The sequence below is a fragment of the Hevea brasiliensis genome, chromosome 10 (assembly GCF_030052815.1).
Source record: "Hevea brasiliensis isolate MT/VB/25A 57/8 chromosome 10, ASM3005281v1, whole genome shotgun sequence".
Lineage (NCBI taxonomy): Eukaryota > Viridiplantae > Streptophyta > Magnoliopsida > Malpighiales > Euphorbiaceae > Hevea > Hevea brasiliensis.
In genome coordinates, this window is record NC_079502.1 from 4,397,169 (window position 1) to 4,468,033 (window position 70,865).

General features: G+C 32.9%; 7 protein-coding genes across 13 annotated transcripts; 3 read left to right on the plus strand and 4 right to left on the minus strand.

The window, feature by feature from the left end:
- Nucleotides 1–3,623: 3,623 nt before the first annotated feature.
- Nucleotides 3,624–6,976, minus strand: LOC110662637 (uncharacterized). 2 transcript variants are annotated; one of them, XM_058128966.1, is made up of 8 exons: nucleotides 6,362–6,976; nucleotides 6,139–6,233; nucleotides 5,927–6,030; nucleotides 5,698–5,798; nucleotides 5,501–5,604; nucleotides 4,745–5,182; nucleotides 4,346–4,477; nucleotides 3,624–3,913 (listed from the first exon to the last, which is right to left on the minus strand). In XM_058128966.1, the coding sequence occupies exons 1-8, from the start codon at nucleotides 6,620–6,622 to the stop codon at nucleotides 3,748–3,750; spliced, it is 1,401 nt and encodes a 466-aa protein (XP_057984949.1). In that variant the 5' UTR covers nucleotides 6,623–6,976; the 3' UTR covers nucleotides 3,624–3,747. The 2 variants fall into 2 exon arrangements, with proteins under 2 accessions (XP_057984949.1, XP_057984950.1); XM_058128967.1 differs by lacking the exon at nucleotides 6,139–6,233 and having other exon boundaries at nucleotides 6,362–6,571.
- Nucleotides 6,977–10,469: 3,493 nt separating this feature from the next.
- Nucleotides 10,470–13,549, plus strand: LOC110631672 (pentatricopeptide repeat-containing protein At1g60770). The gene is made up of 2 exons (XM_021779583.2): nucleotides 10,470–10,817; nucleotides 12,177–13,549. The coding sequence occupies exons 1-2, from the start codon at nucleotides 10,590–10,592 to the stop codon at nucleotides 13,419–13,421; spliced, it is 1,473 nt and encodes a 490-aa protein (XP_021635275.2). The 5' UTR covers nucleotides 10,470–10,589; the 3' UTR covers nucleotides 13,422–13,549.
- Nucleotides 13,550–20,974: 7,425 nt separating this feature from the next.
- Nucleotides 20,975–25,247, minus strand: LOC110631676 (uncharacterized). The gene is made up of 7 exons (XM_021779586.2): nucleotides 24,054–25,247; nucleotides 23,827–23,913; nucleotides 23,501–23,713; nucleotides 22,596–22,760; nucleotides 22,073–22,126; nucleotides 21,781–21,927; nucleotides 20,975–21,606 (listed from the first exon to the last, which is right to left on the minus strand). The coding sequence occupies exons 1-7, from the start codon at nucleotides 24,441–24,443 to the stop codon at nucleotides 21,229–21,231; spliced, it is 1,434 nt and encodes a 477-aa protein (XP_021635278.2). The 5' UTR covers nucleotides 24,444–25,247; the 3' UTR covers nucleotides 20,975–21,228.
- A 9,986-nt stretch (nucleotides 25,248–35,233) lies between these two features.
- LOC110631612 (uncharacterized) lies at nucleotides 35,234–36,151 on the plus strand. The gene is made up of 2 exons (XM_021779497.2): nucleotides 35,234–35,448; nucleotides 35,534–36,151. Exons 1-2 carry the CDS (start codon nucleotides 35,237–35,239, stop codon nucleotides 35,961–35,963), a joined length of 642 nt encoding a protein of 213 aa, XP_021635189.2. The 5' UTR covers nucleotides 35,234–35,236; the 3' UTR covers nucleotides 35,964–36,151.
- Nucleotides 36,152–36,511: 360 nt separating this feature from the next.
- Nucleotides 36,512–49,880, minus strand: LOC110631611 (alpha-glucan water dikinase, chloroplastic). 2 transcript variants are annotated; one of them, XM_021779496.2, is made up of 34 exons: nucleotides 49,654–49,880; nucleotides 49,096–49,394; nucleotides 48,382–48,423; nucleotides 48,158–48,267; nucleotides 47,945–48,023; nucleotides 47,725–47,816; nucleotides 47,465–47,621; nucleotides 47,070–47,294; nucleotides 46,557–46,901; nucleotides 46,337–46,444; nucleotides 46,103–46,201; nucleotides 45,779–45,919; nucleotides 45,592–45,680; nucleotides 43,365–43,499; nucleotides 43,030–43,192; nucleotides 42,824–42,913; nucleotides 42,544–42,729; nucleotides 42,021–42,083; nucleotides 41,869–41,931; nucleotides 41,707–41,766; nucleotides 41,458–41,610; nucleotides 41,226–41,309; nucleotides 40,924–41,100; nucleotides 40,724–40,830; nucleotides 40,345–40,558; nucleotides 40,163–40,266; nucleotides 39,893–40,028; nucleotides 39,621–39,746; nucleotides 39,131–39,241; nucleotides 38,578–38,676; nucleotides 37,735–37,908; nucleotides 37,539–37,631; nucleotides 37,203–37,318; nucleotides 36,512–36,867 (listed from the first exon to the last, which is right to left on the minus strand). In XM_021779496.2, exons 2-34 carry the CDS (start codon nucleotides 49,369–49,371, stop codon nucleotides 36,663–36,665), a joined length of 4,422 nt encoding a protein of 1,473 aa, XP_021635188.2. In that variant the 5' UTR covers nucleotides 49,372–49,394; nucleotides 49,654–49,880; the 3' UTR covers nucleotides 36,512–36,662. The 2 variants fall into 2 exon arrangements, with proteins under 2 accessions (XP_021635188.2, XP_057984951.1); XM_058128968.1 differs by lacking the exons at nucleotides 36,512–36,867; nucleotides 37,203–37,318; nucleotides 37,539–37,631; nucleotides 37,735–37,908; nucleotides 38,578–38,676 and adding an exon at nucleotides 38,686–39,019 and having other exon boundaries at nucleotides 49,654–49,871.
- Nucleotides 49,881–57,166: 7,286 nt separating this feature from the next.
- On the minus strand, nucleotides 57,167–58,025 carry LOC110631667 (putative pectinesterase/pectinesterase inhibitor 43). Its single transcript, XM_021779578.2, has one exon. It carries the CDS (start codon nucleotides 57,936–57,938, stop codon nucleotides 57,435–57,437), a length of 504 nt encoding a protein of 167 aa, XP_021635270.2. The 5' UTR covers nucleotides 57,939–58,025; the 3' UTR covers nucleotides 57,167–57,434.
- A 3,050-nt stretch (nucleotides 58,026–61,075) lies between these two features.
- On the plus strand, nucleotides 61,076–67,386 carry LOC110631668 (high affinity nitrate transporter 2.5). Of its 5 annotated transcripts, XR_009140600.1 has the most exons (5): nucleotides 61,076–62,660; nucleotides 62,747–63,165; nucleotides 65,115–65,262; nucleotides 65,710–65,767; nucleotides 66,342–66,557. XR_009140600.1 is itself a non-coding variant. In XM_058128970.1 (3 exons), exons 1-2 carry the CDS (start codon nucleotides 61,516–61,518, stop codon nucleotides 63,120–63,122), a joined length of 1,521 nt encoding a protein of 506 aa, XP_057984953.1. In that variant the 5' UTR covers nucleotides 61,076–61,515; the 3' UTR covers nucleotides 63,123–63,165; nucleotides 67,036–67,386. The 5 variants fall into 5 exon arrangements, 3 of the variants coding, with proteins under 3 accessions (XP_057984953.1, XP_057984952.1, XP_021635272.2); XR_009140601.1 differs by lacking the exon at nucleotides 65,115–65,262; XM_058128970.1 differs by lacking the exons at nucleotides 65,115–65,262; nucleotides 65,710–65,767; nucleotides 66,342–66,557 and adding an exon at nucleotides 67,036–67,386.
- Nucleotides 67,387–70,865: the final 3,479 nt, after the last annotated feature.

A 70,865-nucleotide genomic window follows, 5' to 3' on the forward strand; every position in this document is an offset into this window, starting at 1 on the left:
CTGACTCAACTTTTCCACGCTCTTTGAGTGGTGTGGGCCCTTTCAGTTGGATTCTTGTGGGGTCCGCTATTAATGGCCCCCCCTGTAATTTTCATATATTCGCCAGTAAATTCTCAATTGCTCATATGGATTTCATTCCTTTTTTATGAAAAAATTAAATCAGAATATTAATATTTTACATAATTGATATATTTGGATTATTTGTCTAATTTCTTTTATAATATTACAATTTCATCTAATATTATATTATTTATTAGTTACACCATTTTAAAATAATTTTTTAATAAATTATTATCTTATAATAAATATTTTTAGTATCATGTCTATCTATACAATAAATTAATAAAAAAATAAATAAATATCAATATCAATATTAATAGAATAATTTTTAACGCATAAATCTAAGGTATATAATCGTACAATCATAATAAAAAAATAAAAAAATAGATACGAGATTTACATAATTGAATTGTATGGTGAGCGAGATATGAGAGAAAATATTCTAATATAATAAAAATATATATAATTACTCAAAATTTTTAAATTCATGCTGAAATTATTTATCCAAATTAAATGTTTGTCAAATATATATTTCTTTTGAAAAAAAATGATTTGTAATATATCATAAGTCTCACATTTAAAAAGAAAAAGAAATTTTAATGAATTTATAAGAATTAAAAATTAATTAATTCATTAGTTTTAATTTTTTTTAATAATTTATTTAAATCTAAGTAAGTTCAATTTTCATTCATCATGGACATATTGCTTATCACATATTATGCTTAAAAAATTATAAATACAGGCAAAAATCATGAGAAGAATGCAAAAGTATAATGAATAATTAATAGGTGTTGATATAATGATAAAGTTTATTGTACTTTTAAGAGAAGAATTTAAATTCTATCTTTGAAAAAAAATACCGTTAGTAGAGATGGCCATAAAATTTGAAAAAATTAATGCATAACTAATAAAATTTGAAAAAATCACGTGAGCTAATCGCGGCAAGTAGGACGAATTTCAATTTTTGTCAAAATAATGGTGTTTTATACATGTGATAATTATTGATTAATCAGTTTAGCATAGGACAATTATTAATTAATGAAATATAGTAATTTTTCATATAAAAAAAAAATAAAATGATTATTTCTTATTTTTTTTCACGTTTCAAATGCAATATAAATATTAATTTAAAAAAAAAAGTAATTATAAATCTCTATAGTAAATAGGGCAAATTTATTACTAAAATTTTTTAAAATCAAATTTATATGTCTATTTATTTGTAACATCCCATACGGAAATGGGAAGGACCTGGGCTTGAGCAAGAGCTCACTAGTAACCTTATTCAAATGGGGGGCAAAAATGAACCGAGTCCCATATTGAAAAGGGAGAAAAAAATGAAAGTCCATATAAGTGACAAGCCTTTTAACCTGAATAGCGCCTTTTGGACCTCAAAGAATTAACTCAAAGGATAAAATCGTAAAGTCCAGTGGGTCAAAGCGGACAATACTACCTAGTAGGCTGGAAGGGTCATTACAAATGGTATCAAAGTCAACCTCTCGTAGTATGGTGTGATTTGGGGGCAAATCAGAAGAAAGCTGGCAGGCCTGTAACATCCCGTGCAGAAAGGGGATTGTCCAAATGAGGTTCAGAAATCCCACATCAAAAAAGGAGAGGAAAGTGAAAATTCATATAAGTGACAAGCTTTCTAACCTAAATAGCGTGCTTTTGGAACTCAAAGAAAGGGCCCAAGGGACAAAACCGTAAGGTCCAGTGAGCCAAAACAGATAATACTTTTCGGTGGACCCGAAGGGACGTTACATTATTAATCAAATAATATTATTATACAATTTAATAAATATTAAATTTATATTATATAATTAATTTTAGTATATATTAATATTAATATTATAAACAAGTAATTTATTTAGTACAACCGATGTATTTATAATCAGATATACTTAAAAATTAATATATTAATATTCATATATTTATAATTATTAATAATATAAATATATGCATGATTTATAGATTGAACCGAATCAAAATTAATAATTTCAATTTAAAGTTCAAGGATCAGAATCAAAACTGTGGAGGCATTCGGTTTCGACTTGATTAAGTTGAAAAGTTATTTTTTTTATTTTTTTAATTAAATAAAAAATATATATTTAAGAAATATAATTTAATTTTATTAAATAAATTCAAAATTTATAAAGATAGAAAAGTTGATTAAGCAGACAGTAATAAATAACACAGGCATATTCCATTTTGGGCCTCAAAAGGGCCCATCTCCTCGTACTGTCCATTGTCAAATAGGCATCACAAAAGCCTAACCATATTTATACAAGCCCATATTTGCCAAACGCTACAGCTTTGGCCCTCTCATGTTTGCCCCTGGGATTGGCTCCAAAACTAGAATAAGTTGGATTTCATAATGAGTGTATTCCATCATGATATCCTAATTTTAAGACAATTTAATATAATTTTTATTAGGGATGTTCGGTTCTGATTTAGTTTAGAGTTTATCTAAAAATCAGAATCAAACTGAAATTTCGATACGATTCCGATTTGATTCTTCATTGTTTCAGTTATAGTTTGATACGATTCTCGGTTCTTCGATTCTTATTCGGTACGATTTTTGCTCAGTTTTCAATTCTTAAAATAATTTTATGTAATTATTTTTTTAAAAAGTCATATTTAATTAACATTTAAGTTTTGAATTTGTTTATTAATACATAATATATCATATAATATATATTTTAATTATACCTAAATTATATAATCTTTAACCATAAGGCGTATATATCATTTAGAATTAAATATATTATATAATATAATAATATAAATATACTATATAATATACATTTTAACTATTTATTAATCATATAATATTTAACTATAAGATACAAATATAATTAAGAATATATGTAAAAAATAATAGTATATTTATAATTAAGAATTATAAGATAATTTAATATATTTATAATTAAAATTATTAAAAAAATATAAAAAAATAAAATATAATATTAAGTTATATATATATATATATATATATATATATATATATATATATATATATATTAAAAGTATAAAATACATCTAAACAATACATATATAAATTCAATTCTAATTCGATACGATTTCTATTCAGTTTCGAGACAATTCCGATTCTATTTTAAGTAAATAATAAAAAATAAATTAAAATATTAAAATAAATTCAATTCAATACGATTTATATCGATTAGATATAATTCTTCAATTCTATTCGATTCCCCAAAACCCTGTGCAACCTTAATTTTTATTGTGCTTTAAAACAAAAAATTTATCTTCACCAAAATATTATTTATTTAAATATAAAATATTATAATTTTTAACAATAAATTTTAATTTTTTATTATTATAAAATTTCGAATCCAAATCCCAATCGAAAACATATAAAAAAAATTATAATTTCTTTTGATTTTTTCATATGGTAAATAAGTAAATGAAACTATCTTATTTTTAGGCCAACCAAATTATGAGGGGCGGACGAAGGGGAAGTTGGAGCCAATAGCCATGGCCCCAACCCTTCTAAAATTTTCTTATATATATATATATATATATATATATATATATGATGGAAACAATACTACCAATGCAGTTGTCATATTTTAAAAGAATTGAGTACCAATGCAATGTGACAAGTCCTTTTTTTTTCCTTTGTTTTTTTTTTTTGGTTAACTCTTCTAGTTGTATGGTCACTGCATTAAACTATTGGCGGGGATTTGTTTCGTTCGGTAGGGTTTGTACAGTCTTCCTAATCACATGCTTTCTGCAACGTTCAAAGATGCTATCATATATGAGATCAAATTGAACTCCTGCTCTTTCTCGGTTCACAATGAAAAAAATATGATCTGCTTCCACAATCTTGTAGTACCTGCATCACAACAGATGTCACCTCTATGTTAGCTTGTTGAGGGACCGAAAAACAGATATGTCTATGTTCGAACTTGATTCAGATTCTTTCCCACAAGTTTCCTGAACATCAGGAAGCCTAAATTTATGTCTGATTTCTTGTTTCCATCTTTTCACTTATTCTGAAAACTAGCAATAGGAATTTAAGGAAACATCTAAGCACTCAAAGCTAGAATATAATGATGCCACATATTGGACTAGCTTAAAGCTGAAACAGAATGTCTCATGATTTGAAATGTCTTACATGAGAAACCTGGCCTGGCAATTTTCACATGTTCTTGTGGTTGTGATAAAAATAGCAATTCTTGACATGTAGCAGTAAGTAGTATTTTGCACAAGTAATCTTTAATGCTCAAAATGTGAGTGTGTGCGAGGGGAAAGTTTTATAACTAACCAGATTCCTGGCTGCAAGGGTAGACATTCAGAATCATTTGCAAAGCTACAACTTGGATGTTCGATTGGGATACGAGGGTGAGTAGTGGATATGGTGTTGAGTGCTCCATCATTATCCTGCCAATCCTCATCCCTACATATACATACACTCAAGCATGAGTTGTAATGCAATTCAACAATTACTTGGCTAGTGTCAACTGTCAAAAATTGGTATAATAATTCAAACTTTGGAATTTATGCAGAACTGAACCATTATTGATTGATTAAAAATATTTCTCATTAATTCAACATTACTTGAGAACAAAAATTGAAGTCAAATTCATTGAAATGACTCATAATTAAAGCATCATGTATTTTAAGGAAATATTTTGTAATATCACATATGCTGTCTAAAACAAACCTGTATCCTTTGTAAGGGGGAGAGACATCTGGAGGAAAACACCACTGGCTCATCTGCAACACTCTTATAAAAAGCAACGGATGGATGCCAAGGATGCTTGAAGGAACTGTGACACCCATTATTTTTCTAGTACGCTTAGTAGCATAGCTGAAATAGTATGTAGTGGGAAACGTTTGAAGATGACAGTTGAGTTGCATAGACCCTTGAATTGTAAGATCAGGAAGTATCCAATCTCCTGTAGCAAATGGACCAGTATTTCCCAAAAGGCAATCAAGAAGACCCAAAATTCCCATTTGCTTCCTTGACATGTTAAAGTGATCAAATCCAAAATTATAATAATCCTTCAGCATGCGTATGTCAAGCCAATCATAAATTATCACTCCTAGGCGAAGGATCTGAAGCAGACATATTGGTTTCATGGTTCTTCCATCTTCTGGCCTGAAATATTGAAGCACAGATACACATTTAGACACAAAGATCAGCTATTTTGAGCAACAAATCATGAAACAGGATAAAGGCTATGCTTTAATGCATCGAAGCAGAAAAAAAGGGTTTCATAAATTGAAACAATAGCATCCTTTGAGCAACTCTCAAAACAAGAAAATGAATAGACAGCCTTTGATTATGACCATATTGTCTCTTTAAATCTGGAGGCAACGTATCTAGGGTCATGAACATTATTCGTATTCTAATGAACAGTTTATACTTCAAATTGAAGAAATTCCCAATAAGAGGTCAAGTTGGGAAAGAACTCACTGCATCCCATCAAAGTATGTTCTTGTAGTCCCATTGAAGGCCCCAGATAAGGATGTGAGGCTTAATACCCAATTCTCAGAAGTGTTCTCATATCCCTTAAAAGCCTAGAAAACATTAAGAACATGCAATCAAAACAAAAAGCTTTGAAGAGAGATTATTTGGTCATGTGCCGACAAGTTTAGACAAATTAAACTAACCTTATCAGCAAGCATTTGCTGCAGCACTCGAACAACCTGTGCTCCAGCGGAATGCCCAACAAAGTGAATTGGGTGATCCTCATCCCATTTAGGATAGTGTCCTGCATCCCAAATCACGACAAACAAAAGCAACTTCATATTTAAACCAAGTCTTCAATGCGGGCAACCATCAAATATAAAACAGACAAAATAGAGATAGATCCTAAAAAACAGGTAGAGATCTTTTAACCTTGTTCATAAATCCGTCCAAATTGAGAGTGCCCACAGGCCTTGCTGTGTTCTTCCCCATAATCAACTTGCCCGCCTTTCAAATAATAGAACAACTCGCGAGCCCTGAAACGGTGAAACCCACTACCTCTTAAAAACTGAACATGCACAAGAACAAACAATAGGGCAAAGGAAGAAGATGATGAACATAAAGTTGCAAGCTTTTGCAGGCACCTATCATATATGCTGGTTAAGGACCCCAAATCAGGCACCAGAACCTTCTCATCTTTCTTCTCAGCCCCCGCAAAATACGATAAACCTCCCAATCTCTGAAACCAGAGGAAAAAAAAAAATTCACATAACAACTAAATGAGATTGATGATTTCCAGGCAGAAAATGAACTAAACAAGAACATATTAAAACCCATATGAGATTGTAATGAGAAAATATCACACACCCCTTTGCCAAATCCAAAGATTCCATGAACCAACACAATCGGAGGCAGGCTATCACCATTGGTGGTGGTTTTTGATGTTCCTCTGGGCTCCTCCTCTTTCACCACAATATTCATATTAGGCTTGCAAAACCATTGGTTTAGAATCTGTGAGAGATCACCAGCCACAGCTGAGCTAAATATGTAAAGGCCATAAACCACATGCACTACAACACTAACAAATAGCTCTGTTAATTGCAGAGCAGATATCCACCACCTTATCATTTTCTCAAATTCACCAACCAAAGCAAGAAAGAAAAGAAAACGAAAACAATAACCTAAAAACAGAGCCTTCTTCAAAACTAGAAACCCCCACCAACAAGAAGAAAAAAAAAGAAAGAAAGAAAGAAAAAATCACAAAGAAGGCTCTGTTAAAGGTCTAAACTTTGTCCTAAAGAATGAAAAACCCTCTCATCAAACCCCTCCGCGTGATACCACAGAAGGGGCCTGAAAGTAAAGAAAAGAAAAGAAAAGAAAGGAAAAAGAAAGCACTTCTCTCCTCCCAATCTAATTTGTTTTCTTGTTGGTTCCTCAACGGCTTCAATTCAAACTTTGAAAGTGGCTAGCCACCCTGAATTTCCTCATGTCCTGCCTCACGCTAAAAGTCTAAACCAATCAAGAAGCCACTGTTCATTCATTCTTTTACTTGCCCAAATTTTGGGCTTGCTCTTATGCCATGTGGCTTTAGCCGCACCTTACAACTGGCACAAAATCTTCCAGGGACCCCACTAAAACTGTGAAGCAAGGCCATTAATTAAATTAAAAACCAATCTCAATCAGTGACAATAAACATATTTAATCAAGAAATAATTATTATTTTTATAAGTTAAATACTTAAAAAAATTAAGTTAATTTTTATTTTATTAATATTTATATTATTTTAATAAATTAAATATTAATATTTAGAATTAAATTATTAATTATTCTATTTAAAAACCCTTATCATGCTAAGGAGTAAATTATTATTTTTTTTTTCAGGTGATATTATGTGCTGGATCAATGTTGGATAGTTCCTAAGAACAACCCCAGACTGTATTATTATCCTTTATAATATAATTTATCACTTATCGATCATTTCAATTATCGTTACTGTATTCTACACGACAAAAGGATCAATTTTGCCCATACTTATATTCAATTTAACTAATTTTAAATTATTTTCTAAATTAATGCAGACTTTTAAATTTAAATTTAATTTAATGTAATTTAAAAATAAAAATTTATAGATTAAAAATTTTGATTTATTAATTTAATTTTAAAAATAGAAATTAATTTTTTTTAATTTTATTATTTTTAAGTGAAATTAAATTTAAATCGAAAATTTTAAAATCATTGCAAAAAAGTTAATTAAATCGAGCTTATTCAATAAATATAAAAATAAAATTGAGCTTTTAAATCTATTTAATACTGATTCCGTTACTCACGTCACCCATAAATAATAGCGTGCACGCCACTCCCAAAATTTTCCATGTGCTATATTTTTTTTAAATATATTCTTACACTATACAATGGCTCGGATTAATTTATTAAACAAATAACATATTGAACATTAATTTATTAAATAAATAACTAAAATTATAGCATATTGAACATTAAATTTACAGAAATTATAATAATTAAACACAAGTTAATTATGTTAATAAATACTTTAAAATTTATTAATTATGCTTTAGGTCTTCATAAAATGACAAAAGTTACTCATAATAAAATTCATGAAACGGTTCGTTTTCAATGCGAAACTCGTGAAACGCGTTGTTAGAGAGAAATGCGGTGGATTTTGTATTTATATAAATTTAAATTTTAAAAATTATAAAATATGTCTCACTATTATATAAATAAAAGTATGTACTTTAAATGTAATTTTTTTTCTTTTTATTTTTAAATATCACACCAAATGATTTGATATATATATATATATATATATATATATATATATATATATATATATATTCACACATGATTTTTAGTCTTAATAATACTACATAATAATAGGGTTTTTTTTTATATATAATAATTTAATTATAATTATGAATTATAATATATTTATTAATAATAATAATTATTATAATAAAACCATTCGATTTCATTATATAATTTTTCGTTAGGGGATCCCTCACATTTTATAGCAGAGAAAATGGCGCTTTTGATGGCGCGAATCAGCGCAGGATGATTACTGACAATGACTGCACTGCAAGATGGTGTGAAAAGATTAACTTCGTTTACACCTGATCCTCACACTCATCGCACGTGAATAATTATTCAAACCACGGCGAGACGCGCTAACTGTTAAAGTCTTATTTGGCATTTATTTTTAAAGTTTAAAATTATTTTTTAAAATAAAAATATTATTTTAAATATTATTAAAAAAATAATTTATAAAAAATTATTTTAATATTATTATAATTAAAATTAATTAAAATTAATTTTTAATTATTTTTAATACAATTTAATTAATATATTTAAAAAAAAAATTTCAATAATAATTTCAACGTTAATATTAAAAAGCTCTAAGATTAACTTCATTCACACTTAATCCTCACACTCATCACACGTGCATAATTAACCAAAGCACGGCAAATTATTTATGTCAACTCTCATCATAGATACCAAATATTTTTTTTTTTTCAATTAATTAGTGCAGAATAACCAGTTTCCTCAGTAGTAGTCACACTATGCTGTCGGATAATTTATGGGCTCTACGATTATATAATAGATTATTTAATATAATATTATGATAAAAATTTTATTAATTATTTTAGTATTTATTTAATATTATTATTTAAATTGATATTGAATAATATATATTCTTAAAATATGTTAATTAAAAATATTAAAAATTAATTTAAAATTAAAATTAATATATTTTATTTATAAAAATATAAAATAATTAAATAGTTTTATGAATGATTTTCAAAAAATATATATTTTTGTCTTTTAATCATAATTTCAAAAATATTATAATAATCTTTACTCTGGACTGTGGATATGGAATAAAGTTGAATGATAAAACGCGGTTTCACTAAATATATACATACACGGCTGCAAGAAGAATTTGATAACGCTTTTATAGTTATGAAAATGGAAAATTGAATTGCCCGCTGCTGAATTAGGATATAAACCTCGTTTGGAAATGCTGAACCACTTACCTTAGATGTGGAATGGAAGAGTGGGAAAGGTCACCAATTAATTTTATTTTTTCATTAAGAAATTGAAAATGAAAAAAAAAAAATTATGAATAATAGTCTTGAGATCAGCAGATCTGTGGACTTGCCACATGATATCTACAATTGGTTGGTATGTTTGTGGTAGACAGGTCCTACTGCATTCATGCGCATTTTTTCCTCTCTTTATCTTGCTAGAGAGAGAGAAATAATTATTTTCTTTTTATTTACACCATTTTTAAAAGATAAATATTATGTATAGTTACTTAATTTTTTTAAATATTTTATAAAAATTATTAAATTATAATTTTATTATAAAATTTATTAAACTTTAATATATTTTTATAAGAGTTACCGTGACTAAAAATTAAAAATTTTCATATTAACTTGTTAACCTCTTAATTGATTTATAAATAAAATTATTTTATTTTATTTAAAAAAAAGAAAATATAATACATAAAATATATCTAGTATCCTCTCTTTTTTTTATTTATTCTGTATTAGTAAAATTTTATAGTTTTATTTATAAAATATTTAATTTTTAATTATAATAATTTTTATGAAATTAAATTAAAATTTAATAAATTTTATTAAAGAAATCAAAATTTAATTACTTTAATGGTAGAATATATGCAATACTTTATTGCATACCACTAATAATTTTTTGATTTTATTATAATTGAATTTGAATGAAATTTAGATTTAATATTTCATAGAAACTCATTGGTGATAATTTTCAAATTTTTGTAAATTTGCAGGTTGTTGCACGTAATACTTGGGCCAGGCTTGAACGGCCCAACCTCCACAAATGTTTGAGAAAATGGGCACAACTGAGTCATTGTCTGTAGTCCATGTCCAAAGCTTAATGGGCTGTAAGAAAATCATCCGACTTCACGTTCCTCTTTCAGGTGTTCCAGCAAAACCCTTGGCAGTATTCTCCTAAAATGAACAGATGCTAGGGTTTAAACTCCAAGATTTTCAAAATCCCCTCTAAGTCTGCAATCCTCCTTCACACTAGATCAATATCGAAAATGGCGGTGCCCCAGTTGTTTGGTCGGACGAAAAACGTATCAAAGAGATCGAAGAAGTACTTAGAAGAAGCACTTTATTTCAGGCTCTTCAAAGAAGGGAGTTCTGAGGTCAGCGTTAGACAACAGTTGAATCAGTTCCTCAACAGCTCCAAGCGTGTCTACAAATGGGAAGTTGGCGACACTCTCAAGAAGCTCCGCGATCGCAAGCTTTATTACCCTGCTCTAAAGGTTCCTCCCTCAAAATCCCACCAAAGTTTCTAAGCATTTCTTATCTTCAAATTAGCTGTTTCTTTTTAATTTCTTGTCTCCATATTAGGTGTTTCTGCATTACATGAATACTTTATTTATATAGTTATTTCTAAGCACATTTTGATTTGCATAATCTACTAGTCACTGACAATTAAACAAATCCCAAATTAAATTCTTGAATTGTTATCGGCCTGAGATGAGGTTGTTGACAACTATGCTATTCATTTGTAATTAAAGTTGAAGCTGAACCCATTTAATTATTACTATTCGGGTTAGCGAAATTGCATTTGGTTCAGCTGATATTCAGTGGAACTTTATATGATTCCACGAAGTAGGTGTTACTTTCTCTTTTATTAGGAATGACTTGTTTACCATTACTATTTTGATGCAACGATACTCTATTTATTTTCTTTTGCACTGGATTGGAGCTTGAACTCATTTCCAAGCACAATTTAACTCTACTAGCGCCAACAAACTTTGGTGAATTTAACTCTCTCTGCTTAGGAGTAGAAACTTTAACTCTGGTGTAGAGTAATCAACCAATTGTGAGATTCTACTTACTCCTGTTATCGAATAAACAGTTGATAACATAAGCTGTACGGTCTTGCTCACGAGGCAATTCTGAAAGATGTTCAGTTAACAAAATTTGAAGTAGATTATAGAGACTATTCTGAAATAATGCCGGGTTGCATTTCTTCTTAATGAAAGAATGCATGCATATCATTAGACTCACAGAGGACATAGCAAAACATGATCTCATATAATTATAGGTGGCTTCCAATTTTCTCTTAGTGGATCACAGACCGGATTTAGTTTTTTTTTTTTTTTTTATATAAAAATCAATATAAATTACTTCCTGCTGTGTTTTAGAATTTTATGGGATTTTTGGCACTACTACACTTGGCTGTATATTGAATGAATCTTGTCATATTTTATAAAGATTGCTATTGAGTTTACATCTGTCTTTGCTCTTTACTCTCTGGTATGTACTGAAAGTTTTTATCTGTTTATACTCTTTCTTCTACGGAATGTAGTTAATATATTATTATGTTTTTCAAATTAGTAGCAATTATTATGTTTTTCAAATTAGTAGCAATCCTAGAATGCTCAATAGAATTTTTCTCTGGGTTACATACCAATTAATTTAGTAGCAAAGTTAGGCTGCTTGTTGTTGTACCTACCCTCCTTTTCCTAATGCTATCAGGGTATGAGGAGTTTATGCTTGGTATTTTATCATTCTTTCATGTGATTCTTTTATGCCACCTCTCATGTTTATGATCTTGTTACTTCTAAGCATTCCTTGCAAGTTTGAGATGAGTAAATTTTTGCAATTTACAGCTATCAGAAGCTATGTCTAAGAGGGGCATGAATAAGACAGTCAGTGATCAGGCTATTCATCTTGATCTGGTTGCCAAAACTAGAGGCATTACTGCTGCAGAAAATTACTTCATAGATCTTCCTGAAACATTGAAGAACCATCTAACATATGGGGCCCTTCTTAACTGTTATTGCAAAGAATTGATGACTGAAGAAGCTGAAGCTCTCATGGAAAAGATGAAGGAGCTCAATCTTGGTGTAAGCTCCATGTCATACAACAGCCTAATGACCCTATACACAAAGGTTGGTCAGCCTGAAAGGATTCCAGCAGTCATTCAAGAAATGAAGGCCAACAATATCATGCCAGATTCTTATACATACAATGTCTGGATGAGGGCTCTGGCAGTTGTCAACGATACATCTGGTGCTGAAAGAGTAGTTGAGGAGATGAAGAGAGATGGTCGAGTTGCTGCAGATTGGACAACATATAGCAACTTAGCCTCAATTTACATTGATGCTGGCTTGCATGAGAAGGCAGAAAAGGCATTGAAAGAATTGGAGAAGAGAAATGCTCGTCGAGATCATTCTGCTTTCCAATTCCTAATTACTCTGTATGGTCGAACAGGAAATTTGCCTGAGGTTTATAGAATATGGCGTTCTTTGAGATTAGCTTTTCCTAAAACTTCAAACATAAGCTATCTGAATATGATCCAAGTCCTGACCAACTTGAAAGATTTACCGGGTGCAGAGAAATGCTTCAGAGAATGGGAATCCAATTGCTCAGCTTATGATATCAGGATTGCGAATGTTCTTATCAGAGATTATGCCAAAGAGGGTTTGCTAGAGAAGGCGGAAGAGCTTAAGGAGAGAGCCCAAAGGAAACGGGCCAAACCTAATGCTAAAACTTGGGAAATATTTTTGGACTATTATTTGGAAAATGGGGATATAAAATTGGCAATTGATTGTTTATCCAATGCAATATCTACAGGTAGAGGTGATGGTCAGAAGTGGGTTCCATCATCTGAGATTGTTGGGTCTTTCATGGCACATTTTGAGCAACAGAAGGATGTTGATGGAGCAGAGGGTTTTATTGAGATTTTGAAGAAGGCCATAGATAATGTGGGGGCAAATGTGTTCGAGTCATTGATAAGAACTTATGCAGCTGCTGGAAGGACAAGCAATGTGATGCTTCGCCGACTGAAGATGGAAAATGTAGAGCTGAGCGAGGCAAGTAAAAAGTTGCTTGAAGTGATTAGTGTGGAGTGAGTTTTAATTGCTGTTTCAGTTTTGTTGTTATAGTTTCAATTCCTTTAGAAGCAAATTTTAAATGTTTCTTACTTGCAATTTTGTTTCAATAATGAAATATGCTCATATCCAAAGTTTGTTATGATAAAGAGACATAGTAATAGTATTTTCACAACATCTCACTGAAACTAGAATGGTATCCAGTGTGTGTGATGCAGTCCTAACTGCCTGTAACCCAAGCCTGTCTTGGAGAGAAGGGCCTCTTCACAAATCACAATTATTATTCTTCTTTTAGTAGGAGGAAAATGTTATGAGTAAGGAGTAGAGCAGTTAGGAGGTTAGTCCAATAGTTAGATAGGAAGATTCTATTATACTAGTCTATTGTAATTACTCTCCAATCAATTGTAATTGTATAGAGCAGTTATAGGATCCAAAGAAGTATAAATAGAAACTTAATTGTAAAGAGGAGACTATCCAATATCATTAATCAAAGATATCTCTCATCTCTGAAATATTCTCTTTCTCTTCTCATCTACTCTTTTCTCTTTCCTCATCTATTTCTATTCTTTTCTCATCTATTTCTATCTCTCTCTCCCCTAATCTTCTGTTTTAGTAAGTGTGCAGACTGATATGTAACAAATTGGTATCAGAGCTGTTAGATTGGTGGGCAACTACTGAAAATTTTTTCATGGGAGTTGCATCTATGGCAGATTACTCTTCTCAAAATACCAGGTTTCTTCTAGTCTTCTTTCTTCTTCTCTTCTTCCCTCTAATTCTTCTTCTTCTCTGAAATTCCTTCCTTCTTTTCCTCTATTCTTCTTCTTCTTCTTTCTCTTGTTCTTCTGTTATTACTTTTCTGATCTATCCTCTTCCTCTCTTGTTCTCCTTTCTTCTATTTCTCTTCCCTTTCCTCTATTCGGATTTCTTTTCTATTCTTCTTTCTTTCTTGAATTCTTGAATCAATTTTTTTCCTTCTGTCAATTTCTAGTTCTTTCGTCTGTTTCTTTTCTTTAATTTTTCACTTCCTGCATTTCAAGAAACCTGTTTCTTGAAATTCTTGGAATTTCTAGAAACCTTTTTCTTCCTCCACCTTTTCCCTAATTTCTTCTTTTTATTCTTTCTTGAAATTCTTGAAATCCTTGTTTCTGTATCAACTTTTCTTCCCTAGTCTCTATAATTTTTCTTCTCTAAGAAATAAAATTTTCCAACATCCTACTCAGCCTTTTACAAGATGATCATGGAAGACCATCATTGGGAACGGAAATTACTTGATAGGATTATGGAAGTTGTTGAAAGAGGATTAAAAAGGCAAGAAGAATTGTTATTACAAAAATTAGAGAAATATGAGAAGTCATTTCGAGAGAAAATTGACAAAGTGGTGGAAGCAATTCAAGTGTTAAAGGAGAATGTTGCATTCTTTAATAATGAGGATCCACTTCTTGAAAATTCAAGTGAAGAACAAGATGTCTTTGATAAAACTTCCAATAAGAAAGACAAGGGTATTGAGATGGAGCAAGATCAGGATTTTGTTTTTGATTTGTCTAGTGCAAGAGAGGAATATGAGGAGGAGAAGGATAAAGATGGTGATGATAGGAAACTAGAGTTGACAATGGGGAATGCAGAGGCTAAGCCTGAAATTCTTGCTGCACAAACTTTTGGCGATGTTCCTGAAAACAAGAAAGATAAAGAAGCTACAAAAAATGTGGTTACTGTAAGCAAGTGGCAGAATTTTAGGAGCCAAGATGGTGAGTTCAGCTGTTGTAATCCTATAAGTCTCATAGAAGATGAATGGGAAATATCAAGAAGGGAAAGGAAGAAAGTTCAGCCATCAAATGGTATTATGATCTTCAAGGAACAAGCATGGAAATTTTGGAGAAGAAAAAGAAAAAAAAAATAATTCTTTGTTCATTAACAGTTCATACTATCACCTGCAACTTTTAGCCAATTCTATGGGACATTTCAGCTGAAACATATGATGGAAGTTAACATTTGGTATTCCAAAATTCAGAGAATTAACTGGCTAGCAAAAGAAACTATGTGGGATTCTCACATTCTGTCAGCTGATGAGAAGGCAGCATCTCAAATTCATTTCAATTTCCAACATTTTCTTCATTCTTGAGGACAAGAATGATGTCAAGGAGTAGGGAATGTTATGAGTAAGGAATAGAGCAGTTAGGAGGTTAGTCCAATAGTTAGATAGGAAGATTCTATTGTACTAGTCTATTGTAATTACTCTCCAATCAATTGTAATTGTATAGAGCAGTTATAGGATCCAAAGAAGTATAAATAGGAACTTAATTGTAAAGAGGAGACTATCCAATATCATTAATCAAAGATATCTCTTATCTCTAAAATATTCTCTTTCTCTTCTCATCTACTCTCTTCTCTTTCCTCATCTACTTCTATTCTTTTCTCATCTATTTCTATCTCTCTCTCCCCTAATCTTCTGTTTTAGTAAGTGTGCAGACTCATATGTAACAGAAATTTAATAAGTAATTTTACATGCATTTTCGTAGGGTTTTAGGAAGTTTTATATTTGATAGTAAAATTTAGCAATTTTCCATTTTTGTTTCACTTTATAATTAAGATTGTAACCTCTACAAGCAATTTAGCAATTAAGATTGTTTCTCTTTATTATTCTCTTTTTGGATTGAATTATGTCATGTGTGAGAAGTGAGAATCTAAGATAGAGGTAGTAAAAGTTTGATTTTTATTCCTTTTAAAAAGAAATTTTTTTCCAAGTTAAAAAAAAAGTTGAAAATTTTCATTTTAAAAGTGAGAATTGACTAAAGAAATCAATTGAATTAAGTTATTGTAAAATTCTAATTTCTAAACAAAGGGTTCAAGAAAGTGATTAGGGTGCTGGAATTCAACATGTACATCCGAAATCACTTTCATGGGAAAGTAGGTTTCCAGAAAAGTGATTATTTGGATGTATTCATTGAATTGTATAATTATTGTATTTGGTTAAGTTATGAGAAAATACAAATAATGCGAAGTTATGACCATAATATCCCTATTATACATATATTTTATGTGGTAATATACAGCGGCATTATAAATATCTAATCATATGTTAATATAATGAAATTTCTATAATAGTTACTTGAACATGAAATATAAATGTTATTTAAAAAAGTACTTATAAACAAATATACTAATTAATTGTTGAGAAGATATAAATAATTTTTAAAAATAATAATTATTAAAAATTAGATAGTTATTTTTATTTAAATACTATTATTTATAGTGAGGGTATTTGATTTGCTTCTGCACTCAAAAATAGTCCGCATCAAATATTAGTATATATGTATGTATGTATGTGTGTGTAGGAAAGTAACTTTCCCAATTTTTTTCTATGTGCATGGAAATATTGGGATGAGAATATGTGGTTGGGACTTTTTCCAGGGGATTTGAGATTACTGTGCAAACCAAATACCGAATTTTAACATTCCCGAGTCACTTTCTTAAGTGATTCCAGCAACCAAACACCCCCAAGACTCTACATTACTGTGTCTGAGAGGGTGTTTTATTTGGTGCATGAAAATTATAGGTTAATGATCTTAATTGATCAGGGTTGGCTTTTTTTTTTTTTTACTAGTTTTAAATCTTGTTTTATTTTATATGTAAGTTCAATTTTCTTGAAATTTTTCTGTTCAGCTCCAATATTTTTCTAGGAAAGCCCAGAAGATTGGTTAAAACTCTAATCATTCAGTCATTAAATAGTGATAGGGGAGTCCATTTCCATTCCAATATAAACATTTGTTAGGTTGTGGTCCTAGGTATATATAAACCTGCAGTCCTATACCCATGGGTGCATGTACTATGTATCCAACTTTCCATGTGTTCGTTCTTGTTGATGTCTGATCTGTCATGAAATATCAAGATGGTTCTGTGCCTATGTGATGGTGTCTTTGGTGGTTTATGTTGATGATGTGGTCCATCAATTTGAGCATCTCTCCAATTCTTTGATGATGGAGAAGAGAACAATTCCATATTTACTCAGGGGAATGTAAGGCCTACTTCTTTGGCACACCAGCCAATTGGTACTTGAAGTTGGAATTTATCAAAAGCTTAATGTGAGATAATGAAACAGTTGATGAACAGACGTTGGGACTTGGATATGGTGTTTGTTTGATCTTTCTTAATGTAGTTTTGAGGTCCTATATTGGGTTACACTTTCTGGTTAGACACCCTTTTGTGATGGATGGTTGGTGGATTCAGTTAAAGAGGATGCAAAGAGTGGTTGCTCAACAAATCTACCAATATTGAAAGCTCCGCCTGAAATTAGAACCACCAATTACTCCACCAGTCTCTCTGTCTGGTCCATGTTTTCTATTTTTGAATCCATTTTCCTACGAATTGGCTTGTAATCCAAGTATGGTATAAAAAGTTTGTATAAACTTGGGATGAAAGTGTGAATGCTTTCCTAGGTAGAACAGAACCAATGGCTTGACTTCCAAGTAAAAGCATACCCTTTCTCTTTATTTGTTTGATGGTGTTAATGCTTTAGTGATTTGTAGAAGTGGTTGATTCTGCTAAATCTGGTTAATTATTTTGTCTTCTTGATAATAATCAGCTGTTGTGCCGTTGGAATTGTGAACTCCAGCTAGTGTTTAAAGTACAGAAGCGTGTTGAGCTATTGTTTCTTCGGCTCCATTTGATTAGTTTGCTGAAGTTAAATAGTAATGATGGAAATGATAGATTATTAATGGCAAAATGTTTTCAACAAAATATGATAATGATATGTAACGCTAACATTTTTTCCACATCTTATAAATGCTAATTGTACTATGAAAAAATAGGACATAGCAGAGATAAATAATTAGTAAATTAATTAATTAGGAAAATAAATTGCCATATTAATACTATGTATTTGTATGTGATAGATGGTTAAAAAATTAAGGATTGAATGTTACTTATATAAGTTTTAACTTTTAACGGGAATAATTATTAATTTAGAGCCCTCAACATTAATATTTAAGTTTTTAAAAATGTATAAATATTAATGAGATGAAAAATTAACGTAGTTTTAAATATTCAAATAATATTAATGAGAGATTAAAAGTTTTCAAAGGTAACAATTACCCCATATTAATTTTATGCCAAACATTCCCTTATGGGTATAAACTTAGGTTGATTTTTGAGGAATTTGCCCATGCAAACTGCAAAAGGAAACATACTACCGAAAGTGTAACCGAAGCTATTTACACATATATAGTAATGTATATTAGTTATATATAATATAAGCTGGAATTTATATTAAAATGAGTTTTATAATAGTTAAATTAAATATTTATATATAAATTTTTACATAATTAATTAAAATATGAATATGAGTACATGAATCTAAACATAAATATTTGATTTTATTAGAGTCACACATTGATAGACAAGAACTTAAAAGTGAATATATAACAAAGAGGAGTCAAGCCAAATTGGCTTAAACCATTTTGGTGGAGGTAACTCCAAACTCAATAAAATATTGTCAACGATCTTTTAACACTCTATAGATCAAAGCAAATTTCACATGATAACAGAGCATGTCTCAATTTGAAACTTGAAAACATGGTAGACAATGCCATATCGAGCCAAACCTAGATAGATATATAGGCTAGTAAAAATAGACTAGATTAGTAGAGCCAAGCTGAAAAAAAAATAAAAAAAAAAAAAAACAAAAAGAGCGCGAATTCTAGATGGATCATTGTATGCAGTTCAAGTGACAACTAAATTTAAAAACTTAAATTCAATCCAGTTGCATTTATGGGGGAATATTAGAGTTTCACATTGACAAAATACAAGTAATTAAAAGTGAATATATAATAAGAGTAGCCAAGCCAAATTATTTTACACCATTTAGGTGGAGGCAATCTCGAGTTCAATAAGATTTAGTTGACAATTTCCAGCACTATCTGAATTTAGAGCAAATTTTACAGATTTGAAGGTTATTTTAGTAACTGCACTCGTGTATATATCCCTCCTTGTTTCTAAGTATATAATGACAGAATCTTAGTTATGAGTATTTAATTAGTACAAAATCTCAATTTGCATGATAGTGTTGGCATCGTTTTCGTAGTTGAAGTTGAATAATTAGCATTTAAGTGAAGACGTAAACTTTAAGAGAAAGATAGGTGGCAATTTGGTGCGCATATACATGCAGAAATTAATGTTTATAATTATTATATTTTGGGTGGAGTCTTGAGCACTACAATTTTAATTGTTATTAGGCTTCATCTTCAAGTAAAAACAAGTACTACTATTGTCTACCGTTTGCTGTTTTATTGGCAGCAGCAACACTAATTACTCATCCATATGATGTTTATTATTGTGTGTTTATCTTAAACACGCCTCCTTTAGTGTGTGTATTTTAGCATATATTCCTTTTACTCTATAATAACACAAGAGGACAGGAGATTTGTAGAAATTTGCATGTCAAATATAGATTTGTTTTACCTAAGATCTGATTTATCATAAATTCAAAATATAAATATATAGAATTTATGTGGGTTCTATCATATATTTTGTATTTTTAAATTATAATGAATTGAGTTTAGATAATAATTTTCTATCAAGTAAATATGTATTTTCTTTTTAGAAAGTAATTTGACTGTCTCATAGCTTACGGTTACATGAAGGTGCTAAACACTAAGTATATCACCTAGATTGCACTCTGACTTTTTGAATCAAACGATTGTGAAAACTGATTTTATTGTACGCAACTTCGTTAATCTTACAAATAACAAGTAATTAAAGGTAAGTAAATTAGAATTGAATGTTTTGATTACTTAAAGGAAAGTACAAAATTTGAAATTAAATACAAAAGCTTTAGAAAAATAAAAGACTAATAAAATAAAGATAAAAGACTATTAGAGTATGATTGAGTTATTATTATTTGATATTGTTAAGGGGTTTTCATGTTGCTACTCATCTAGATTTTATAGCTCTGCTTGTTGGTATTTAAAAGACTCTTAGAAGACTCTAGAACACATTTCGTCACGTTCTGCAATTACTTGTAGTCACTTGTTTACTCTTACTGCTTGAAATCGCTTGAAATTTCTGTCAACTCCCTTCTTTCAAATAATCATCCAATAATCGCCATTAATTTAATTATTAATTATCTCAGACCACAAATTAATTACATTAATAAAATAAAATTAATTTCACAAAATTTAATTTAATTAATTCTTAGACCTAAAAATAATTAATAAATAAAGTGATTATTGTTGGTATAAACAATATGCATTTAAAGAGTTGGTATAAATAGTAAAGGAGATTTATTTAATTTGAAAAAATTTAAGTTCAACTTCCTTTATGGGAAAAATTATACAATGAAATTAAGGCATGTACAATATTTTCATTATAATCGTTGATTGTAGAGAATCCCATATGAGTTCTATAGTGATTAATAATTATAATTAAACTATTATGTGAACAATAGTTACACCAAATAAAAATTTCCACTTATTGACATCTAATTCCTCTTACTCATTAATAGGAAAAAAAAAAAAAAAAACCTATGCATTCTTGAAAATTTCTCCACAATAATATAAAGAAAAATCACAAGCCATAGTATATTCAGTAAAATTTATTTATTTATTTATTTATTTTTTCATTTACATAAGTCCCTAAGGAAGTAATAATATAATTAATATATCACCTGTTAGTTGAAAGGTTAAAGTTTACAAAATGAAAAAAAAAAAAAGGATTAACAAAGTAATAAATATAAGAATAACCCAATAAACTCACCAATGATCTTGAGAAGACACCCATATAAAAAAAAACCCAAAAAAAAAAAAAAAAAAAAAAACTCATCCTATATACCATTCCCTTAGGGACATCTCACATTTCTTCCAGGCCCTCCATAGTAAAAATAATTACCCCAAACTCTGTTAATACCTCCTTGAATATCATAACAATTTGGATGATCAGCCAAAACTTTTAGATTTGTTAAAGGAATTAAGTTATTATCCCAATCAACAACTTGCAAATTTCTGAAATATGAGGCTTTTCCAAAACCTTCTCCTGCAAAATGGCCACTTCCCATTTGGGTAGATGTGTGAAACCCTGATGGCCTGGAATTCACAATTTCTCCACCAAATTGTATCATACTTGCATGATCCGTTAGGTGAGTGAACAAAAATGATGGCCAATACCCAACTAAAACCCCATTTCCAAATTCAAGCCACCAATTTCCATGCTTTGGATCCTACACACAAAAATAAATTAGAATTTATTATTCATTTCTTTAGTACTCAAATAACATATGCACTACTGGAATTGATAATTACCTCAAAATTCAGCATTTCAATATTTTTTTTTATTGAGCAGATTTACAGTAATAAATGGGTTTTTCAAATTATCTTTAAAGAAATTAATTTACCTTCCAAACTAATAAGCTGATATCAAACTGTCCACCATTATAAGAGGATGTTGGAGAGATGGCAGCCCCAATTGCAATTCTGTTGTTGGTTTGAACAAAGCCTGAGCATAACAAATTGTAGCATCCTGTTGCTTGATATGCATCAGTCTGTAATAATTAAAAAAGGAAAAAGAAAGTGCTTATTAGTGAGATGGTGGCTTATGATTTTATCTTATCCTTGAAGGTGGGGCAAGGGAGAAGTAATTACGAGAAGAAAAATCCAAGTTTTATTATAATTTATAAATATACTTACTGTCCAATATGTAAAGAATCTGGGGTAGTTGTCCCCATACAATTCTGGGCTAACCTGCAAAATTTTATTTAAGAAGGAAGAATTAGCATCTATAGGTACAACACAAATATTAATGAAAATAGATTGGTGTCGATATATAGACTTCTCATATTCAATATGCCAATTGGCATGCAGTCTTAATTAGTGATTTAATAATTGAATAAAATATATTAATTACTCTCAGAAACTGTAACAACCTAGATTTTTCTAATGTTGATTTATTTATTTTTATATTGAAGTCAATCATGGGTAGAAGTTAAGGGAAAAGACCTAGAGACTAATGAGGGAATCCCTCCATACACACTGAGATGAGAGAAGCAGGATCCACTAATTCCCATTTTGTAATTTAATTAGGTATTTAAAAAATAAATAAATAAATAAAGAAAACCTAGTTGGAAATTGGAATTCAATATAATAACATGCAAAGAAATGAAAACTTAAATGAGAGAACACTTTTTTTTTTATGAGGAAATTAGTGACTCGCCTGCCAACCAGCTTCAATGGTGTTAAGATCATCCCCAAATGAACCAGAAATGACCCACATTTGTGACAAGCTGAATTCATATTGATTAGAAACCGTAGGTGCCCACACATTTATACTTGCTTTTGCACCATAATATTGATCTCCAGTCACATACCCAACTGCATGCTGTAACCCAACAGTTTGAAAGGAAAAGGCAATAAATATTACGATGAATAATAGTCGAAGAGATCACTATCTTTCTATAGATATTAATTGCCCTTAAGGAATTTTGGCAACCTTTTCTGGCCATGACTTCATTCAGAGAATAATATGAAACATTAAGAAATAAGCCAAACTAAGTAATAAATACCTAACAAGGAAACCATGAAAGTCTGCAATTACTACAGTTGGTAATCTTTTTATATTTGATGACTAATTAAAAGAACATTCGGATATTAGTTTTCCTTAATTTTCTTGGAAAGTAAATGGCACAAAGCTTTCTTGGACATTTTGTGTTTCAATAAATTATTTTTTGAACATTATTTTCTAAAAAGAAACCCAGAAAAGTTTTAGTTTGTGATGATCAAACTGAGAACCAAATTCAAGAGAGAGGAAAGAAAAAGGGAGCCAAACATTGAGCTTTGAGTTTAATAAATCAAAAATCTCATCACAATTCAAAAAGCAGTTCTTTGGATTATTACTCTTCTAATCTTTGTTTATATATTTTAAAAACAATTGTTGTCTTCAGAAAAGTGGCAAGAAAGAAAGTGACAATTAGCAGGCCTCATTCACCATTTTGTTTGACCACTTCCTTTTCAGTTGTTGAATTGATTAAGGCTGTGACTCTTCATAAAAGAAAAGAAAAGAAAAGAAAAGAAAAATTTTGGATATTTTTCTCGTGAGTAAATTGCTTTTTGGACACCTACCTCATGGCCATCGCTGTTAGTGTCTCTTCTTACATGCCCTCCTAGTTTTCTTCCAAATCTTCGAAAAGAACTTGCTCTTAACATATCTTGTTCAGTTGTTCTTCTTATTGGAATTGTTCCTTCTGGGCATGACTCACCGGACATACTCCATAATTGAAAATTCTCAGTTACCATGCCTGTTGGATTATGCCCCTTTGGTCTGTCTGGTGGCTCCTGCAATTCATGCAAAAAAAAAAAAAATCATATTTCAGCTCCAGGATATAAATTTCAAGAAAACAAAACATTAAAATTCAAATGCTCCAGTTAATATACTAGAATTGAAGTACCAATGGTTTCTGTCCTTTCAATTGTGGATGATCAAAAGCTGGCTGCCGATGAGACAAAACACAGTCTATGAGATCCCCATCAGGACTCTGCAACAAAAAACAAGAACCTAACCTGTTAAAAAAGGTTAAAACTCCAAAAACAGAGCTAAAAACAGGAAAAAACAGGGGAAATGAAAGCCAAATACAAATAGAAAACAAGAGCATTATTAAGGGTAAGAGTTACATGCCTGAATTGTTTTCGCTGCAGGCTTGTTAATCTTGTTGAGATGTTCTCTTATCATCTTCAACTTCTTTAACTCGTCCTCTGGCCGGAAAGTTTGGTTGGTTGCATTGCTATGGCCGGTCTCCGACGAATAAACAGGACAAATTAAAGAAAAAACAAGAAGAAAACATAAAAAGATGGAAATGATTGGTGAGATCTCACTACACCAAATAGAAGCCATGTTTGAGAAATTTCTTGGTTTTTTTTCTTTTGCCAAATCTGTATATGTTTGTTGTTGTCCACATTGGTGTTGTCTTCTTCTGTGATCAAAACAGTAACACCATTTATTCCTAGTATTTGTATCCATCCAAATCCAACTCAGAATGACCAATCTAAGAAAACCCCCCCACCCCATAATTCAATCCCTTACCACTTCCAAAGCTCTTGAATCCAAAAAAATAACAAATAACTTCGCTTGCTTCTCTCTATTCTCTTGCAGCTTCTAATCCTCCACCTTGGTTTTATGTTCTGACAGGCTTGAACTTCTATGCAGAAGCTGATTAAAAAAAAACACACACACACACACACGAATACAGTATTGCTATTGGGTTGGCTTCAGGCTTCTCTTAAAGTTTTGCCCATGTGGGTGTGGAGTTATAAATACTGGGCAGTGATGAAATCACTCATTTTAGTTTAAAAAATTTTGAAAAATGAAAATGGGCAAATGAATGAGAGAGAGAGAGAGAGAGAGAGAGAGAGATGAACATGGGGGTATGTTTCCAGTCTCCTATACAAGGACTGAAACTTTAGCTTTTGTGCTAATTTTATAGGGGCAAAATGGTACTGGTCTCTGTTATTCTTTACTTTGGCTATGAGGACAGATAGGAATTACACTTGATTCTGGTTTTCCAATGTTCTTTGCTTTGGAGGGTCTCTTTCTCACTTCCCTAGATGTTCTTTGTGTCAGCCTGAGTTATTTTTACGATCCTTCACCATATTTAACAAGCTAAAGCTAACCCACTTTGATTTACCTAGAATATATATATTTCTTCTGGGTTTGGATAATTTGGTCAATAGAATTATGGGCTGCTGTCGATTCTACAGGAAAAAAAACCATTCACAGGGCCTGAGATTTGTCCATATTGGGGTCCATATTTTGCATGACAAATTCAAAGGCTGTGAAGTAAACAGTGTGAATTCTTTTGTTTGACTTTAGCTTCTCCCATAAGCACCAGACCTTTTCAAACTGTCGTTTTCTATGGAGAGCGAAGCTAATTTCTTATTGTGCAATGTTCGGCATGCATTACTTTGTTATTTTACTCATGCATGCTTATGTTCAGTTGCGGTCCTCTCTAACAACAACATTATTAATTTATTACAATTTTTCCTTTTTCTTTTTTAAATAACTTCGTAGTAAAGTAAAAACAACTTTCGTATTTTTAGTGAAAAATAAATAATTCTTGAGAAAAAATTTATTTCCATGGTTAATAGTTAATTTTTATAATCCGGCCCTAAAGTTTATCTCTGTATTTCAATTTCATCTTTTAATTTTAATTTTTTGATGTGATGATGAAATATCTGTTTCATATATTGTTTTCGAAAATGTAATGTAGAGGAAAAAAAAAAAAACAGAAAATACGATTTTTATACCATTATTATTTTTCTTACCCATTAATGTCATGAAACTGATGAAAACACGAGGTATGTAAATTAAAAAAAAAATGATGAGGTCATGTTGAAATGGAAATGACATCACTTATCACTACAGAGCTTGGAGTTTTATGCATGTCCTCTACCCTAGCCACCACAGCTCTTGGTTAATCTGCAAATTGTTCTAGCTGCCTCATTTCCTATCCTACTTATAATATAAGAAATTAGTATTTGAACATTAATTGCCTTTTTCTCTTTTAATTTTTTTTTAAATATTAACAAAATTACCTGTATATTATTGAGAAAATTGAAGTTAATTCTGAGAAAAAGAGAGATTAATTAAGTGGGAATTAATGCGAGAGCATCAAAGCTGGGGGTTTTGCCTTTCTAGTATTCCCCCCTAGTTTCCCTTTTTAGGACTCTGTCAATGATGCTTGCCACTTCCCCAGCCAGCAGTGGCAGCCCCTTTAATTTATTTATTATTTTGATCTTTTTCTTTTTTATTATTATTGTTGTTTTTTGTGTTTAAAATTCTCTGTTGCATTTCACCTAGGGTTCACACCCCTGCAACAAATCAAAACAAATGGTGAAAAGGCATATCTAGCTAGGAATAGTATTGGTCCACCCATAATGTATCTCAATAGAAATGTGCTAGCCTTGGAGATAACAATATATGTCTGAAAAATTCACCACAGCAATGTAAAATTTCAATGAAAATTAATTTTAAGCTAGTAACTAATTATGAGGTGAACATATTGGGAAATGTTCTTCTTCAAAGTTGTGATATAATCTCCTTTCAATTCTAGCTTCTTTCTTCAATTTGGACATCTTTGCCATGGCTTTAGCTTGAGGGGTAGTATACTAAAGAAAATCAAGCACAAATGCTGCTTCATCTCAAATTGAAATTGTTTGAATTTGAAACCAATGGAGTCTTGGTGGTCAAAGAGGATAATGGCATGGTCCACAATATGCACTAAAATGGCCTAATTTTAGTTGTTCCTTTAATGTCTGTGAGCCCTATAAATTTCCCATATCATGGTCACTAAAATTTCCATTGAAGAAGACTTCAGTTTTTATTTTTTATAATCAAGTTTGATTAAAATTTGAATTCGAGATCTCATAGTTCTAAAAATCACTTTAGTATCATTGATAAAGCTTATTGGTAACTTTTTCATCAGTTTACCCCAACATCACAGCAGCATTGATCAGTGTTTGGTCTCCAAATGAGTGGAGAGGACAATTGTTTGGGTCTTTAACAAAATTAGCTAATAAGGTCAAATTGGAAAATAACTTTTCACCCATTTTGCTGGCTTCATATTATGATTAAAAATGAATTATACTAATTCCAAATCCTGGTGAAAGCTGAGGGAAGAAACATGAAAGGCTGCTAAAGCAAATCCCATATATTCATTGTTGCCTTTCAAAGGAAAACAGCAACTTTTTTATTATTTTTTTGCTTTTTCCTGGAAAAAAAAAAGAAGTTTTATTGGGTTTCATCATTAGATGAACCCTAGCTTTATTCTAATGAAAATATAAAATTTCAAAGGTCACAGACACAGCCACAATCACTGTAGTCATCAAGTGATCAGACCATGCGTGTGTAGTGGAGGGTGCATGTGTTTCTTCACTAGATCATGTAATGCATGGAAGAAATAAGATTTTAATTTGTTTAATTACGTATTTACAAATTGTTATTAACAGGTAATTGAGAGGTGATCAGCTTGTGTTAATTAAAATTAATGAGAGAGATTAATTAACAGTAGAAAAGACAGCTAACTGGTGGTACCTGTATATCCAGATCAGGCTTTTCACTTGTCATTTGTCAATGCTATTTGATCCCACAAATCACAATTAACTTGGATAAGGATGCTGATTTTAGATATGATTAATTATATTAGGGAAAATTATTAACTTAATTGACATTTGAGTTACTATTGTTAAAAAAAAATTATCATTAAAATTTATTTAATTATTCAGAAAGCAAACTTATCATTATAATTCTCGTGGGGATGGCAATTTTCACCCATTCTGAGTGGGAATCACTACACTGACCGCACTAAATCAGTCAATGGTAAATTTCTACCTTGCCATCAGTGATGGGACGGGGAAATGATTTTAAGCCTATGCATATATATATATATATATATATATATATATATATATATATATATATTTTTTAATTCACATAAAATTTAAGTGTTTCGTTTGCTTATTTATTTTTAATTTTTAATTTATAATATATTTTTTAATTTATAAATTAATTTAAAAATAAATAATTATTTATTTAATAAAATTATTTAAAATTAATTTTAAAATAACTTAAGTGTTTGATTAAAAAATATTTAAAAATAATTTAATTTATTAAAATGATAAAAAAATATATATCATTGAGCGTTGTGTTTTTAAAATAAAATAATATTAATATTTTAAAAAATTATTAAGATAATATAATATTTTATTTAGTTAAAATATAATTTTTAAATAAATAAATAAGTGATAAGTAAGGGATACCTTACTTATGACATCTGATTTATTTTAAGTAATTTTTTAATTTATAAACTAAGCCAAATCAAGCACTCTCTTAAATTGATTTAAATATAAATAATTTATAAAATTAATGATTTAAGTAAGAGTTAGCTAGGTATTTATATAACTTAACTCAAAACTTTTTATTCAAATTAATCTGATTTACCTAAAATTTGATTTAATAAATAAATAAATAAAAATAACTTTTCTTAAAAAATAACATTTTAATTCAAATAATATGTTTACCTATTACGCAAATTATTTATTATTTTATTTTAATAATATATATTTTTATATCTTATATTATAAAATTATATTAATAATAAAATTTTTAATTAATTATAATTTTATTTCAAGTAATAATAAATAAATACGTTGATGAATAGAATATTTTTAAAATAATTGACATATATTAATAAAATAATAAAAAATAAAAAAATGCAAATGCAACATAATAATTTTTGAAATATTATTATTATTAAAATTCTTATATTTTTAATATAAAAAATGTTTTAAAAAATAAAATTTTAAATTTTATAAATAATTGTTATATATATATAATCTTTTTAAAATAATTCCTTACTTTTAAAAAATAATTATTTTAGAGATTTATGATATGATAAGCAGAATTTTATAATGTTTAAAATTGTAAATTTAGAAATTTTAAAATTATTAAAAATTATAATAAATATAATTTTAGATAATTATTATTTTTATATTGAGATGAGATTTTAAAATTGAAATTTAAAAATATTTAAATAAAAAATAATATTTAATATAATAAATTAATTTTTCTATAAAAAATAAAATAAAATAGTATATCACATGTCAATATTTTAAGCTTTTTATTATGTGAGGTGACACTCTTGTAAAGCTATTTTTAAGGTCTACCTTATATATACATATATATCAATAAATTGATTTAGAATCTAATTTAAAATCCTTTATAATTGTGACTCCATGAGTAATTTAAATCAACTACCAAATGACTTTAAACAAACCCATTTTACAAAAAAAAAAAAAAAGCCAAAATGATGTATCACAAAAGCATGGACATGTATGTATGACATTAAACACTGCAAGCATGCATCTCATTTTGCATGGGCATGGCGCTAGTTGTTTTTGAAACATTAACCCTGGAGAAGACAGCTAAGCCTAACAGATAAAGCTTTTCAGTCCTCATTGCTTCCTGGTTTAATTATTTCACTTAAGTAATGTGAATTAGATACTATCTTTCTTTTTTTTTTCAATTTATGTTTTAAAATTGAACTTATAATTCTTTTATTAAAAAGAAAAAACACTTACAAAATAATTCAATTCTTTAAAAAAAATTTATAATTTGATTTTTAAGTTTTACTCTATATTATATTTGATTCCTAAAATTTTAGAAAATTAATTATTTAGTTCCTGAGTTTTACACTATATTACATTTTAGTTACTAAATTTTAAGTAATTAATTATTTAATCACTTTATTTTTAATATATAAAATAATTTAATCCAAGTAATTTTAAATTTTACAACAACATCATCAATTATTTCATATATTAAAATTATATGGACTAAAGTGTAATATTATATAAAATTAAAGAAATAAATAATTAATTTTTTAAAATTTAGAATCTAAAATGTAATATAAGATAAAATTTAATAACCAAATTATAGATTTTCTAAAAAAAAAAAAGAAAGTAGTAACTAATATTCTTGTATACTAGTCCAACCAACTTCATTTGTTAGTTTAACATGTCTTAAGAAAATAGGTTGGGCCTAGTTTACTTCCAAAAATTATAGAGGACATATTATTTTTATTATAAACTAACGTGAAATCTTAACACACCATTTACGTTTAAGATTGAACACTTGAAACGTGAAATAATTATGAGAAGTTCAAAATTAGTTGGAGAAGCTCTGGGACTCTGATAACAAATTTAGGATCGATGAAATTTAGATACTTTGGACAATATATGTTAATTAAAATCTCAAATTAAATAATATTATCTTGCACTTAGTGTCTCACCTAGGAGTTCGTTCCCCATACACTTAATATCAGACCCATAATTCAAATATTGTATTTAGTCTAAACATGGTGTAAGAATTTTGTTTTTTTAATTAATAGCATGTAACTTTCTTTCCTAAAATCAAGAAATAGGCATTATTTTTTAAAAATAGACCTAGGGTTCGTAATTCTGCATGATTCCTGAGTATTAATTCAACTGTGTGATTGGATTTATACCTACATGTAATCATGGTGTCTCCAACTTGAAGCTATAAGATGGGGCTGAGGCAGCTGCTGGGCATAGAAAAAAATATAAAAGAAGGAAGATTAATGTTTTTAAATAAGTATTCAAATAGGGCCACAACGTATGTAGATCAATGGACACTTGAGAGTGGGGGAGAGCCAATGTTCTCCTCTCCTCCCCTTTTTGACACTGCTGTGTGCTTGCATTGCATTGACTCTAGAAGTGTAATTAAGGTCACTTCAGAGATTTTTTTTTTAATTTCACAATTTATTGCTCACTTAAGAGCGAAGTACTCACAATGGATATCATTTTCATTTATGAAGATTAAACACTTTATCTGAATAAAAGTGTTGAACCACTCATAACAAATACTTATTTTTTAATATTAAATAATTTACACCATTTTAATGGTATAAAGGATATAGAGTAGCGATACTTTGCTTATATATAATAAAAATATGAGGTGGCTAATGGAATGTTGTCGGTAGAAGATAATCCATTATACACAAGTTTTGGTGATAAGTTCATGCAGCTTGATGGGTCCTTCTTCCCAATAACAATCCAAAAGAGAAGCTATAGATGAATATCCCAAATTGACCCAAGACCCATTTCTTGTTGGGGGGTGACCTTCGAAGCCAGTTGACCAAGACGTTTCATTATAATGGCCTCCTTAGAGACAACATCACCAAGACCATATGATTCTTCTCATAGGATTTATTAACAGCACAAAGTACGCATCAAATGTGAGCTTTTCACGACTCGATATTCCTGGAAATTAAAACCTCGTAAAAGATGAGTAAAGAATTGAAGATTTTGAGCGAGTTGTGTGTTCAGCTTAAATCAATCATTTTCAGTGCTTTCATATATACAAGAACTGAATATTGGAATGCAATATATTACCGGAAATTAATGAGTCAAAGCAGGGTTCAATAATTTTTGTGCAAGTTTGTAACCTTAGAAATAATATAATGAATTTGAATTCATATGAAGGTGGGTTAACTATAGATATAAAAATTAAAGCTTGCACTTTGTAATAATAACATTGTTGTAATTCTTGACCTTTATTACGTGAGCCACTAATATTGGTCAGCCTCTATGGTCGGTTTCAATTCAAAAGGACATTCACAAACTTTTGCATCAATACCTGAGCCCACTAAAAAAAAATGGTTGAAATATATGATAAAAAGGAAGAACTAACTTCATTTAATGCTTTGCTTGATCACTAAGATGATTTTAGAAGGTCAAATGAAGAATTACAATCCCCAAGATTAAAATCAATTTATTTGAAACTAGAGATAATTAAAGAATAAATGTGATGATTCTTGAACTCCCACTCTCTTTCTTCCATCAACCCAGGAACAAAAGTATAAAGTAAAGAAATAAAAATGAAGGAACAAGCTATCTATCCAAATGTAGATTTCAGATTTCTTCTTAGAAGAATAGAATCAAAGCATCTAGCTTTTGAACAGTAGTTAAAAGGTGGAATAACAATAATAATAATAATAAAGTGAATTCCACTTGGACCTACATGAAAAGAAGAGAGTAGAATCACGATAAAGAATGGTAACAATGTATAGAGTTTTAAATCACGGATTTACAACCACTGGATATCATCCCTCTTCTGTATGTGAATTTTATAGTATAAGTACTGCTCTATAATATATGGTGCATTTGATGATATAATCTTTCTCTATATAATTTTTAAAAAGAAGCCACTTAAAAGGTGAAAAAAAGAAGATAGAAAAAGCTTCCATGCATGGAAGATCGATGCTAGGCAATGATTTTGTCCAACAGCAAAGCTCAGCTTTTCCAACTCAAATCAAAGTATAAGATAGAATCCCAAAAGGGTTTTGCAGAGAGACATATAGCTATTGTAATATGTTGCTGAGCAGCCCTTTGTGCTTTATATAAGTGCATATGTATGCCTAAACCATGATTTAAGAAGGTGGGTATTGGGGTAATGTTACAAGAAAAGCCTGTTTTATATTTGTACCAACCCCTTTTTCTTGGTCTTGTAGCATTTTATATGGTCCATCCAATCCTTGATCCATCGCCATTGTACATCATGATGATGTTGCTCAAACCAAGTGCATTCTGAACATAACCCTTGTTCAATTGCTGGCTATGGGGATGACAAATGATGATCAATTAAGTGATCATGTTATCTGATTGATTCATAACCTTGCACCTGTAGTTTGGTCATATCACTCTGTCAAATGAGATCAAATTAGACCATTTCCATTGTCAAGTAACCCTTCATTAGCTTATTTCAAGTTAATCTTGCGGCACAACACTGAAATTCATACTATAAGATGCATTCATTGTTCTACAAGGCCTTGGAAACGTTAACAACTCCATTCAAAAGGCCCATAATAATTCGAAGATGTCCAAGCTTAGTTCTTCGCTTCTTGCAATAAATGGGTTTTGAAATTGGGCTTTACTAGAAAGTGGGCTTTTGTAATTAGGGCTAATTGTTAAAAAAACAAAAAATCAATCATTATAAACTAGATATCAATTGTGGAAAGGTAGGCACTTTGGCCCGCCTTATCAAATGACCAGCCTCAGCCTCCACTCAGTTAGTTTAATTAATTTAATGGCTTATGCACACAATGAACTTACAAAAGCACTAATTTTATATATTGAAGCCAGTACATGACATGAAATCAATCAAGAGAAACAAAACACACCTATTACGATTTATGCCCATCATCACTTAAATATCTTACTTATAAAGGTTTTGAAGCAATAAAGAATTAACACAACCTTAAAAAGCCTCTAAATAAAATACTTGTGTATAAAAAATATTAGCTTACGCATACTAAAGACATCATTTTTGAAACCTCAAAAATATATTTTAATCTCTGACTTCTACTTTGATTTACTTTTAAGTAAAAATTAGAGATTAAATTATGTATTTAATCTTTTTAAATTTATTATATCATAAAAATTTAAGGGTGAGATGAGACATTTTATAAAATTATGGGCGTCATTAAACTATTTTAGTAAAAGTCATAGTTTAATTTATACAATCACCGTTTTGAATTCGTATAGACGGAAGGATCATACAAAAGTTTTTATCCCTATATGAGCTATATAAAAATCCATGTAAGGACTTAAAAGAAAAACGATGGAAACAATTATTATTTAATTTTTATATTTTAATAAAATTAACTGTTTATTATATTTTAAAAATATATTATTTAATTAATATATCTCAGTTCCTTTAAATTATTTAAATTTAAAGAAAAATTTATTGGCTCGAAGATTAATCCGATGGAAAAAACTCTATCCCTAAATCAATGATTTTTGCTTTTTTCTCCACTCTGTTCCTCATTTTGACTGTCGATTCTAAGTTGGGCGTTCACGTAGTCCTCCTTTAGAGATTCTGACTCAACTGAGTCCAAATATGCAAAGTTGTTAAGATCTCACATTAGTTTGTGATATAGGGGTGATGTGCCCTTTATATGACCTTGGACACTCCTTCTCCCTTACGCTAGCTTTTAGAGGTGAGTTAGGCCTTGGCCTATTTTCTTAAGATAGTATCAGAATCTCCTAAACTAATGTTTGGGCCTCCCATAAGTATTTTACACTCCAAGTATTCGATACTGGGTGTGAGGAGGTGTGTTAAGATCCCACATTGGTTTGGAATAGGGGTAATGTGCCCCTTATATGACCTTGGGCACTCCTCCTCCTTTTCTGAGTTAACTTTTGGAGATGAGTTAAACCTAGTCTATTTTCTTAAGAAAAGTGTGGCTTGATTTAGGCCTATTTGAAACATTCCATGAACTTGTTCCTTTTGGGGTCTCCTTCTCCTTTTCATCTAAACAAATTATATATAGCTCTTTAAAATTAATTTGAGTATTTTGGATTTTGATTATTACATAAATTTTTAAAAATATCTTTAAATATATGTGAAATGTGAATATTGAATTTATCATTTTACGTTAAATAACATAGAAAATTGTTATTTTTATGTGATATAAATTTTGAATATATTTCAATGGACCTAAACTATGATTCGATCTAAAAGTTTTGCATCGTAAAATTTGAGTTATGTGGTGATAGCAAAGAGTACATATCGAAATAAAAAGGAAGGCTCATAATGAGTTTTGTTCTTTGCATTGAGATTAAAGTTTAAGAGTTTTGAATTATTGTATCTTAATTTTTTTTATTATCATCATGAAATTTTTCCTCTCATATTTTATTGCTATATGATGTGATTGATTTTTAGGTTGGTAGGCATATTATCTAATCCAAAATAAAATAATAGCAACTCAAACCCTCTTTATAAAAAAGTGGGCATAAACAAAATATGAAGTTGATGGGAGTGAAGCCACTAATGTTTTTATTTGTATAATTAGAAGCCACTAATGTTCCACTTAAATTCTAATATTCGTGCATCTGTGATTTGAAGAAGTGATACTGCTATTTTTCTTTAAGGTTTAGCATTAATGACAAGATTTGCAGAGAAGATCTTTTTGTGCATGCTCAACTTCAAATCTGTGGATGGGTAATGGATTCAAATACTGGGTTCTATCTCTAACACTGCCCTCCATATTTAATTATGAGATTAGTGCGTTAAAGTTCACACCAAAACCATATGATTACACTGCTTGAAATATTATATATTAAGATAATTGTCCCATTATTAAACAAACCCTCCCAAAGTAATTCACAATCTACAAAAGTTAAAAATTTTAGTATTAGAGAGAGAAGGGCACAATTGACTTTGCAGAAGATTTGCGTTGTTTGTTTATGAGTTCCAAGGCACTCCATTGGCAAGCGAGCCAACAAATGGGGAGTAATTTGGCAATTTTGGCGGCAGTGGCATTTTGTTTCAGTGTTAGTAACCTGGTTTTCTACGGCCATGCAATTGAATCAGTTATGTATACATTAGTACGCTCGGAATCAGATTATGAGATCAGACTCTACAGAGAAGTCTCCTGGATGTCTGCTCTTGTCCGAGAAACCTCCTTCGAGAAATCTACCAAAGATGGCTTTCAAAGGTTTAATTTCTTAACCCACTATTTAAATTACTCGGTTGTTTCTTTCTTCTTTCTTCTTGTTATGTTATTCTTGTCTTTCTATCAGGATTCACCAATACATCCATGGAGCAAACATCAACTCTTCTCAACTTCCAATGACTGCTCCTGTCTTAACAAGCGTCATAACATCATCACCTAGGACTCTATATTATGTAAAGTTGTTCCTGTCCAAGGGGAACCCTCCAGAGCCCAATCCTGAACTGAATTTGCAGTTGGAAACATGGAATGCTCAGTGTATGGCAATTAGAAAGTTTTCTGGGTTTGCTAAGGATGATAATGTTAAGAAAGAAATGGAGGCCCTAGTGACCAGTCTAACTAAACATCCCACAGGAAATACAGTTCTGGATTATAACATATCCTACACCATTGCCCAGTACAATTCTTCACACCACACTTCAGGACGATTAAATGAAGTGTGGATTGATGTCTCGGGGTTTAATATGGAGGGATGCTTACCCAAACAAGGGAAGTATTGATTATCATGACTGAGACTTCTCAGCGTCCTGGCAGGAATGTACGTGGAATTGTGTAGAGAAGAGAAATAATGTCTTTTCAGAAAAAGACTATAGATTGTAAGATACGCAGACAAGGTTTAGCGTGTATATTCTAAAAAGGTTTGTTTGGCTTAGGAATGTGAATCACTGACTTTGGGATGACCAATAAAGTCTCCCCCAACTCTTTAGGCTTTGTGATTGGTGCTTAGAGGAGTCATGTGTTGATATACTTCGGCATAGGAATAACACCCTTAATTGCATTCTGTGTGTGCATTCTGAATTGCATTCCCTGCCATGAATAAAATGAACAAGCACCTAATTTTTAGGTGGGGAAGGATCAAGTATCTCAGCCGATCCGAAGGCTATATATATGATTGTGTGATTAGAGAGCACTTAAGACCAAAAACTTGCAAAATTTACCAACAATAAAAAACAAAAAACAAAAGCTTGCAAACATTAAGCCTAATAATATGGCAATAAATGCCTTATAAGTAATTAAATATATATAATTAAATATGAATTAGAAGGTCTAGCTCAAATTCTAATTTATTAAATCTTTTACAGTTGTTGCTTATTCATATATATTATGTCCCCTATTTTAATTTGCCGTTGTGCACAATTCCAATTAATTAGCAAAATTCGATGGGGAAAAATAAGGCAAAGAAAATAAATATATGGAAACTACATCTGGGGTCTTGTCTGGACCACATAGAGTTTACCGTCCCTTATCACACCTTCAATGTCTTGTGCAGATCCGTAGAGCTCTTCAATTGCACTTCCTGCGCGAGCAATGTTAGAGAGGATTGATTTTTGGAAGTTTTCATCGGTGATCAATCGATCAGATGAGTAATCAAGCACAACTTTCTCTTCTTCATCCATTGGAACACTGCATAGTAGAGAGAGTTTCTAGATCAGCCAAAAAATTAATCACAAACTGATTTGAGTTTGTAGATAGTTATTAATTGTCTCCATTGGCACAAATAATAATCTGTATGATTCTTGTAAGAGATTTTAAAGGACATGCAGATATGCAAATGTCAAAAATTATGGCCAAGTTCCATACAGCATTCCTTACAATGGTCTATGACAATGGCACAACAATTCTTGCTAGAAGAACGTTACATTGGTGATCTGATGTCATCACTTTCTCACAACGCTTTCACCCATTAAATGTTTAACTAAATATAACTATCAGAGTGAGGGAATTCTCAAGGAGTTTACCTATCATAAAGGCCAGCACCAGCATAACCTTCCAGATCTTCACCATTAGAGTCAGATCTGAAGATAATAGAACGTCTTATAAAGAGGCCACTGGATTTGCTTGGATAACCCAACACCTGCAACATGTCAAAATTGTTAGCAACAATGGTACATTGTTCATCAAATATGTGTTTTCTATCCGCATTATAAAACAAAGGAATTGTAGATTGTTTTTTTTCTTCACTAGAATCTAAAAAATGATTTTGTTACATGGAAAATTAGTTGAAGAGATATGAACAAAATAAGCAATTTATTACACGTGTCATCCTTCCAAATAAATAACAGAAAGATGCTTACCTGAGGAGAATTCAGATCTTTTTTCTTGCAGATAAAACTCAAAGCGCGGCCAGGGTAGGCTCCAACTAGAGTTTCTCCAAGTCCCTTCACTACCTGCAACAGCAGGGAATGGTAAATCAATTCCTTTCACTTCTTTCTAGTAAAATGACTCAAGTTCCAGAAGAGAATTGTAAATAGTAGATTACAAATACAATACCTCAGCATATATCTCTGATGAGTCCCCCGAAGATGGATTGATTGTGTGGATAACAAATGCATAATCAGCATTTATTATCTCCTGAACCAGGACAGCCATGCAGAGGTAATCATGGTCTAACTTCACTTTCCTTGTGCTGAGGTACGCTCTCTCGTTCCACTTTGAAGCCCAGACCTGACATTGAAGCATGTAGCAAGTTGATGCCATGCACAAGCAAAACAAAATCTTTAATGGAACAAATTTATTAGAAAAAGTGCAAAGGAAATAACCTTTAATAGATTTTAATATAACAAATTATATATATATATATATATATATATATATATAACAGTAAATTTATTGGTCACAACCTCCCCCCCCCCCCCCAACCCTTTTTTTTTTCATTTTAATAAAAATTGAAAAAGTAAATAATCCTAGCATACGTGATATAATTAAAAATAATGTCAATATTGTTAAACTGTACTAAATTGGATTCTTACTTTAACTTTCACTTATAAAATATTCTAATTGAAATGTCTTACAAACCTAAAGTTAATTTCATTCCCTCAATTTACAAATTTGACATCCTCAACTTTTATTATTTGATTAATTATGAACCTTAGTTGAATATAATATTTTATGAGAAATTCTTTTGAAAAATAAGCATTATATTGAGTTATTGACAATAAAATCTAATAAGAAATCATGATGCTCATTACACCATCATGATTAGATTAAGGAATACGATTCCATGACTCACCCATTTAAGGACATATGATAAAAGCAAAGGACTGCCACATTGACCAAAACTGGGGAATCATAATGTTGGTCATGTGCAACTCACAATCATGGAAAGCAGTTTACCTTCTTTATAGCCATCCATGCTTGCTCCCATCGCTGTTCACCTTCATCACCAGGCCAAGGCATCCCAGAACTTTTCATCTTGGTCTTCAGCTCTTGCACCTGAAATTAAGTATATCCTATCAACTATTGCTTTCTATATTAGAACCACCCTTGATGCCCTATCACACTTCCATTTCATTTCAGTTCTATTTCATAATTACCAAGAAACATAAAAGGTTAGGGGAAATTTTTGTTCCATTGGAAGGCCCACAAATGTGAAGGGAGGAGTATAAACATATACAGAGCATAAAAATACCTTAAAGTTGAACCAAACCTGCAGTGTGTACCGTGTGGTCCACCAATATGTTGGCAGGAAATGGGACGAGGGATATGAAGAGTAAAAAGTTACATGCACAAAAAAACTCTCCTAAAAAATTGCAAGTAACTCTTCAAAATAAATTACCTGAATATTCCAAGGAAATTGTAGATTAAGCAAGGAAGAAACATGTTCTTTGGATCTTATCATCAGCTAAGCAGGATATATAACGTTAGGTGAAATGCATAAAGAACATACCAACTGTGGGGGTGCTGCCAGCTGTAAAACTGTCTTGCGAATTTTCCTGAGCTGACTAAACTCTCCTTGTTCCAACTTTTTCTTCAACACTTTCAAATTCATAGCCACTTGCTGCCAATCAGAGGGAGTAAGGTTGGGGGGCAGAGGAAGAGAGAAAACATGTCAGAGAAGAATGTTTTTAATGACTTCTAGGGTGAAAACTTAGATCCCACAAATGCACACACAATCATATACATTCAGCAGCTGACACCAAAAAAAAAAAGAAAGTTCCCGACATCAAAAATTCAAAAAAATGTGTTGATGGGCCTACATAAAATTGCTGAAAACATTGTTTCAAGAATAAAAGGTTATTACTGATGTAAAAAAACACACCCTATTTAACATCTTGGAAAATATTAGAACATTCTGAATGAGCAGATGGAAGAAATTTGTGGCCATAGAGGAAACCAAAATGGACGCAAGCCAAAGGAAATTTCAAGACAGCACATACTTGATTTGAACCATCTGAAAGAACCTTCTCAAAAACTCCAAATGGTAAGGCAACTGATGTAGGAATCCCAATCCAGGATGGTACTTTTCCTTTCAGATGTGAGATATTGCGTGATTTGGCACCAACCTATGAAAATGATCATCCAGAAAAATAGAAGGTTTTTGGTATTCAGAAAATTTGCCACGAGTCCCTACAGAACTAAAGGAAAAATAGTAGGAGGGAAGAAATTAGATCTGAAAACATAAACTTCAATGCCATTTTGCAAGCCTAACCATTTCACTGGTAAACTCCTCCGATGATATGGCATATCTACCACTGAACTTCTTTCTGATCAACTTTATAGGTGAAGGACCAACTTCTTTCAAGTTATTTGAACTTGAATCTGCTAGCGCGCCCTTCTTTAGCTCACTGCAAGTCAACATGAACATAGATTAAATTCGATTCATGCAATTTATTTCAGAGACACAAGAATTTTCGTTTAATGCACCTCATAAGGAAAAAGTGTCCAGGCTTTCCAAGAACAACCAAGAACACAGAATTACCTATAGACTATATCTGCTGAGGTAGGTTTCAGATTCATTAATTTCCCTTCATTTGCTCGGAGATTATCCAGAATGTTGTGATCAAAGCATGTGGCAAAGCAAACCTGAATTAGTAGCATGCATGTCTCAACAGTCAGCCATCAAAGATTTAGACAGATTATCACAATGTAGTATGTAATTACCTTGCTATTTCTTGCTCGCACAGAAACATGGGATAGAACATCTGGCATGTCAGGTGTCAGCACAGCAACTGTACCATCTGGAATTTCTTCTTCTCCACTTACTCTTCTTGCCACTAAAATTGTAGGGCGGTCATAAGATAAGTTCTGTACTGTGAGCAACTCATCCACCACAACAATATACCCAGCAGCTTCAACTGGGCTAATAACCTGCCAACTGTTCCAGACCAACAAAGTTGCATTTGAAGGTCAGTTTATGACTGGCAGACACTGCTAAAAAATCCCGCCAATAAAGTTCACTATTACAGAGCCAGGCTTTATTTATATTGAATTAGAATTTTATTCTACTAATACCCTTCACGCCGATGAATAGTGCACTAACCTTCCAAGATGAGCAGTCTTCCGAAGTACTGGATCAAGTCGATTAAGAAGCATGGACAAAGCTGCAGCTGATCCAGCACGAACAATTTCTTCAGTGAATATGTTCACCTGTAAGAATTAATTATGAGGACAACATAAAGGCAGCCATACTACATATACCATTGAAGACAAAGTTTTGCGCATGAGACAATTAGAACATACAGCCCACTGATCCACTCCAAGCAGTGATCCAAGATACTCTGCTGATGGTTGCAAAACTTGCTGATACCATTCAGCCTTGCTCGCAAGGGCAAGGCGAGTTCTGTCGAGGACTGATTTCGCATATAATGCCCAGTGATTGCGTTTACTTTTGGACATACTTAGGGCATGATTCCATCCCTGCACATGAAAGAAATATCAAAACAACGCCATGCTGTGCATCATATGAACAGACATAGTAAGATATGATCAATGATAGGCAAGCTAAAACTGGGACATCCAGGAACAATAAACTTCAATTTTACCTTCAAGCAATAGATAAAATCTTCATTATCATCTGACGAAAGTGCAAGATTTTCAAGAACCAGGGTGATGAAATACATAATTTTCTGCAAAATGAACAAGCATGTGATCAAGAATATGCAAGTCAGATGAAACTAAAAGCAGACATAGAATAAAAAGAAAATTCAAATAACAATCAGTTGAGAATAACAGCAAAAAAGTTTTAAAGAGACAGTTGTTGACAACCAAATTTACCTCTGGTCCATCATCATTTAATTCCTCATATCCTCTCTCAATGGCTGTCCTCACAGTAGAATCAAGGGCAATATCCAAAAATAGAAGATCTTTCAGACGATTATTAGACTTAAACAGCAATGGCCTAAGCTCCTGCCGAGCCTCCAGTAAACCCTGCATTTCAAAAATAAACACAAAAAGTCACTGTTGAAGTGCAAATGCAAACGGTAATTGCACTTCTGACTCAGTGACGTCTAAACTTTCATGTACCTCAAGAAGCGCTTCAACATTTTTATCTTCAACATGCTCGAGAACATATTGAAGCAATTCCTGCTCCAAACAATATAGAACATACGCAACTGGATTTCAGTTATTCTGTCTCACTCATAGATTGCATCTAGAAGAACACTGAAATAAAGTTGAAAACATTACTGGAAATCCAGATGGCAAGCCTGAAATGGGATTTATCTGCACTCCAACCATGAAGCCTTGACCCTTAAGAGAATCAGGAAAAAAAAAAGATGTTGTAAAATGCTAGGAGAAAGAAATTGTGTCTAGAAACTTCAGCCAGGACAGGGCACTACCTCAGCTCTATAGCCCATACAATTTGCAATAGCAGACTCAAGATCTGCACCAGAATGAACTGCCTACAATAAAATTGGAATAGATCAACATTATGAAGTTAATAATGAATGAAGAGTATCAAAGGAAATTCACTCAACGTTAGAAGAGAATAGTGATTTATTTGATCTGCTGAATCATAAACTAAATTGAGAATGTTCAATACTAATATCCCCGATTGATCATGAACGATATCATATGTTTGAAACTTTGAATGATATATGAAATGTATGTATATGTGCAAGCATTATCTAAACCATTTGGTAATTTGGTTCTTTCACACATGGGGCAAAAATTATATCATATTAGGCACATAACAGAAATCCCATTTTATACAAGAAGGATTGCATATGTATCACACACTGAAAATATAAAAATCTCCGATGTGACTGACAATAAATTAGCAGCAGTTTCACATTTAACTGAAAAATGTCTAAAAAATGAACAAATCATGAAGCTTTTACACTAATGTTTTAGGCAACCAACCTTTAAAGTTCTCATATAGTTTCCGAGATCACGCAAAAGACCATCCTTTTGATCTCTCCTGAAGTTTGGTTCAGAATGGATGGCACGATCATAACTTAAAAGTCGTTCTTTCGTTATTCCATTTTCATTCAAAGTTTTCCAGTACACACTGATGTCAAAGTCACTTTTAATGTGATCAATTAACGCCTGAAAAGAAAGGTATTTTACAGAAGTTCTAGATCATGAAAATCACCGAATTTGAATGTCCAAATTTGAATGTCCAAATTCATAGTTTCAATACCTGGCAGATTACAACATCATCAGGGCTTGTGTTATTATGCAGCTTTTGATGCCATTCCTCCATCATACCACCTTTGCAATCATTGTTTCTCTATAATCAATAATTACTTGCATTATTCAAATGCTGAATTCCCATGCAAAGAAACTAAATATGAAGTGTGCAGACAATTGACGAAGAAAAAGAATAAGGAAAGATTCACTATTGACCTGGATAACTAAGATTTCATCCCGAATACGCTGTCCCACATCACCTTCACCACCTCGGCCAACAGTAGATATAATCATCCGCAAAAGCTCTCGATACTGTGGATGACTTGTATATATATTCTGGAGCAAGTCTGTCAGCCTATCCTGTGCCTTGCTGATCTCACTGCAATTAAATGTGAATAAAATCATCAGATAAAGATCAGTGCTGGACAGGGCAAGTTATTTTACAGTCCAGTTTTGCAAGTAATGCAATATCAGAAGTTTCACATGTCAAATATCTGATGCTAATAAGAAGAATGACTCATCATAATGTGAAGTTAATCCCACAAGTTTACCGTGGTTTGACATTGTAGTTTTTGTTCCAAATAAGTTGCCTCGTGGCCATAAATCTCATCCACACCAAGACTCCTGCAAGACCCAACTCTCCAGCATCCTTTGCTTGCTCCATCAAATCAGCTGCAATATTAAATCTAGGAAAATAAAGAACAATAAGGCTCATTACTTCCAGAAGAATAACAAATAACAATATTCTCAGAAATCCAGATATGAGTTCTCGTGTCAAATTAGTAAACTCATGCAGCATAAGATAGAGAAGACATTATTTAGTAATTTAATCAACCATAGTATAATTTTAACTACCATAATGAACAAAGATCTGAAAATGAGACACCTGAAGAACTTCATAAGTTCATACTTCTCATAATTCATAAATGATCAAGTTTACACCAAATCCCTGTAAGTCTCATGAAACTTCTTGTAGTTGTGAAGCAAATGAGGAAAACAATAGCTTTGCGGCTATTTCATTATCTACTCATTATCATAATTTTTTTTTGGTTTGGAGGGGGGGGTTGGGGTGTGGTGAGGGAGAATTAATTCTGGGAAAACAAAAGTTTCATCCTCATTATCGTAAACCCTATTAACCTAGAATTAGTCTACTATCAATATTTATTGAACATTTTTACAAATGTTTGTATATTTATTTTTGTTTAAACAGAGCCATAGAAAACATTATTGCTATCAGCATGCAGTGAATTCAAATATCATAAAACAAGCTAACTGATTATGAGCAAGCACTATCCATCTCAGACGAAAAGTTCAAGCCTAGTGCACATTGTGTTGTAGTTATTAATCTCAAGGATAACTTGAGCACAAAATAAAGCAATCAATATAGGCAAGTTTCAGGACAACAAGTCCACAAGTAAAACTAATCAGAATATATATATATTTTGGTGAAACCACTCGCTGCTAAAATTTAACAGAAAGTATAGAGATAACGATAATTAAGCAGATGGATTCTGATTTTCTTCACTCTCATGAACTCAAATTCTTGTTCATAATGTTGATCAAATTGTTGTGTGTCACAAGGTGTTTTCTGAATTGAAGCAATCAAAAGCACAAATTTCATGCAATAAGCAGTTAGGAATTGGAAAGCCAAACCCCATCTTGCTAAAGCTCTCGGATGTTATTTTCTGAAAATTGACAACAAATAAAATTTATTTAAAGAAAAAAAGGATAACTGGGGAGATTAGGTATTGAAGTGAAGATTGCAGTTCCAGTTAGCAACAATCTAAGCCACAGTTCTTGGTGTTGCCAATTGCCATGTGATCTTACATAACAAGACCACTAGTACTATAATCTGAGACTAGCTACTGAAGGCAACATAAATGATCCAATGAAATGCCTCTATACCTACACACATAACATCTACACTAGACCAAGTGAATAAAAAAGGCATGCAATCAGGGGCAGAGCTGTGTATACTTGGAAAATTCTCAAAACTATATATTTAATAAAAAAAAGTTTAAGCATTTCTAATAAATTGACTCAAACTCAAATTAGTAGAAATATATGAAATTGGGGTCAATCTTATATTTTTCAATTTTGAAATACATTAAAAGAATTTAAATTTTCTTTTTTCTTTTTGCCTTATAAGTTATTACTCATTTATAAATTTTTATTTTTAATTTTTTTATGACATGTAAATGTTTATAGGATTTTTGTAAAATGGATTTTCAATTCAAATCCTATTAGATAGGATGATTAATAATAGAATTATCTCGACTTGCTGCTATTTTTTTAGATAAAATTAATTGAAAGACATGAGTAGCTCATTTGATATTTTGATGTAACAAAAAATTTTAATGATTTCCTAATTATTCAAAATTATTTTTTTGAGACTTATTACTCTTTACTATACCGTTACTTATGTTTCAAATTTTGATGGTGATTGAAAAGCTTAACACGTGTGTGTGTGTGTGTGTGTGTGTGTGTGACAGATTACTCCTTAAACAAATGATCCTACAAAAGAGAAATTCTGGCTCTGCAACAGCATGCAATAAAGAAAAACAAATTAGCAAATTAGGCATTCAAGATGAAGTCAGATTCTACGCAGAAAAGCAAACAAATTCACATTATGGCAACTTCAAATCCCAAAATGATCATGTGAAAAAGCAGCCACAGGTTCTTGCATGTCAGACACACTCAATGACCTTGAGAATCATGGAAAGATTCTTATTTTTTTATTATTTTTTTTATAGCAAAAATCATGAGCAGATTACTGACCGATGCATGAAGGACTTCTGTGCTTCACTCTCCAGCTCTGCAATTCTATCCAATAAAACTTTAGCTGTACCTCTTCCATCACCAGCATCCTTTTATGCAGAATAGTCCAGTTAATTAAAGGAGAAAGGTCATGAAAGAAAGAGCAGAATACATTCAATTCCTATCAGAATATCAAACAGAAATCAACCTTTTGGAATGGCTTAGGTTCGCCACTAAATTCAACATAAAAGTCTGAGCCATTATTCTTTATCCACTTTCCATCATACAAAAGCACAAAGGGCATCCCTACAATATTATCTTCTTCGATCTCCATTTCAAAGGATTGGACCTGGAAATCAAATTCAGGATATTCTAATCATATGTCAATTCTTGATGAATTTAAATTGAATGGACCTATTACCTATTGCTCCACCAGTAATTCTCCTTCGAAAAGCAGATTGAAAAGGTGATATTTATAGCAATGTTCAGATGCAACATGGCACATGGGACAAAGGAAATTTACTTTGCACACCTGATAAGAAAGTTCAGTAGAAGAAATGCTTTTAAGTTGTGTTTCAGCAGCCTCGCTCAGAGCAACTGAACCAGGAGGCAACACAGTCAGTGGCGGTGCCTGCAAAATATCCACACATTTTATATGACCAATTAACAAAAATGCTGGCCAATACTTATGTAAAAACAAACAATGATACTAACACCAAAGGCATAAATTGTTTTGAGGACCACATCTATTATTAAAAAAACTTACCAACCACTCTCTACCCTTTCTAGATAACGCCCAGTGAAGAGTGACCGGCTCTTCGAAATCAGTGGCAACATAAATCTTCGTCTTACCAGCAGCCTTGGTCACAAGCACCTTCACAATGTGCAAGAAGTTTGAATGTTAGAAAAATTCATAGAAGTATAAGCTCCTTGTAGATCATAGCATAGAGGAAAACTAATAAATAGTGTCTTTATCTCATTCTCACCAGCAGTTGTCCGTCATGGAGCTTAAAGATCTTTTTGTTCAGAACAGCATCACCAGCCTGTTCTTCCTTTTCTTTAGCAAAAAGTTCAACTGCCTTCAAGGCCTTTAGTTTTGGTTCTACTGAAACATCTTCCTCGGCATATTTAGCAGCATATTTGGTGACAAGCTGTGCTAAGTCCCTCTTTTTACGCTGAATCCTTTCAATACTAAAATATCCTTTTTTCTCCAGCTGCTTTGAAACCTTGCTTTGGATCTCTCCTTTAGTGATCTTCTTACGCAAGTCATCGAGAGATACACCTCTTTCCAGTTCTTTCTGCAATTCTTCTCTTGCTTCCTCAAATTCCCTCTATATATACAAAATTACAACAAAGAATGTCAAATATAAGTAATGAATAACAACCTCATCACTAATAAATTACAAATAAGCAACTGTTAATGTTCATTTCTCCAGCATGAGCCCTTAAAAGGAAAACATTACAGAAACTAACCAAGCAAAAGGAGAAAGTAAAGTTACCTGTTGCTGCTCTGGAGAATAATTGGGTTTACCTGCTTTTTCCCATCTTATATAAGCTTGAACCTGTATGAGATCATCAGGTATCTTGCTTTTTGTTTTAGACACAGCTGGCTCCTTAATTTCATATCTATCATTTTTGTTTGTCAGCCTTGCTCGGAGGTCCTCAACAGAAATACCCTTGGTTACTTCCTCCAATAGCTCGATACGAGCAGCTTCATATTCTTCCTGCGATAAGGAAAACATTGTTTTTTATAAATTATAACTAGGAAAATGCACAAGCCCAAAAAAGCACAAAGGCAAAGAAAATGAAAATTGTGATTTCTATACATCCACAAAAACCACATTTTTCTCCCACTATTTTCCCTATTGAAACTGATAAAACTTTTAACACTTACCTTTTCTTGTTCTGGGGTATACATTTGTTTACCCTTTCTTTCCCACCTCAGATATGCTTGAATTTGTACAAGCTCTTCAGGAACTGAGATATTTGGAATTATCAACTTCTCTCGCGCAGGTAACTTAACATGAAAGTTATCACCCTTATTTTTAAGCCTGCAAACAAAAAAATAAACAAAGAACAGAAACCAGACATCCATTGTAATTAGCTCATATAAGACATATAACACTAGAAAAAGTATTAGCTATAGAAGCTCACCATTTATTCCGCGCTTCATCAAGTATAAGAAACTCTAAGGCTTGTATTGCAGGATCATCGATCTCTATTTTGAGGTAAGAACTGGTGCCAGACTAGCAAAGAACATGCATAAACAAAGGACCAGCTAATTATTTATTTATGTTGGTCAAAGCTTTTTTTTTTTCTTTTAAGCAAATGAAAGACTATATGAACCAAACAAGTTCCGCCTTTTTGCACCTACCTTCACAAAAGGACTTCTAAGGGCTCTGTTCTTATAATTTTTTGTTCCATCTGGGCAACGCAAAGGAAGCACCCACTTTCTGGAAAAATAAAAAATAAAAAAGAAGCAAAAGCATCATTAGAGAGAAAGATAGAAGTTCAAAACTATAATAACATCAATCAAAACTAAAAGAAATCACAAATATCCAATGCTCACTAACAGAGTTGAACTTACGCCTTTCTATCACGTATCCCACCCCAGTGTAGGAGCAAAGAATCACTACTATATGTTATCTGAATGTGTACTTGCACAGTTGAAACAGAAGTGTGATTGCTAACAAAAACCTGCTCAGTTAGAAAGAAGAAATCCACATGAGCGTTTTTGACATTTCAGATTCACAATAAAATAAGATACCAAATGGCACTTCATTCATACATCCAGGGTTGAATATAATATACCTGCAATTCAACATTTCCATCAAGGCTGAATTTTCCTAGAAGCTGCCAGAAGAAAAGATTTTGTTAGAACCTCTTAAGCATTCCAAACAAATAGTATATAAACGTGCTCCCTATCTCTAGCTCTTCATAAACTATGCATTCTTAGGAATGGAAATGTAGGTCCATAAAAGCAAAATTACTCCGATGTTTCTCAAGTAAAGTGGAGGCAAACAAAGCCACATGAATGATATTTATATCATAAAGGAAACAGAAATGGACAAGACCAGAAAATGGAATGACATATTCACTCAACATCATAATTCACAACCTACCGCATGTGCTAGACTCAACTTCAAAAAGCAAATTTCATAAATAACTTGACTAACAAGCTTCCAATAGAGAATGCAGCTGAACTACAAATTTCCTCCTTGAAACTAGATAGTTCAACGAGACAACATTAGTCTGGTCCATGAAATCTTTTTAAATGTCTATGCTGATCATGTTATATGGGGAAGGTAAAAATCATCACTTAATGTTTCTGCTTCCATTCTTAACTTTTAAAACATCCTAATTCATTCATTTTCTGAATTTCTTTCCTTGTTTAACAATGAATGGAAATTGCAGCCCAAAAAATTAAAATAATTCCATTTTCTACAAGTTCAGAAGAGAACTAACACTACGATCCTTTCAACCAACTAAACTAAACACCATCTATGATCAGCACATGGAAATTACCTCAGATGCCGGATCCATAGCTAATACAGCCCGTGGAGTGACAATAGCTGGACGACGATTTCCAACGGCTAATTTTGATTTCTGCACTCTCAAATTTTTTCCATAAAAACTAGAGGATATCGGCGACCTTCGTATCTGCGGTCCTTGACTCACAGAGGCAGATTGTAATAAAGAGTTTGCAGGAATGCCAGAAGAATCGAGCTTGCTTCGATGTTCAAAACCCGACGGACGAATCAAACTCTTTTGGAATAAATTATGTCCTATACTATTACTCATATTCCTTGATTCACTTCTTCACCCTGAAGAAATCTCATTAAAACAATTTTAAAATTAAAAAAAAAAAAAGAAAGATTATTCAAAGCTAATATATCAAATTACAGATCCTAACAAGATTCAAAACTATCAAATTCAAGTAAATCAATTAATGAGCATTAAACTCCGGAAATAGCAGTATTATTACGTGAAAAAAAAAAAACTTCTAATATTCAAATTCCTCAATCCATCATTTCCTTCTCCAGTATTTTCCCGGCAATCAAACGGAAAATAAAGTCAGCTTACCTAGATTCAAACGCTGGATTAATACTGGAGAGAGGAATATACACTCTGATTCTTTATTAAGAAATCAACAAGAAGAAACCTGTTGAGCTAAGAAACATAAGAGGAGGTTTGAAGCGGAGCTAGAGCTATTTGGAAACTTTCTAGTTTCTACTGTTTAGCTAGGAAACTACGAAAGCAAGTTGGCTATTAGAAATTGGGAGCGAAACTGAAAAAATGATAATATAGGGCGCTCGTGTACATCTACTATACGACCACGTTTGGAGAGAAACACCCTTATCACTCGCCGAAGAGGGAGCGACGGAAGCGTGGGGTCCGTGACCAGTGGAAGGCTTTGATATTTAAAATTTGTGGTCCTAATTGCCCTTGCCTTCGATGAGATTTTCATGATTGACCGATTCTTTTTTTATATTTTTTTATAATATCAATTTCAATATATTCTTTTTTATTTTAAATTTTTTTACTATATTTGTATTCAAAGGATCTCTAATATTTAACATTTACTTATGTATAAAAATGTAAAATTATTATATTTTTTATTTTCATATTGTAATGAATAATTATTTGAATCCATATGGGATTAAAGCCGGATGGTTGAAGTGGAGACGTACCACAGGAGTTTTATGTGATCGCAAGATTCCCAATAAGTTGAAAGGAAAATTTTACCGTACAGCCATACGACCGGCTATGTTATATGGTAGCGGGTGTTGGGCAATGAAGGAGTCATATGCGTCTAAGATAAGAGTTGCAGAGATGAAAATGTTAAAGTGGATGAGTGGTCATACTAGACTAAATAAAGTCCGTAACGAGAGTATTAGAGAAAAGATAAGAGTAGTACCAATTGAGGATAAGTTGAGAGAAGGAAGATTGAGTTGGTTTGATCATGTGAAGCGTAGATATAAGGAGGCTCTAGTTAGACAAGTAGAGCGCATTAGATTAAAGGATAGAAAGAAAAAAATGGGTAGACCTAAATTGATTTGGAAGAGAGTAGTACAACAGACCTAGAAGTATTATAAATTTTTGAAGATTTAACCCAAAATCGTTTAGAGTGGAGAAAGCAAATTCATATAGCTACCCTAAATTTTTGGGATAAAGACTTAGTTGAATTGAGTTGAGTTATAATAAATAATTATTTAAACTCAAATCAAATTTATAAACCTCATTCCCATTTATTAAAAAGATAAAAAAAAAAAAAGCCATTTCCATGTGAAACGACAAAAAGGATGATGGCCATGGTTTTGATGTAATTTTATTTTTTGAGAGTAGAATGATATTTATTAGGTGAAAAGAAAGCAATAGCCTTATATCAAAAGCAGGGCCATTTAAGTAAATTCACGATGAATATTTTAGAGACACTCAATTTGTACGTATTGATAGATCCAAGAAGGGATAGATTCGTTGTGAATTCCATGCATTCTTATCATAAAGTAATATCTACTCTCTTTCGAGGCAAGTAACCTATGAGTATGATTTAACGGCTCTCTCAGGAGGTACGTAATTTAGCTTAGCTTGGCTTGATTTAGCTTCAAATTGTATATCACTTATTTTATGGATAAGCGAAATGTATATCACTTACTTTATGGATAAGTTTGAGTTTCTTTTCTTTTAATTATTTTATTTAACATAAATGATTATGATTTGACCGCCTTGATTAATGTTAAACCCATCTTAAATACATCCCTCCTTGCGTTTTCTTTTTTTTTTTTAACGGTTCTTAAATAACTGTCTGTCATTCATGTCCTTTGTTATCTTTGACCACCTTTATTCGTTTGCGAGTGGAACAAAATTTCCAAATAAAAAATCAACTTCTAAATGGAAAAAAAAGCATTGATTAATGTCAAATTTAACATGATTAATTTAATTAATAAATAGAAAATATTCCTTAATTGTTAAGATTTAACCAAATAGTCATATTAAACTATAACAAGTTAATTCATCACATTTTTCAATTTTTAAATCTATAAAAATTTAATTCTCTGGATTTGAATAAACTACTTCTATTATTATTATTATTATTATTATTATTATTATTATGTTAATAAAAATATATTTTAAAAAATAATTTATTTAAAAAAATAATTAAATTATGATTTTTCATATTTAAAAACTAAATTATAAAAGACCAAAAGAAAATATGCAGAAGCGAAGTGTGTGCAAGGAAAACGAAAGGCATCTATGAAAATCTAAAGGTGCACCGACAACCAAAATGGGGTTTGTGTGCGAGTGTAAATGGGCTAAAGCCTACAGACACTTGCCAAACAACGCACGCAATTCTTGAACCTTTCTGGCCTGGCTGCAGATCAATCCTGACAGCACCACGCGGAGGTTGATTTTTTTTTTCTTTTTCCTTTTGGATGATTAGGGGCATCTGGAGCCGTTCGATTCATGACAGGGACCCATTTTGTCAAAGGGGAGGATTCACTACAGGAAAAAAAAAAATGAAACTAACTATTTCTTTAGTATATTTTTGAGAAATATAGTATTTAATTTCGTTAAAATTTTTAGTTTTCTTGTTAAATTCTTCTATTAGTTAGTGAATTTTAAAATCAATTAAATTATTATTTAATTTTTTATTTTAATAAAATTAATTGTTGAATTTATATATTTTAAAAAATATTACTATTTCATGTATTTTGAAAAATATAATATTTTAAAAATTATATTTTTAAATGAAAATATAAATTTTTTTTAAGTGAGACTAAATTTAAATGTGCATTTTCATAAAATTGTTTAAGTATTTTCATTCAATTTTTTAACATCATTTTTATGTTTTTCTTTTTGTTATGAAACAATTCTCCTAAATGATCACCTTAATTACTTACAATTGCATTTCTCTTAGTATAATTTATTACATTATTATATATGTTTCATTAATTTTAATTTATTTTATTAATATAGATTCTATTAATATGGAGATAGTATAATATGTTTAGCTTAGTTAATTTATATAGTTATAAATCTACAATAACTAACTAGTTTTGTAACACCCTCACTGTAGCTATTCTGTACATTCTACTGTTCCAATAACCGTTGTCGGTCTGGACAGCTAGAACATCTGAAAAAATATTTAGACTAGAGTGAGGAGTCATAAATAATTTAAATATTAATAAGAAAAATTGAGGAAAAATTTTAGAAATAAAATACAACCAAGTTAAATGAGCCAGTGCCCTAGCGATGGGTAACCCAGTGGAAAGTTACGGTTTTCGCAGCTAGAAGCCCTAAACCCTGGAGAAAATTCGTGAATTAATTTTTGAGACTCCAGAGAAGAGTCATTGAGGTTTCTATGGCATTAGAATGCCAAGAAAATGTTTAGAAAAATTTTTCGATTGGTACAGAAGATTTTGGCTTAATAAGCCAAACGGAGGGCATTTTGGTCATTTCGTCTTCAGAGATGATTTTTGGCCGACTTGTCCAGTTAAGTAAATAATTATTATGATCTAAAATATGAAAAAATATTACTAAAAATTGAATTGGAAATCAGTAGAAAAGAAAATGAAAGAAAAATGAAAGAAATTAGGAATTATGACATCATATGATGTCATTAAACACTCTCCACCCAATCACAAATTGATAAGCCTTTTATAAGGGATAAAAACTAAATAAAAAAGAGACAAAATGAAAAACCAATCTGCACTGTCATCTTCAAACAGCCGCACCATAGAGAGAGAGAGAGAGAGAGAGAGAGAGAGAGAGAGAGAGAGAAGGGGTTCCACCATTTATGAAGCTTGTAAGCTTTATTTTCTCCCTTATCTCACCCCAAAACTCCTAGTTGTCTTCACTAAAATTTCATCTTACACCTTGAGAAAGCTTTAAGTATCAGAAAATTAAAGAGATATTGAAGTTTTAACAAGTCAAGGGTTAGCCAATTCAAGGTTAGTGCTAAATCTCTTACTTCTCTCTTTATATTTTAGATTTGAACCTTGAGTTAAGTTAGAAAATAGAGAAAATTTGAAGAAAATATGCATATTATGAACATTCTAATTTTTGGCAGTCATGGGGGAAGGTTGAGAATTGTTGATTTGATTGAATTAAATTGCTTGGGAATGATGTTTGATAATTATATTAGAGTTAGATATTGATTTGTGTATGTTAGATAAAGTGTTGGATTGTTAGGGCTAGGGTTTTGAGATTTAATTGATGGTTTAATGCTTAGATGTTTAAATTAAATTATAATGGTCAATTAGTGACCATTTAATGAATTTTGACCTTAAATTGGAGACCATTATGGTATTGGAATTGAAATGATATGCTGCCTTGAGTAGCCCTGCAGGTCTGAATGTGAGTCCAGCATGTTTGGGCAGCTATAACTGGAGTTGTATAGGTTCAATTGGTGCAAGGCCAATTGGACATGAAATTAGACACAAAATGGCACAACTTTGGTGAAGAAACCCTGCCCAGAAAACCAAACCAAATTGACCCGAAAATTACCCTAATCCGGGTGATCAACATGTTGTTCCTAGAAAATGACAAAATGAATAGTATTTGTTCAAATGGTCATAACTTAGTGTAGAAAAGTTCAATTGATCTAAAATTTTACCAGCAGAAAGTTGAGACATAGCCCTACAACTTTCATGAAGAACACAAACTTAAATTCTGAACCTAACTAATTCAAATTACTAGTCCAATTTAGGATACCAAATCTTGTAGAACCAAATTGTCCAGAAATTCTGGGTACAGGTCAATCCGGCCAGTTATGGTAAAATGATCATAACTTGAGCTACAAAACTCCAAATGAAGTGATTCAAAAAAAGAAATATAACTAGACACAATAAGGAACAACTTTCATGAAGACAATTTTATCAAATTCTTACTGTACAAATTACCAATGGAACAGTAAACCTAGGGTATGAAATCTGAAAATTTTGAATAACATAAGATAAGCCTTGAAATGGTATTGGAAATCAATACCAACAAAAATAAAATGCAAAATGTGGTATCTTAGAGAACTTAGGTTCAATAAATTTATTATGTATTAAAAAGTCAACAATTTGAGTGAATAGTAATGTGAATAGTAGTACAAAGACACAAAGTGTAAGAACTAAATTGGTAGAGGAAATTAAGGTATGAAATTTGGAATCCATGAAATGTTCATGGATTACTTGGAATAGAAATAGTAATTTACCTAAATGACTTAATGAACATTTAAGTTATGTGAATATATAATTAAGATTTATATTCCCATTACTAGTAGGTTTAATAAAACATGAGTGATACCACTTGAATATGAAATGAAATTAACCTAGATGGATTGTTGAGACTTATACTCCCAACACCAATGGAGTTCATAATATATTAGCAATACAACTTGAAGTATGAAATGTACTTTACATGAATAGATTGTTGAATGAATAAATATGATAAAAGTGTCATTTGGGATTTAGGTTCCCATCAAGAGAGAAAGGAAAGATGTTTTGAATGTGAATGGTACATGAGATTAAATGAATGTGAATTGTAATTAGTATGAATATTACGATGAATGCATAAATTACCTAGAAATGTGAATTTGGAAATTATGTTTCCATTATAAACAAAATTAGAATGCTATAAAAATATAAACGAAGAATATAATGAAATGATGAAACATATAAACTCTTAATGGTACTATGTGCCCATGTATTGCCTAGACACATATGTCAGATTGGATAGATTGGAATGCCAATAGGGTATTGTTTTAGCAGTACTGCGAAAGGCTTTATGCCTGTATTCATGGCTTTATGTCCGCACTCATGGCTTTATGCCTTCACTCATGGCTTTTATGCCCGATTATGTGTTATCATGGCTTTTTAGCCATACTGACTGCATACGTGGTTGACGTTCTGCGTCCCATGGTATGACAGCCTGAGGCACCACGGTGTTCAGTGCCAGCGACCCGTTATCCAGTTTAGTCAGCCTGTCATAGGTTACCTGGGCAGAAAAATTTATTAAAATAAGTTAAAAATATTAGAAACCAAATAAATCAATGAGAAAAATCCGAAAGGTATTAAACTAGTATTAAGAATTTAATTATTACGAAATGATCCACAACATATAGAAAATATTAAGAGAGTAAATGAAGGATTAGTAAAATAAGCATAACGTAAGTAATTATTAGAAATGCATCCTCCATAATAATAAAAACATAAACTAAATATTTAGATTTATTTGTACATTATATAAATAATTATTGTAAACTTATGACAAAAGAGATTCTAGAGAGCAACATAAATGACGAAAAATATATTGTATGGCAAATTTCATATGAACCCAATAAAATTTTTGAGTATAGAAAATATGCTCCAATTATTTTTATTTGTATACATTATTTCTTGTTATATTATTGTACCACTAAGCAGCAATGCTTAGCGCGATATATTTGTTTCCTCGCGCAGGTACTGAAGTTAAAGCCCACGAATACTAAACAGAAATTTTGGAGTCTGATCTGCAGAGTATTCAAGGTTGTTACCTCCTCAGCAATGCATGTAGATAGGGCCCATATAGATCATATTATGCATTTTGTACATTATAATTAGTTATTATTTGTAATGTAAACTATGAATTGTAAGTTGAAATATAGATTATGGAACTGTAATTAATTTGTAGATCATATAAATTATGAAATTATGTAAATTAAGAAAATTTGAAAATTTTGCTTATGTAATTTGAGAATGTTTACATATGAATTGAGTATGAATAGATTTGTACAAATGAATATATGAATTATAAGAATTGAATGTGAGATTAATATGATGAGTATGAATGATATTTTTATTGTAAAATATTATTAAAAATTTCAAGCAGGTGAATAGTGAAATACGTTAACTGATAATAAAATAGGGAAAACTCCGCTGGTTTCTCCGTAAAAAAATAATTGATATTAAAATATAACGAGATCAAATTATTAAAGGAACAAAGTAAGATAAGATAGGGTGCTTCGGCACCAAATGTAGCACACTTTGCTCGGCTACACTGTAACCGGTGAGGGGTGTTACAAGTTTATATTGTTTATATATTATTTTTTTTACAATATGTTTAATAACTATTAAATAGACTGTAATAAAGTGGAGAAAGTGTGGGTATAACAAGGAAGAATTATGAGAAGTGAGAAATAAAAGAGTAATTCGAATACAAAAAATAATCGGATGATTAAAGAATTGATGAAACCAAATTACAGAAACTAAGAAACTAATGTATTTTTCAAAATATAAGAACAAACTGATTAATTTTGCTAATATAAAGGGGCTAAATAATAGTTTAAATGATATTAAAACATACTGACTAATGGCAAAACTAAGATTAAATAGTTTAATGAACTAGGGATTGGGAATTATATTTTTCAAAATATAGAATGAAATAATTAATTTTATTAAAATGTATAAATTAAATAATAATTTTTCCTCCACTAAATTTAAAGGAAATATGAATGATGTTCTAGCTCTTGAAAATTTAAGAAAAGCAGAAAAATTTTAATGGAAGATGAACTCATTTGCACGCATAAATCACACTTAAAAGTTATAATTAATATGATAATACAAACAGGGAGGGAGTAATCTTCAAATATATTGATATAATTAAGATGACAAAGTACAGATTGTAAATATCAGAACTGAAAATCTGGTTCAGGGAGTCAAATTTGATAATTATCATATAAATGCCAGAAAAGGCACTCACTTCCCGTATTATACAAATCAACACCTCCTAAGGAATGCAATAATTGAACAAAACCAACGCATATTAATATGAATTTAACCTAATTAACACAACCCAGCAAATTAATTAATTAATTACCCTCCAAAATTTATAATGAATCAGTGGATTTGAGTGGCCAAGACCAAGCAGTTGTCGACCATGTGTTGGAGGACAATATTAATCTTACTAAAAGGACTTTCTTGGCCCATTTCAGCATACGAGTCATCGCAAGATGAATAGTAACTAATAGCAGCAGAAAGGTTGGAATCAAGGGTGCCCTTGTCCTTTGCCTTCAAGGCTTTCAAAGAATTCTCAAGGTCTGTAATGGCATCATCATACATTTCCTTGCAGATTTCAGTAGTTTCGTCGTTGCCCATCGTCCTTGACCGGAAATATGCGTGTTTTGATTTGAGGATTACTTGATTGATTGATGCCTCTATTGCTGCATTTGGATCGGTAATTCCTTTAAGGGTTGCCCTGCAAAGGGGTTTGTATTCTGTAGCTGCACATAAGTCACTGACGGTTGCTGTGGCTATGGCAGTTGCTTGGCCGGCGAGGAGGAGGGTGGCGGTTGCAAGAAAGACCAGTGGGAAGGAGCATTGGTGCTTGATATTGATACCCATTATATCAAGGGCTAGTTTGTGGGTCTAAATCGATATATATTTCGATTTCCCACTCAAGGTCTCTCTGCATTCAGTGAGTTTTCTCCTTATTTATTTATTTTATTTTGGACATTTTGAAGAGGATGAGATTTAGTATTTAAAAGATTGCAATGAGGCCATTAGGAAACTGCTAATTTTGTAGAGTTTTTGAATTTGTGGATCAGTTTTGTTAAGGCAGTTAGAGAGTTTGTTTTAAATTTCTAACTCAAAACCGTTGGTTACTTTTTCATTGACCAACTTGTGTTAGATCATCCGTTTTTTTAGGTAACTTCCAAATAAAATAAATAATAACCGTTAAAAATACTCAATTTATGTAAATTAAAAATGATATTTAATTATAAAAAAAATTAAAAATACCAAGAAGCGATTATTTTTCTTACCTAAACTTAATTTACATTTAAGACACAGTAATATAGCATATCCCAAAATCCAAACTAAAAGGGTTTAGATCTTTTGGGTCCGAATTGGATTCATATTTGTCGTTTCAGACAATTAGACACAAAGTGTTTGAACAAGATATAAGGTGTTTGGATAAGACATGAAGTATTCAGATAAGATATAAAGTGTTTAAACAAAATTTGAGAAGTTCAATTAAAAGGAGTTACCTTAGAAGTCAAATAAAAGCTGATGAGATTTATTATATTTCTGTTAAAAATGTCGCTAAATAATGTGTTTTATTTTTGTAATATATAGTATTGCAAAAAGGCATTATCTGTCATTTTCTTATTCCTTAAATATTTGCTTCCTCTTCTTTAGAATTTACTGACTTGAGTATCGGAGTGACCTTACTCAGGCTACCAATTTCACATCTTTTCCTGTTTATAAGTTTTGTGAAGTTTATTTGCCTACTTGAGAATTATAAACAATATTATATAAGATATATGGTGAGACTTATTTGTTAAATATATATTAAATTCACGGTGGAATGAATCTAGATAAAAATATCTTGATATGCGAAAGTGATTAAAAGATACTCTAATTATTTATTTATTTCATTTTTTTAATTATAAATATAAAAATGCATATAATATAATATAGTGTTGCACCAACGTAAATCATTTCAACATTGAAAAACTCCTCCCACATAAGCTTGCTACACTCCCCCACAAGCTGTTATTAGTGCTGCTTAAAATCAACCCTTTTTTTCGCTTGGAAAAAATGTGAAAGAAACAACCATAAGTGAATCAAATGTTCACAATTTTGAGAGAACTTGGTGTTGGTGATTGATACTACTCGAGTAAAATAAGTTCAAACAATCAATGTTTAGAATAAAAATCTAATGTGGTAGTCAAAGCGTTCAATCAAAGTTAAAATTAAGTTAGAATAAATCGAGTTAACGATAGTTCGGTCTGGCTCAGACAGAACAGCAACGAGAGAACGAAGCATTGCTATCCCTCGGAAAACAAACTGAGCAAAACTCATACTGAGCAATAGTAACGACAAACAAAGGATTAGTCATATTTTTAGGAAGAAATCACAGAATGTTAACTCAAGATTGACTTTGAGAAATAGGCAACCACTATTTTCCTAAAAACCTATAAATATCTAAGAAGAATTAGAAATCATGTATGCATACACAATGTCTAAAATCAATATTAATTATTCTTTTAAATCTCTCTTTTCTAAATTTCTCTTTTCTGATTTGAGTGTTGGAGTGGTCGGCCTAAAGGGTTACCATTTCACCTTTCTTTATTTTATAGATCTATATGGCAATAACACTGGACCCTTAAAACTCATGATAGCATTAGTGATGTTGTTCAAAGTTGAAACAATCAATCATCAGGATTCTAGGTGCATGCATTGCTTTGCTTCCAATCAGAATTTCATTGGTCCCAACAACGTCAACGGTGCAAAAAGAAAGGCATCACCAATTTGTTGAGCCAAGTCAATATTTAATTATACTAGTAGTGAAATTTACAACGCCTGAGCTCGCTTGTAACTTGGAATTGACCTAGGAGATCATTCTCCATATATCGTGGCATCAGAATCGCATTTTTGGTAGCTCTCTTTCCACTTCCAGCCCATTAATCTCAACTTTTATTGGTCTCTGCTTTGGTACACAACACCTGAACCTGACACTAACCGGGAATTGACATTGGAGCCCATTGGCCCATATATTCTGGCATCAGCATCCATTTTTACAACTTCTAGTGAACAAAGGAGAAAAGTGAAATTTGCTTTTCTTTTCTATTCTATGCGTTTGGAAAAGATCCAAACTCCAAAGACAACCTAACTTTTCCAAAATCTTTTGGCCTCAACTTCAAAAAGGGTGGCAACATTAGCATACCTCCAAAAACAACTTAATCATATTCCCATGAAGCCAAAACTAATAAGCATCAAAATTTGACTTAAAACCTCAAGTGTTGTTAGGTACCAAATAAGCATTTAGAGAGGAGTTTGTGTAAGCCATCTAATTCACAGGATAAGGGTTGTAGTCAGGGATAGACAAATGCAAAAGCAAAGCCTACATTATTGAAACATAGAAAGTGACATGACATAACCGACTTTAGCAGGCTATATTGAGTCTTCTTTAATGGTATCCCCTAAGACCAAATACCTTAAATAATTTATTATAAATCATTGGATTAACCTTGTGTGCAATTTTGTTGCAAGCTTATAATAGCAAATAAGGCTAATTCCATATGGTGTTGAATATTCCAAAGATCCTTATGGGAATCAATCAATGAAGAATCTCATTGAATATTCCAGGCTGGTCATTTAAAATATTTAAAAACCATTGTCTTAGTTAAATGACCAAACTACCCTGACCCAAGTGATCAAATTACCAGTATGTACCAGAGGAATAATTGACATATTTTGCGGTGTTTCGAGTTCAATAGGTTATGAACAGGACAAACTAGTCTTTTTAAGTCAATAAATATAAATTCAACAGGGGTTGTGAATCTCTTGCTATGTCAATGAAATGGAAGTCCTACCAGTTTTTGTACTACTTGCCCTCAAAGTCAAGCCACAATGCATCAACGTCTCTTTCCATTTGCATAGGATGCTTTGAAGTTCATAAAAGCAGCTATCCAAAATCAAACTTGAACCGATTTTTCTCTTTCAAAACTTTGAATACTATAAATTCTCATTTCTTTGCTTCGCTGGCATGAGACTCGGCGGAAGTGAAGCTCCAAATTAACCTTGTCTTTCTATCTTCTAAAGAGCTACACTATCCTCCAAGTCACACATGGAAAATCTTTCAAGCATGTGGAAATCTCATACTGCAAAAACAGCTTCCTTGGATCTCTTTGTAAGCCACCCGCCTTCAGTCGATCTATAAAGTTGCATATTTTCCCTTCTTCTTTATTGACTACATCCTAGTTTGATAGATAGAAAGCAGAAAAGATTCTAATAATTACGCATGGTATTTTAAGGCATCTTTACCAGGAGCTAGTCACTCTCATCTTCTTTCCTGCACAAAGAGGAACAGGCATTAATCAATTACTGTTAGCTTGGAGGAAAAAAAGAGAGAGAGCCCAAAATTTTATTAGCTTAAACGATTCCGCTTCTTTTAGCCCCACCAAAGGATAGGAACATGGAAGTGGAAACTACTGGGACGGGATTTCAGACTCAAAAATTTGCTCTTCCTGTGGACTCAGAGCACAAGGCAACTGAATTCCGGTTATTCTCTATAGCAGCTCCCCACATGCGGGCATTTCATTTGTCTTGGGTGTCTTTCTTCTCTTGTTTTGTGTCCACTTTTGCTGCTCCACCTCTCCTTCCCATAATACGTGACAACCTCAATCTCACAGCCACAGACATTGGCAATGCAGGTATTGCTTCCGTCTCTGGTGCTGTCTTTGCGAGAATTGCCATGGGGACTGCCTGTGACCTTTTTGGACCCCGTATTGCCTCTGCTTCACTGATACTCCTTACAGCACCAGCGGTCTACTTCACTTCCGTTGTCTCATCACCTGTTTCTTTTCTCCTCGTACGTTTTTTCGTGGGCTTCTCCCTTGCCACTTTTGTCTCAACTCAATTCTGGATGAGCTCCATGTTTTCAGCCCCAGTAGTTGGCACCGCTAATGGCGTTGCAGGTGGCTGGGGCAACCTTGGTGGTGGAGCAACACAGCTGATTATGCCCCTTGTGTTTGGCCTAATCCGCGACATCGGAGCAGCGAAATTTACAGCTTGGAGAATTGCATTTTTCGTCCCTGCCCTGTTTCAAATGTTATCAGCATTTGCAGTATTGATCTTTGGCCAGGATCTGCCAGATGGGAACTTCAGGAGGCTACAGAAATCAGGTGATAAAGCCAAAGATAAATTCTCAAACGTCTTCTATCATGGGGTTACAAATTACAGAGGGTGGATCCTGGCATTAACTTACGGGTACTGTTTTGGGGTGGAGCTGACAATTGACAATATAATAGCAGAATATTTTTACGATAGATTTGATCTGAAGCTACACACAGCAGGAATTATTGCAGCAAGTTTTGGATTAGCAAATATCGTTTCTAGACCAGCTGGAGGACTGATTTCAGATGCAGTGGCAACGAGGTTTGGAATGAGGGGTAGGTTGTGGGCTTTGTGGATAGTGCAGACATTAGGAGGTGTACTCTGCATCATTCTTGGACGAGTGGGATCCTTAACTGCATCCATCGCAGTGATGATTGCTTTCTCTTTCTTCTGCCAAGCGGCATGTGGGCTAACGTTTGGTGTGGTTCCTTTTGTCTCTAGGAGGTAATTAAGATTTCTACTCCCACTTAATCCCATTTCTATGTCACAGAGTTTAAATTCTAATAATACAACCATGTCTCATTGTTCAGGTCATTAGGGCTAATATCTGGTATGACAGGAGGTGGTGGAAATGTGGGTGCAGTTCTTACACAGCTAATTTTCTTCAAAGGATCCAGATACTCCAAAGAAAGGGGTATAACACTCATGGGTATCATGATTATATGCTGCACTCTACCAATATGTCTAATATACTTCCCACAATGGGGTGGAATGTTTTGTGGACCATCATCTAAAAAGATTGCTACAGAAGAAGACTATTACATGTCTGAATGGAATTCAAAGGAGAAGGAGCAAGGATTACATCAGGCAAGCTTAAAATTTGCTGATAACAGTAGAAGTGAAAGAGGCAGAAGGGCAGACTCCGAAACCAGGCCACCTAATCAGACCTCATCTACAAATGTCTAGTCTATGTACTCCAGTTTCTCAAATATGAGCTTAGCAAGCAAAGGTAATGTCCATCTGTGATATTCAAGTTCCAGATTGCAAACTGTAAAAGCATTTGATATGTAGCCTAAATCATCTCGAAGACCTTATGCGTCCATATTTTCTATTAAGGCAAGCACTTAGGCTCTTCTTTCTTCCAAGCCATATTGCAGTGTTGACATAAACTTTTTGCATGGGTATCTGAAACTTTTCATTCCTTTAATCCAGACATGGATGGTTTTCCCTTAGATGAAGAAGGTGAATTAAATTAAATAGACATGAAGGCTGATCCATGGCTGACATTTAAAGAGAGAAGAAAATATCATCTATTAACTAGTCATTGCATCTGGTTTCATAACAATATTCTTCTCATTAGCATCGTTATCCCTTGAATTGAAAGACAATAGACCTGCCAACTCACGCTCCTCCCTTAGGTATAGATTCTATGTCTGCCACTGGTTGGGTATGCCAAAGAAGACATCTAAGATAGTGAAGTACAAAAGCAAATTGATTTTAAAAAAATTAAGGTGTAATCAGTTGATTTTAGGCACTATCAGATATAAATATTAGCCAAAAAGCATTAGGCACTATCAGATATAATTATTAGCCAACAAGCATGTAAATACAAAGCAAGTTACAGTCTCTCACCTTCGAATTAATCATATTTAAAACTGAATGCAACAAAAGTGCAGATCCCACGGTCTATCTATAGAGAGATTATATTCTAATTAACCTCCATTACGATCCCACATTGTTACAGAACAACTTGTTAGAGGTTAATAACTCTACAGACACTTTCCTTTTATGAATTAATTTTCAATGGTGAGTTCTATCTAGATGATCATCCTCATGTAGTGACCCATGGGATACTTCATTATTAAAAATTTTAGCTAATAGGATTGAAATATATATATTTTTTTCTTAGATCATTAAGGGGCCAGTTAATCCCACATACAATGAAAGAAATCATCATAATGGTATATATTCTATGCATATAAAATTAATTAAAACAATGGGATACTATTTAGTCTCTATATTGTATTTTATTTCGTAAAACTGTTTAGTCCTGTAACACCCCAAAAATTTTAAATTTATGAGCATTTTTGGTATTTTAATTTTATTTAAATTTTAGGAATTTTTTTTGAGATTTTTCGGATTTTAAAAATCGGGTTCGATTTTCCGAAAATATAAACTTTGATGATTTTTAAAAATTAATTTAAAGACCACGTGGCAAAACTAAAAATATATTTGGAGTCTACGTATTTTTCTGAGTTTTCTGGAAATTTTTCGGAATTTTTGGACCTCGTTTTCGGTCCCGAGGCAGAGTAAAAATTCAAAATTTTGTATTTCGAATCGAACCGGCAGAATCGAACCGGACCGGATCGGACCGATCGAATCGGACCGGCTCCCTTCCCTTTTTCTTCCTCCCGCGCGCGTCGTTCCCTCTTCCTTTTCTCTCTCTTTTCTCTCTCCTCCCTCCTGGCCACCACCTCCCCGCCACCCCACCGGCGCGCCACCCAGCCTCCCCACCACTGGCCGCGCCAAACGGCAAAAACCGCGAATTCCCTCCCTCGCGCGCGCGGCGTTTCGTCTTCCCCGGCTAAAATCCGGCCGATCCGGCCACCAATTGGACCGGGTCTTGTGACTAAAATCATCTACTCGGCGAGAGCTTTCCATAGACACCAAGAACGCCGAAATCCATTGAGCGGTTTGTCCAATTTTTGCTCGGGAAGTTTTTAGCCCATTTCGACTTTTGGGCTAGATTTCTCGAAAATCGTGAATCCCACGAGAAAACCGAGGGTACCAGCACGCTCCACTCGTCGAGAGCTTCGCGGCGACATAAATTTCAAATTTTTCCGACACCGTTTTTCGGTGGGTCCCACGAAACTTCGCAGTGTTTTTCCAAGAATTTAATGAGCTTAGAAAATTCTGAAAAATTTATGTACTAACCCCCGTGTTATGGGCTTCGTGTAGGTATCCTCGATTCGCGGAAATTCGACTTGACCGGTCACAAATTCCGCGCATTGCACTGCACGGAAAAGTCTCCGAATTGCACCGAGGTTTTGGCTACCCCCCATTGTCAGACGACCCGAGCGCGTCCCAGAAGTCGGAATCGGCAAAGGTAAACCCGAACCTTGTTTTTACGTAATTTTCTAGTGCTTAAATAGGATTAAAAATCCATAAAATATTCGTGGTAGCTTAGAAAATTATGATTCTTTTTGCAATCGCTTAGTAATATTGCTAAGGACCGCGGGGCAAAGTTTTAGAATTTTTAGAGCTGATTTGGGTAGTTTTTGCAAAAATGGTCAATTATAGGGACTAAATTGAAATTTTACATGTTGTGATGGATGATTGATTTGGTGGGCCCAGGAGGGGCTGTGTGATGTGATTGAGTTGTGGACATATGGATTGTGAATATAGAAGTGTGTTTTGAGCCTTTTTGCAGGTTGGGTAGGTCCTAAGTATAGAGGAGACTCTGCCGGATTTTCGGCACTACTTAGGACGTATTGGTCTTTTTCTTTGTTTGTATTGAGTCAAATTTATTAAATGATTGTAATAAAATTGTCAGGTGAGCCGGGACAGCCTTCTTCCTCCGCCCAGCCGCCTCAGTGACCATCGTCAAGTCTGTGAGTAAAATATTAATTTTAATTGTAATTTCGATATTATTATATGTTCAAGCATGCCCATGCATCACTTATATGCATATATTTATGTAGTTAAACTCTAGGCACGATTTATGTTGCATTCATAACTGTTAGCGTGCCATGGATGTTATTGTGGTAATTTGGAGCAGTGTGCGTGCATTGGCGTGCGTGTGATGTGGTGTGGACTATGGATAGGATGGGTAGACACGGCTTGAGATCTTCGCTGGGACTCGGTCCTTCGGGGTAGACACTGCTTGAGTTCTTCGCTGGGACCCCGATTTGGTTATTAAGTGGAAGTCCGAGCTGAGTTCTTCGCTGGCACCAGGTTGGATTTAAGAGAGCTGTATAGGGGATCAGCTCCTATATATTATGATTGATGTTACAGGGTGCGTGAGTGCTCCAAATTTACCTTTTTGCTGTTATGATGTGAAAATATTGTTGCTGTTGCATTTCACTCCACAGGTTGCATTAGTTCTAGATAGTTATAGAGATTATGGTTAAAATTGATATTTTACTCTCTGAGTCAAACGCTCACTCCTGTTCAATATTTTTCCAGGCCACAGGAGGATATTTTTGAGGTTAACCTGCTTCCTTTCCTCGCAGGTTGTTTATCAATATTTGTGTAATTTTATTTACTCCTAGAATTTCCGCATGTGTTAGAAATGTTTATTTGATTTGGGTTTGTAAACTAAATTATTATTGTGGACCTGTAAAATTATTATATGCATGTTTGATGGACTGGATGAGGGAGCTGAGCTCCCATTTATCATTATGATGATATGAGTATGTGGAGGGTGAGCTGAGCTCCCCAATGGATTGTTTATTGTGTTTACAGGTCGGGTGAGTCAAAAACTCCCCGTTGGTAGGTCCATTTTATGGCCGGACTCTGTTCGGTTGGTTTCTTGAAATTGGGCCCAAATGGGCCTTAGAGTTGGGTTAATGAACAGTTAGGCTTACTACGAGCCTCGGGGGCTTTAGGCTGGCACAGGTCCTAGTGCCGGTCCGGCCCATAGGTTAGGTCGTGACAAATGTGGTATCAGAGCTTAGGCTCCAGATTCTTAGGGAATGTTTGTCTAAAGTATTGGGAAGAGTCTAATAGGAGTCACATGCGGAAAAATAGGGTCCACATTCGTCTTGCATTGTCATCTTTGCTTCTAGTTTCTGCTCCATATATTGTGTGTAAATATGAGTCTATAGAGCTGTGTAATGTGCAGTTTTGAATTTTGTGGGCTAATGCTACTGAATTTCAGGAAAATGCGTAGAAGCAGGAGAGCTGCCACTGCACCAGAACCAGATGTGCCTGACGAGGTGTCAGCACAGGATGAGGCGCCTGCCCCGAGGAGGCGGGGTAGGAGGCCTAGAGCTACTCAAGTAGAAGAGCAGCTGCCCACAGTTCAGAAATAGTCTTTTATGGCACAGGGTCCCATGGACCCCATGGCAGCTACTCTAGCTGGGTTGCAGAGAACCATCGACATGATGGCGCAGTATATGGTCCACCCTCCACAGCAGTAGCAGTCCACTGCACCAAGAGGAGAACCTTACAAACAGATAATCAATTTCAAGAAGTTGGTGCCTGGTACTTATGATGTGTCAGACGATGCATATCAGTTTTTGGATTCTGAGCGGCGAGAATGTAATTACGATTGACTAATAGAAGACTGATAGAGTGTATGCAGCATGTCATGGGGCCTATGCCTAGACAATGGATGAATGACTACGTGTTACCTCGGATGGAGGGTTTGTCATGGGCTCAGTTTGTGGAACTTTTCATCAATCGGTTTGTGCCAGAAAGCTTCAGAGATCAGAAACAGTGGGCCTTTGAGGTCTTAAGACAGAATGGCAGGTCTGTAGATGAATATGCTACAGAATTTTTGGAATTGAGCAGATATGCCCCTACAACAGTATCTACAGAGACTATGAAGGTGAAAAGATTCCTAAAGGGGCTTGACAGGAGGTATGCGAACCTGGCCATGATGTCCGTCGATCTTTTGATGTGGTGGTTGATCGAGCAGACAGTTGAGATTAGCTATCTGTGGATGACAATGAAGAGCAAAGAAAAACAGAGCAGAGGGTTCTTCAGGTGTTCCCCACATGGGTACTACGGATAGTGGTGGCCAAACTACTTACAGAGAAAGAAGCAGGAATAAGAGGAGTGGTTTTAGACACAAATCCCGAGGGTTCAGACTGTGCGAATCCAAAGATGTGGTAACATTCGGTGTCACGCTTTGGCTCAGTTCAGATCCTCTTTGGCACCTTGTGCACGTGTGGAAGAGGACATTCAGACCTTGTTTGATGGGTTCAGAGTATGCTTGTGTGGCCAACCAGTCACTTTGCTAGGGAATGCCCGTGTTCACGAGCCACGGATGGGGTCACAGGGTTACATTGCAAATGTTCCTCGCCATTGTATCCGGTACTTCCAACATGGCAGCGATCAATTCGATGGCAACAGGCCGAGGACAAGGGGGCGTGGATTTGGAGGCGGTCGGGAGGTAGAAGTCGATGTCGGGTTACGCCACTCGGGGTAGGGTCAAGCTCGGGTTTTCACCACGACCCACGGGATGCTCAAGCTTCAAAGCGGTTGTGGCGGTATTCTTACAGTACATTCTTATGAGGCTCGTGTTTTGATAGATCCGGGTGCTACGCACTCATTTGTCTCCCCTATGTTTGCCATGAGGTTGGGTAGAAACCCTACAACTTTAGAATGCCCTTTGTCGGTAGCTACTCCACTTAGTGATAACATAGATGTAGATATGGTTTTTCCGGGTAGCCCAGTGGTAGTGGATGGAAAGATCCTTCCAGCAGACTTGGTTCCTCTACCAGTAATGGATTTTGATGTAATTTTGGGGATGGATTGGTTGGCAACTCATTATGCCACCTTAGACTGCAGGAACAAAAAGGTGTATTTCCACATACCTGGTGTGGAAGAGTTTAGCTTTGATGGTGATAGGAGCGTGGCTCCATATAATTTGGTGTCAGCAATTAGTGCTAGAAAAATGTTGAGGCGTGGATGCCAAGGGTATTTGGCATTGGTGAGACATACATCTGTAGAAGGTGTCAGCATGGAAAATGTTCCTGTTGTCAGAGAATTTATGGATGTCTTCCCAGAGGAGCTTCCAGGGTTGCCACCAGGAAGGGAAATAGAGTTTTGTATTGATGTTGTGCCCGGTACAAACCCCATATCCATGCCACCTTACAGGATGGCACCAGCAGAATTGAAAGAGCTGAAGGAGCAACTACAGGAGCTTTTGGACAAGGGTTTCATACGTCCGAGCACTTCACCCTGGGGTGCTCCTGTTCTATTTGTTAGAAAGAAGGATGGGTCATTGAGGTTGTGCATTGACTATAGACAGCTGAACAAGGTGACTGTGAAGAACAAATATCCACTTCCTCGGATCGATGATTTGTTTGATCAGCTCTAAGGAGCTAGATTCTTTTCCAAAATAGACCTGCGATCAGGCTACCATCAATTGAGAATCAGGAATGAGGACGTGTCCAAAACGACTTTCAGGACAAGATATGGTCATTATGAGTTCTTGGTGATGTCTTTTGGACTCACTAATGCACCAGCAGCCTTCATGGACTTGATGAACAGGGTGTTCAAGCCATTTTTGGACCGTTTTGTCATCGTATTCATAGATGACATTTTGGTGTACTCACGGACCGAGGAAGAACACGTGTGGCACTTGAGGATGGTGTTGCAGACGTTGAGGGAGCACCAGCTATATGCCAAATTTTCAAAATGTGAATTTTGGCTAGAAAGCATCTCATTCTTGGGACATGTGGTTTCTAGTAACGGTATTCAAGTAGATCCCAAGAAAATTGAAGCTGTAACTGATTGGCTTAGGCCTACAATAGTCACTGAGGTGCGAAGTTTTCTGGGTTTAGCTGGCTACTATAGGCGTTTTGTGCAAGATTTTTCCAGGATAGCGGCTCCCCTAACTAAGTTGACCAGGAAGAATGTTCCATTCATTTGGACAGATGACTGTGAGGTGAGTTTCCAGAAGCTTAAGGAGTGTCTAACCACTGCCCCTGTGTTAACACTACCTGTGAGTGGTGAAGGATACACCGTGTATTGTGACGCCTCCAGAGTTGGCCTAGGGTGTGTTTTGATGTAGAATGGAAAGGTAGTGGCTTATGCTTCAAGGCAGCTGAAGAGGCATGAGCAGAACTACCCCACCCATGATTTGGAAATGGCTGCTGTAATCTTTGCACTAAAGATTTGGAGACACTATCTGTATGGTGAAGTGTGCGAGATATACACTGACCACAAGAGCTTGAAGTACATCTTCCAACAGAGGTATTTAAACTTGAGACAGAGGAGATGGATGGAGCTTCTGAAAGACTATGATTGCACCATCCAGTACCACCCTGGAAAAGCCAATGTTGTGGCAGATGCCTTGAGCAGAAAATCTTACAGCGGTTTGGCGCACATTTCAAGAGAGAAGAGACCATTGATTCGGGAGGTACATGAGTTGATGGATCAAGGTTTAATCCTAGATCTTTCGGATGAGGGGTATTGTTGGCTCACTTTTGGTGAGGCCGGACTTGAGGGACAGAGTTAGAGTTTCCCGGCACGAGACCAACAATTAATGAAGATTATAGAAAGAGTACAGCAAGGTGAAGGTGGTGAGTTTGGATTTGCCAATGATGGCGCCCTAGTGCAAGGTTCTAGGATATGTGTGCCCGATGTGGACAACCTCAGGAATGAAATCATGCGAGAGGCACACTACACACATGCAGATGTCCACCTGTGTTCCACCAAGATGTACCATGATGTGAAAGACAGCTATTGGTGGAATGGCATGAAGAGAGACATAGCAGACTTTGTGTCCAAGTGCCTGACTTATCAGAAGGTGAAGTTTGAACACCAAAGACCGTCAGGGAAGCTGCAAGAGCTCCCTATAGAATGGAAGTGGGAAATGATCACTATGGATTTTGTGGATCAGGTTGCCTCGTACGCGAGGATATGATTCGATATGGGTAATTGTAGACCGCTTGACCAAATCGGCTCACTTCTTGCTCGTGAAGACTACACGTGCAGCACGGTATGCGACTCTACATTCAAGAAATAGTCGATTGC

Coding starts and splice junctions, on each gene's coding strand:
- LOC110662637 (XM_058128966.1), bottom strand. CDS start 6,622: ATGATAAGGTGGTGGATATCTGCTCTGCAATTAACAGAGCTATTTGTT. Junction 4,478..4,744: donor CCCCCTTACAAAGGATACAG/GTTTGTTTTAGA, acceptor ATGTATATGTAG/GGATGAGGATTGGCAGGATA. Junction 3,914..4,345: donor CCCTTGCAGCCAGGAATCTG/GTTAGTTATAAA, acceptor GTTGTGATGCAG/GTACTACAAGATTGTGGAAG.
- LOC110631672 (XM_021779583.2), top strand. CDS start 10,590: ATGGCGGTGCCCCAGTTGTTTGGTCGGACGAAAAACGTATCAAAGAGA. Junction 10,818..12,176: donor TTTATTACCCTGCTCTAAAG/GTTCCTCCCTCA, acceptor TGCAATTTACAG/CTATCAGAAGCTATGTCTAA.
- LOC110631676 (XM_021779586.2), bottom strand. CDS start 24,443: ATGGGGTGGGGGGGTTTTCTTAGATTGGTCATTCTGAGTTGGATTTGG. Junction 23,914..24,053: donor CTGCAGCGAAAACAATTCAG/GCATGTAACTCT, acceptor TTTTTGTTGCAG/AGTCCTGATGGGGATCTCAT. Junction 21,607..21,780: donor TCAGCTTATTAGTTTGGAAG/GTAAATTAATTT, acceptor TTTTGTGTGTAG/GATCCAAAGCATGGAAATTG.
- LOC110631612 (XM_021779497.2), top strand. CDS start 35,237: ATGGGGAGTAATTTGGCAATTTTGGCGGCAGTGGCATTTTGTTTCAGT. Junction 35,449..35,533: donor ACCAAAGATGGCTTTCAAAG/GTTTAATTTCTT, acceptor TCTTTCTATCAG/GATTCACCAATACATCCATG.
- LOC110631611 (XM_021779496.2), bottom strand. CDS start 49,371: ATGAGTAATAGTATAGGACATAATTTATTCCAAAAGAGTTTGATTCGT. Junction 42,730..42,823: donor ATGATGTTGTAATCTGCCAG/GTATTGAAACTA, acceptor CTTTCTTTTCAG/GCGTTAATTGATCACATTAA. Junction 41,767..41,868: donor GCTTGCCATCTGGATTTCCA/GTAATGTTTTCA, acceptor TGTTTGGAGCAG/GAATTGCTTCAATATGTTCT.
- LOC110631667 (XM_021779578.2), bottom strand. CDS start 57,938: ATGGGTATCAATATCAAGCACCAATGCTCCTTCCCACTGGTCTTTCTT.
- LOC110631668 (XM_058128970.1), top strand. CDS start 61,516: ATGGAAGTGGAAACTACTGGGACGGGATTTCAGACTCAAAAATTTGCT. Junction 62,661..62,746: donor GTTCCTTTTGTCTCTAGGAG/GTAATTAAGATT, acceptor CTCATTGTTCAG/GTCATTAGGGCTAATATCTG.